The 72,089-nt window shown below is 36.3% G+C and overlaps 2 protein-coding genes and 1 pseudogene across 2 annotated transcripts; all 3 read left to right on the plus strand.

Moving 5' to 3' along the window:
• Positions 1-401: 401 nt before the first annotated feature.
• LOC129768058 (uncharacterized) lies at positions 402-1,819 on the plus strand. Its single transcript, XM_055769439.1, has 2 exons — positions 402-759; positions 821-1,819. The coding sequence occupies exons 1-2, from the start codon at positions 441-443 to the stop codon at positions 1,042-1,044; spliced, it is 543 nt and encodes a 180-aa protein (XP_055625414.1). The 5' UTR covers positions 402-440; the 3' UTR covers positions 1,045-1,819.
• Positions 1,820-2,264: 445 nt separating this feature from the next.
• Positions 2,265-43,059, plus strand: LOC129768059 (cuticle protein 7). The gene is made up of 4 exons (XM_055769441.1): positions 2,265-2,787; positions 32,692-32,793; positions 41,967-42,159; positions 42,219-43,059. Exons 2-4 carry the CDS (start codon positions 32,692-32,694, stop codon positions 42,323-42,325), a joined length of 402 nt encoding a protein of 133 aa, XP_055625416.1. The 5' UTR covers positions 2,265-2,787; the 3' UTR covers positions 42,326-43,059.
• A 20,517-nt stretch (positions 43,060-63,576) lies between these two features.
• On the plus strand, positions 63,577-63,698 carry LOC129772077 (U4 spliceosomal RNA; annotated as a pseudogene).
• The last annotated feature ends 8,391 nt before the right edge of the window (positions 63,699-72,089 follow it).

Below are 72,089 nucleotides of genomic sequence, written 5' to 3' on the forward strand. Positions count from 1 at the left end.
CATCTACAATTCATAATATTATTAAAAATTATTATTTTTGTTTGAATGTACATCAATAAAACCTTAAATGAATCTAATTGACTCACCTGGCTAGTCGAGTTTCAAGAACAAACATTGAATATAAGATCAACTTTCATTCTATAACTTATACTATTTTTCTTATGTCCGATCTCACCTTCAGTGGGCCAAGTTCGACACCACCGGGAGCTAGATTATGCATGAATGATTCTAGATCACGCCTAAGTCTCTACGCGCTAGAGGAAAAATCTAGACTAAAAGTGCGAACACAGTAAGCTTACTAGACCATGACGGTACCATGGCCAACAATCGACTTACGGGCGTTAGCTAGGTGAATGCGTTCTTGATGCTTTGGCTCAATATAAAGTTACCTGTATCGACAACCGGTTGTTGAAGACGATCCTGCCAGTATTTATTTCAACATGTTCCGATCAGCTTTAATCCTAATTTTTGCGACAGTTTACGTGACATCGGCACCAGCTAAACAAAGTGTCCAATTTATCACTGAAGGGAAACATGTGCCCGTGAAACATCAGGAGATAGTAGGTGTCATCGAGCCAAGCAACCCAGAAGCAAAGCCGCCCACGCATCATTTGGGAGAAATGAAAAGCGAGCTGGGCGAAGAGGACGAAAAGGATTACAACGCCTACCCAAAATACAGATACGAGTATGGCGTAAAGGACACCAAGACTGGGGACCACAAGAGCCATTGGGAGATGCGAGATGGTGACATCGTTAAAGGTGCGCTCTGAATATGCTTCCGTTTCATTTTACACACACGTACTAAACCTTGAAGTTTCAGGCTCATACACTCTGGATGCACCGGACGGAACTCAACGAATCGTAGAGTACCGTGCAGATGACAAACATGGGTTCAAGGCCATCGTTAAGATCATCCGTGTGCCAGATCATCACCGGATACATTATGCCGGTCAAGAGCAGACGAGCCCGGAAGGTTTAGGGCAGCAGGAACAAGGAAAACATCACACGGGTCACAGTTATAATAAATTGAAAAGATACGATTAGGTACTAGGTAATCGGTGTGGACTTGAGAGTGTGCGAATAAATTGTGATTGGATCGTGTTAGAATGGTAATTTATTTACCACTCGCGGTGTTTACGTTTCGTTCGCCGGCGATGACGTCTGCAATTGCTTATTTCAATCGTGGCATCTGCCTGCCGGATTGTACACAGGTACAGACAACCTTCCGTGGGGTGGCCTTTGAGGATGAATTGCCTATTGCTGCTGGTGGTTGCGGTTGCGGTTGCTGTTAGTGGAAGGATTAAAAAGAGTTGTTTGAATTAAATAATCGCGATAGTGATCTGTTGAAAATTACAGAGCGCTGCGGCGGTTGCCAAGTTATAACGATCAGATGAAGTGTTTCGCTCGCGTACATCCTTCGCTCACGCTCCGAGGCACAGGTATCCGATTTCCATAAGTCCCCGGCGTCGACTTATGGAAGTCGAAGTTAAGAAGGATGGTATTCACCAGCGCTCCGGATGGTTTTGAACAAATTGTGAAGAGTATAATTAGAAGAGAGCAAATTACCATAATTTTATTTATTATTGTGAGAGGAAGTGGAGAGCCGAGAAGTCTAACTAACACCTAACCATAGCCCACACAAGGCACAGAGGAGAAAGGAAGAATACTTGAAGTATCAATCAACGATGAGCCAGCATGCGGAGAGACAAGTTCCGGACACTTTAATTCTGTACATTGATTCACTAACCGAGAAGAACTGATCGTGTGTTACAATCACTTTTTGGCGGCGCGTTTTGCACGCACACATTCTGAACACTATCGAGGGTTGCGAAAGGAACCCCAACAGCGAAACACCAGCAGCAGCACCGGTCAAAACCGGGTTCCGCAACAAGAATCGATACAACCTTCGAACCATCCTCCCATTGAAGAACTATTGAACTTGCTTTCCATTTACGCTCAAATCCCTCTCATCTACGCTGGTGAATGTGACCTTCTGCTCATCTCCCAGTGTCTATCTTCGAGCGGATAGTATTTCATATTTTATTTGCAAGTACATAGCATCATTGCGGCGGCTGCAAACGGCGGCATCGGAAAAACGGCGATGCTCTGCACCCCCTCCCGCCCCCGGGGACTGCCATCTACCATTCCGCAGCCAGCGCCGTATCATCACCTTATCCAACTGCGGTCGGCACTCTCGGCGGTACTTCGTTCGTTGCGCTGCTGCACCCTAATTCTAATTTCTGTTTCGATCATCAAGTCATGTTTCAACATCTATCGCGGTAATTTCGCACGAGGCATCGAGGCATCGGATGGCTCCGTTGTTTGGTTGTATGTCTGGTTCGGTCCTGGTCTCCAAACACGAGTACAGAATTTTGAAATAGTTCTTCGCTGGCGCCGCGTAAAGAAAGAATGGGTTTCTTTCCGTGAGGCTCGGGCCAACAGAGAGTCGTCTCCGCTCTTACCAGTGTCAGTTCGAAGATAAATCACTTTCATCATTGGCCTACCAGAAACAACGTTGTCGTCGTCGTGGTCGCTGTTTCGAAAAAAACAAACAGTTCTGAACAAGAAGTGCATCAATTTAGCTGTCTTGTGGTGTTGTGTTTGGTGTCAGTGGATGAGCTTACTGGCAGCTCCTCCTATCCGTTGATTGGCGGAATCACACAGATCAAGCGACTGGCTGCTGGACCGGTGTGTACGGTCCCGCGAGGATTCTACCTCGGTACCAATTTTGTGACGGTCCAGCGCACCAAGCACCCAGTTGGGACCTATTGCCGATCAGCAGTCAAGGTAAGTCGGTTCTGCCTGAAGAAAGACTTCCCTCCCAAAGTGGTGATTTATCATTCCCTTTGCTCGTCATGCTTTTGCAACAGCACCCGCTGCTATCCGCTGGCCGTTAGCCCGAAGACCCACTATGATTTATGAGCCGTTACAAAAGCACTCATTTAAGGCGATGATCGATCAACTCTGCACACTCGAGCTCGAGCTCGAGGATCTGTGCAGCCGCAGAAGCGCAACTAGCAGAAAATTCAAATAACAGTGATTATGACCGTAAGCAAATCCGGAGCATATTCGGTTGGAAATGGCGATGCCATCATTAGCGGTGGTTATCTGGGCGATGATGTGTTTTGGGGAGAAAAGTGGTCAGTACTGTTGCTTTAGAAGCGTCCATTGAAATTATCATAGATAGTATCGTTGAATGGTGACCAAGATACGATACGATGAAACAATTCCATCCAATATCCTTCCAAATACATATTGATCACAGATAAATCTTTTTTTTGTGCGAAGTATAGGAACCACACAAAAAAATCGTGCAAAGCTTCACCAGTAGCTTAAAAAAATCGTGTTCGATACACAATTTGAAAAAAAACTTTTTTTGTGCGGTAGATAGGGACCGCATTGGGGGTAACAAAATGTCCACGCTTGTTTACGGAGAGGGGGAAGGGAGTATAGACTGAGTCCACGTGGCCAGGAAGAGTTTTTTTTAATACAATCACCTATGCATTTAAAATTAAATTTAATAATACATATTCAAAAATGCCAAACTCTCCGTATTTATCAATAAACGGATTGAGCCGCCTGAGAGTGCTGCTCAGTCAAACGTCCAAATATTTTTTTCATTTATCTTCCTCAGTGAAATCTATATTACAAAAATATGAAAATAGGATGATAAAAAAATTTATTATAAAATATGAGTGAATGATCAAGCTATGATCGTACAGTGAAATCTCTCTATAGCGACATCGCAAGGGACCGTCGTTATAGAGAAATCTCGCAATAGAGAAAAGAATTTCTATGCGATTTTGAAGGGACATGTCGTTATAGAGAGATTTGTCGCTATAAAAATTATCGTTATAGACTGTGTTTTCATAGTTATAGAGTTATAAACCATTACAGCCCAAAACTATGAAAATTAAACGATTCCATAATGGTTGAGATTTCATGAGATGCGTAAATGATTTTTCATCGAATTTAATGTTTTATACATTTTGTTATATCTCGAGAACAGTTAGTCTGTATAAATTTTCATACAAAATTGCGTGTAAAATCATTTTCCACTAGTCGTCAAACTTAAAACAGTTGAGTGATAGTATTCTGATAGCATTCAGTATTTCAATAAAAATATACAAGGAATTTGGTAGCTGATTCGGAATATTTCAGGAGGTGATAGAGGATCATATTTGATGAAAAAATCCGTCTACGCCTATGGTCAATTCAAACCTAAAACAGAATTTTTGAACTTGTCTCGAGCCTAATTGTATGTCCCGAACTGACTCTAATTTAGAAAGTTCACTAAAATAATCATCTTGCTCATTTGAAAGATAAGAAAATTTTGCGTAGAATGCAGTCGTAAAATATTGAAATTAGGAACCAAGTAACTTTTAGAGGTAAAGAAGAAACTCAAAATGTTGTGTTTTTATATTATATCGAAAATATTTTTAATACGCTATTAGCATCCTCTAAAAATTCCCCGAACATTTCGTATTGCGCTGACGACTGAAAGGGAATCGAGTGTGTGGATGGACCGACATTTCCTGTGACCGATCGTATTCCGGAGTAAGCTGTAACTCTGTTATATAATAATGCATTCGTGAAAGCAAAAACTGGATCTTGTATAGAATGTTTTCAAGTTTGTAGTGGGCATTTTCGGCCATCGTTTTGCTGTGTGCTCATTATTCCATGAAATTTAAAATTAAAGGATAATTTTCACTCGATAGAGAATATTTATGTAGTAAATACTTCTACTGAAACTTTCTATGAATCCAAAGGAAGCGAAATAATCAGGTTGATTGGATTGTTACTGTGAATATATTTTTAAAATCTATTGAAACTTTGAAAGCAAACCAAAAACGCTTTATTTTTTACTAGCTGACCCGGCAAACTTCGTCCCGCCCAAAATTCATTTTTCGTTATCACATTCATGTTTCCTTACTAAGCGCTGTTCATGGGTCTAATCGCAGAATTGTTCATTGATTGAAAAAAATACCTTTAAAATTACCGTTTACTATAGAATTCCTAGTACTTCTATCAAAACTCGTTATTATAATATCAGATTATTTTCAGACACATTTATCGTTCAAGATTTTTCAACCACTTGCAAAAAAAGGTTTCTCCGTTACATGGAATAAATGTTCCATGTAACGGAGGATAGTGTAACATGTAACATATGTAACATATGATAGGATAGAGACACTCCTAAATCAGACAATTCCTCTCTCGAGTTTTTTTCAGACAATGGGATGTAGTATCATTATAAATAAATAAAATAAATAAATCCCTAAGCTAGATTTTTTTTGTATTTTTTATCACCATGTCATCATTTATATCAAAGCTATACTGCCGTTCCACGCATAATTGTCCCTTTTGGACAATTTCGACTTTTCTTCATAAAACGATGTTTTTTGCCTAATCTTTCGGTAAAACACAAGACAAGTTATTGTTTGTTCCCAGATTTTAGAAAAAAAAACAACATCACGCTCAATTGTCCCATGTTGATATTCTATTCATAACTGTCCCATCATCTATTTTTTGTAAATCCATAATAAATTAATTATAATAGGGCTTATCATAAATTAAAATAATAGGGCTAATGCACTCAATTCTCAAACAAACGAAAAAAAGTTTCACAGAAGACGTGTATATCTTGTTAGTGAATGCCTAATAACAATGAGATTTATATTCGGCAAGGGTGTTACAGATCACTACCTTCTTCATAAAACGATGTTTTTATGCATAATCTTTCGGGAAAAAACACAAAAAAACTTATTGTTTGTTCCCAGTATTTCAAAAAACAACAAGTTCAATTGTCCCATGTTGATATTCTAGACATAACTGTCCCACCATGAATTTGTAAGTCCGTGAGGGAAACTTTTCACAGTTTACTGCTGATAAAGAGCCCGGTGTATTGCTAAACTGAAATACTTAAAGCTTCTGGTAGACTAATATGCTACAAAACTCCGATTGCATTTTTTTCGGTTGCTGATTTCGGAACATGGGACAACGATGGGATTTTCCAAACCCCCCGCGTAAAAAAATCCTGGGTGTATAGGCCTGGGCCTGTTTTTCGATGATTATTTATTGAACTATTCATCATCAAATACGAATTCGAAATTTTCAAACATAAATATCTCTTTACTGAATAGTCCTACAACAACGTAATAGAAACCAAATGAAAGATAAGGTAATTGGATTTGTTATCTTTGAATAAACAAAAAGAAATCGATTTCTAATTTCTTCCCGATAGTTTTTGTCCACTACATCGAGATACAAATTTCTCTGTAAAATATTCCGAGTAAATCCACGTAAATTATGCTTTAAAGTGATTTATATCCCATCTTCATGGGTTGATATTTCACGGTTTGAAGCATTCCAAAAATCGCCAAAAATTTCGACTTCGCACCCTGTTCCTTAATTTTTTTTTCGAATGTGAAAAAGTTCTATTTGCATTTTCGGTAAATTTAACCCATAACTTTTCTCAGACTCCTTTCCGGGCAACGAAAATATGACTGAAGATGGATAAAAATATTCTCTATCCAATGAGTATTATCTCAAAAATGTGTTTTGGGCCATTCAAATAACATTTTGACGTAGGATTACGTCTTTCGGGAACATATTAGGGTACAAATTGAAAACCGAAAATCGAGCACATCGTGAAAATTGTCCAATTTCAAACGGTTATTGCTCAGTCATTTAACGATGGATTGATGAAATTTTTGCGTCAATCGATTTCGGCACTCCATAACAATTTTTTATATTGAATAAAATAATATATGTCATGAAACTAACTATCGAACAATTGAAAAATCTCAACCCCTATTCTAACGGAAACATCCACTTCTAATTGGTCGGAATTGACGACAAACCAAAACCAAGCTGCCTGGGGGAAATCGGCATTGCAAATACATAAAGGTAGGGGGAGCTTTTGTTCGCACCGAAATGTGTTCCCTAACAGAGACATCAAAACCAAGATGCCCGAGGGAAATCGGCATGACGGCAATGACCGATCGTGTATCGTGAAAAATTTAGCACAAGTGTAATTGTAGAATGCTACCATATAGCAGTTGTGTTAAAAATGACTTGATATATAAAACGATTTATTCCAATTTTCATAAATAAAAACCAAGGTGTGTTCCAGGTCGTGAACGGGTCGTTCGGTTTAAGCTGTCTGTTTTGTTGTGCTCATTTTCACCGGTGAGAAAAAATTGGAAATGTTAAGTAATATTCGAGAAAGTAATTTCCCATATACTCTACATATAGTATTAGGTGTTGTTAGTCCAATTTAAATTCGCATTGGGTTGAATAAAGAAAGTAAAAATTATAAAACAAAATTACCTTTTGCATTTCAAATATGTTTTCTCTATATTAAAGTAACATGTTTTTACAGATGAGAAAAATTGATAATTGTGTTCGGTGTTGGTAATTTACTTATATTACATTGGTGAGTTTTTTCTTTATTTCATCCATACATTACTCAGGAGGCATCTCGTCTAGGTTCACAGAGGGCGGTTTTCATCAGATCTCATTCCACTTCGGCATCTTCTATCTGATACGCACCACCCAACGGATGTTTACCATACTTCTGTCATCATCACTCGGTAAACACTGGTGGAGTGAACAAACAATACCCAACAACCAAACAAAATAGCCATTCTCAGGGCCACCAAATCATTATCAAAGAGTTTATAGATGTAATTCTTCAAACATATCCAAAATCAACAGATGGCTATCTGTAACGGAATCCTACGTCAACTATGCGGTCGTGTCTGGAACACAACCGTCCTGTGACTTTTTTTTCAATTTTCTTAAAAATAATTAATTTCTGACATACATAACTTTAACCTATAAGTTTTCTCAGACCTTTTTTCGATTAAAAAAATTGTGGCTGGAAGATAGGTAAAATATTTTTCTATCGAATAGCTTCGATAACTCTATTCGAACAATTTTTTTTATTTCCAAAATTCTGTATATTTTTCTATATTGGCCCATGATCACGTTTCAGTCTATAACTTTTCTCTGTTACGATCAGGGAAAAATGAATTATGTAGAAAGATGAATGATTCAATTCTCTATCTAATGAGCATAATTGTGAAAGATGTTACTTGATATACAATCAATTTATTTCAATTAAATCAATTCATTATTCGTGAAATCCAGCAAGATGTTGAACGGAAACTTGCACGCAACAAAAATTTTTATCCGCTAATTTCACACAAGTCCGTAAAAAAGGAACGCGAAACACGAGAAATCTCGTGAGCGGTCGGTAAATTGTTAAAAGTATGTAAGATATTTCGAAAATGTTAAATTAAAACTTTAAATTGTAATGTAGATTTTATCTTCATGCGTTGAAGTTACGTACATACAGTGACTCAAATCCGTAATCGCACTCCACCATGCAGATCTCTTTTCCCTTCTTTTGAAAGTCGAAAACAAGCTTTCGGAACATTCTATTTAGATTCAATTATAGGGTCACATGAGAGTTAAATTGTTTGCTATCTGTTTTCAGAATAATGGTTTTTATTTCTCTAATAATGGCGAATGTATGTGCTAATGTATGAAAATTGACTCAAACTCATAATCATACGCTGGTTGAAATCTGTACTCGATTTCGAAGGCGTTGGCCAATTTTCTAATTCCATCATTAGTATGGTATCCCTTATTCATTGCATTCAACTATCTTTAGCTGTCTTTAGCCTTATCTACGAGATTTTTTGGTGTATTCGGAAGGTATATTCTTCAATTTTTTCATTAATTGGTATTTAAAATCATTATTTTTAGAAATTGCATGGTTTCTGAATTTCCTACACAGATAACTTCCCTAGTTTTTTACTGGGGTTGATTTCAGAAGATTGTGGAAGAATATCAATAACTTTCTAGTAATTTTAATGTTACCATGTACGAATTTCATATTCTTCTACACCATCGACGAAAACCAAATTCCTCATACATGCACTCTCATATCATCCCTCCACCACCACCATGTTTAAACGTTGATTTCAGATATTTTTTTTTTACGTATGATTCATCGTTGGCTTCCTACATACGAAACGACAACCATCGAAGCCAAAGATATCAAATTAGGACCCATCTATGGAATATCATCATATCAGTTAGATATTGATGTGTTTCATGCTGTTTGGAATAATCAAATTGGAGTTACTGATTTTTATTTTTTTTTTTTTTTGCTGAGAAACGGTTTGCCCCTCTGTGCTCGGGCATTCAAGCTGCCCTTCCTAGGCACATTACAAACTTTTTGTTTGCTCAATTTGGTTTTTATCGATAGTGTAATGGATCAGAATGTTTACTTGAACATCCTAAAGGTGTAGCATGTAGCAAAATGTGAACAAAATGAGATGGAATCGAAGGTTCAAGTTTTGCCAAGACAATGACCCAGAGCTCGAGGCATATAAAGTTCGCACATGGTTTCATTACAATTACTCAAAAGTTATTGATATTCTTCCACAATCTTCCGACATCAATCCAAGTCAAAAACTAAGGAAGTTATCTGTGTAAGAAATTTAGATACCATAAAATTTCTAAAAATAACGATTTTAAAAACCACTTAATGAAAAAATTGATAAATATAACTTCCGAATATAGCAAAAACTCGTAGATAAGGCTAAAGACAGCTAAAGATAGTTGCAATGAACAAGGGATACCATAACAAAGATAGAATTAGGAAATTGGCCAACGCCTTCGGAATCGAGTAAAGATTTCAACCAACGTACGATTATGAGTTTGAATTATTTTTCATACATTAGCACATACATTCACCATTTTTAGAGAAATAAAAACTATTATTCTGAAAACAGATAGCAAACCTTTTAACTCTCATATGACATTATAATTTTATCTAAATAGATTGTTCCGAAAGCTTGTTTTCGACTACCAAAAGAAGGGAAAAGGATGATGGAGTACGATTACGGATTTGAGTCACTGTATATTTTTAGCGAGTTTGATTGATGTAATCAATACATGCGAAAATAAACGAAATATCCGTAATAACTCATAATAACTAGATATACTAGTATCTAGCATTTTAAACAACTTCAAAGTAATACAGGTAAACTTCGATATAACGTACATTTCACTTTCAAAATTGTACGTTGTATCGAAGCATAATAAAGTACTCACAAACGTAGTCTATAATACATTATTGTGTTACCGGTTTAGTAAAGTTAATGAACAACTTCAATCAGAAGACGAAGCCAGCCTTTCTTATGATGTTTCCCTCCGTACTGTTGATTGAAGCTTGATTCATTTAGAATCCGGATTCACAAAACCAGCTGTATTTCGGGATTGATTGAAGGTACAAAACTTGTTTTAGCATCACAATACAGATAATTCATTGTTCTATCAGGAAAAAAAAATAGATTTTTTTTTTCCTTTACACTTTGGAAATGTGTACGTTATATCGAGGTAAAATGTACGTTATATCGAATGACGTTATATCGAGGGTACGCTATAACGAGGGTACGTTATATCGAAGTTTCCCTGTACATGGGACATGGTGGTGAGTGTTTGAGTGAAAAGCTCTAGTCTAATCCATTCATCGGAACATAATGAATGCATGGAATTACATCATATTTGATGTTCAACCATTGTTGAACAAATTACAACAATTAATCAAACACTTATAACGGTAAATTTTATGGCGGATGAAAATTTAGTATGGTCGTAAAATTTAGCACCCGGGCACGATGGAAGCGAGAAAATAATTTACTCAATTTGAAACCGCTTTTTAACGACTTTCATTCGCTTGATAATCGAGCGGATCATCTTCGAACTGCGAAAATTGAAATGAGATGAGGCATGGAATAATAATTCAAAGTGAAACTGGTAAATTTTTATGAATAGCTCAAGATAAATATAATATTTATAGTAAAAACAAGAGTTTTCCTCAATTCAAATTTGAAATTTGTAGTTTGACTATTTGGTAAGCGTAATGCATTGATATATGAGTTAATACTTTTCGTACTTTTCAGATTGGAATGAACTTCTCAACCGAATCACATGCACTTCACTTTGAGTGTTAATGTTTTAATCTGGGAACATATTAGTTTAGTGAGGAGGCTCTCATGATTTATGTCCAATTTCATTGAACAACATATCGCGATAAAACATCCATATAAGAATTCTCATTCTGATCACTCAACAGCCGAGCGTCGCATAGATCTCAATCGCCATGATGAACGCAGGTTGAAATATTGTAACATAGTTCGCATTTAATCCACGCATAACTAGACTTAACATCTAATTAAGACTAGTTTACGACACGACCAACTTCATTTGCCGACACAAATCAAGCAACTTGATTCACCGAGCTTCTGCCGAGGTAGCAAAAGCAATCATCAACACTTTTGCGCTCAGTGAATGTCGCGTGGCATCCTTCCCCTTTGGTGCTCTCCGATCCGGCGCGATCGGATCAATTGTCGAGCATTAGATTGTACGCCTCGGACCCGTAAACTCTCAACGCGTACGAGAGTGCCGGTTGTGCTTGGGTTGATTTGTGTATCTCCGGTGTGTCTCGGAGCGGCGGATTCTGATTGAGGGGCTGGGTCGTTGTCCCGAGCGGCTTCAAGTAGCCCACAGATCGACGGATCGATTTACTAGCATAGGGAGGGTTAGTTCCACACAATTTAACGATATCTCGATCGGGGTTCCTACATTTATCGCAAACGCTTGATGGTAATTTATTGTATTTTTGAAGCTACTTTATGTGCGTCAGATTTGGAGCATCGATAGGAAGTCTACGGGGTACTGTTCGGAACAGTTGCCCCTAGTAGAAAATAACTGATAGGGGGGACAATATGTTATGTACTGGTAGAGGTGTTGGCCTTGAGTGCGTTATGGAACTTTAGAAAGTGTTATTATAATGGTGTTTACATTCAACGAATACATCATTAGCCTATATAGATGTGAACGCAAATTAATTTCAGTGCAACGATTTAACCATATTACAGGCAAAGAGTTGCACTGAGAAACACATTGAACGTAGGACGAAACGCTCTCATCAACGGTAACAGTCTTGATGCAATCGAAAAGTTTGATATCAAGTTGCAGCTTCAATTGCACATGTTCCATCCTCAAGGATTACCGGTGTTCAGTTTTTTTTCACTGCGACTTTAGCAAAATCTAGATGTTTGCAACGTTCTTCTAGTTTATCTTCTTGTGCGGCTGTGCGGAACCTGTTCTTCGTTCAGCATCGCCTAGTTTGAAGCAACAAACAAGAGGGTAGTCTCCTGAAGAGCACCTTATAAATGTGAGACGACAGAGCAGTTCATGGTAAACAGATAAAACAGATACACTTTTTATTGAGGAAATGATCTGGAGAACGAGATAGGAGCACACACAAAAAAAAATACATTCAACAAAATATGACCGCAAAAATATTTTCAATGCAAATCAGAAAAAAATAAATTCGAGAGGTATTGCTTTGCCGTTTGTATTACTTAATGGCATTGCTTCAATAGAATGCATTTTTTCCAATCATAAATTTATGATACCAACCAAACAGAGCTTTCTTAGGAAAGGATCGTTTAACACGAGGCACACACTGCTGCCTGAGGAAACCTTCCATCCAGGGGAAGCGCAGATCAGAATTATGATCGATTCGAACTCGCTTCTGCCTAAAACCATCTATTAACAACACATATCAAGATAATTTCGCGAAAAGCGTCTAGCTTTTACTCGAGAACTGATCTGTTTTCGAGGATCAGCCTCATAGATCCATTCACAGATGCTTTACCGCCGGCTTAAGCATCATTCCGACACAAACCAATTTCCTAAGGCAGGCGAAAAAAGAACCGCTTAGTTGGTAACGATGGGTTGAACGTGTCTAATTTACGCTGATTAGCACTGGGGCTGCTGCCGATGTGCAATAAACTTTTATTGCTAAGAAATGATGTAAGCGGTTGTTTCTCTTTTTCGACTACGACTTCTAAACTTTATTCCCACACTCAAAGTGGTGCTATTAGTAAATTTGAGCGATGGGCTTCTACTTATGGATAATATCTCAGATTCAAAAGCTTCTTAGGTAGTGTGAACCGCCATCGCAATTTCCACACTATGTAAATGTGTATGCGGACAGACGGCAGCATGCGAAGAAGGTGATAGACAGATGATAATTATGAAAATGTGACTGCGCCTTACTGATAATAATGTTTCTCTTGTCTCTTTAAAAATTGAATTTTTCTTTCTCGCAGCAACCAAAACGCAAAAAAGGGATAGAAAACTTCGATTGAGTTTTTCTCAGAGTCTGATTATAGAACATGGGAGAACCATGCGTATAACGGCAGTATTCCCTCTTTTTCCTCTCAATGTTACTTGTTCACTTTTTTCTCAATGTCTCAGAAAATGAACAAACTAACCACGGTTCTTTCACTCGATTCACTTTTTGACGTGGGACTACGTCTAACCGGAGTATATGGGGGTAAAATGAAAACCTAAACACAGAACATGCAGGAAAAAATGAAAGATTCCGAATGCTTATAACTCGAACATTTCTTGCTGGATCGGAAAGATGTTTGCATCAATTGATAGGGAATATTTCTACGTTTCTATCGCAATTAATAGAATGTTATTTTTCATTAGATAATCAATTGAATAACTGTAAAATGTTAAGCGTTATCTAAATGCCCTAACTGCCTCATTTTGATTGGCCCGATCTACGGTTTCCCTAACACAGCCATCAAAACCAAGTAGCCTTGGGGAAATCGGCATTGTAAATACATGAAAGTATGGTGACTTTTGTTCTCACCGAAATGAGTTCCCTAACACAGACTTCAAAACCAAACAGCGTTGGAGAGATCGGCATTGCAAATACATGAAAGTCGGGGGTATTTTTGTTTCGACTGAAATGTGTTTCCCTAACAAAGACTTGAAATACATGGAGCTTAAGGAAATTGGCATTGCAAATACATGCAAATCGGGGGCATTTTTGTTCCGACTGAAATGTATTTCCCTAACACAGACTTCAAATCCATGGAGCGTGGAGAAATCGGCATTGCAAATACATGAAAGTCGGGGGTATTTTTGTTCCGGCTGAAATGTGTTTCCCCAACACAGAACCAAGGTGTTTGAGGAAATTGGCATTGCAAATTCGTGCAAGTTGGGGGCCTTTTAATTCCGACTGAAATGTGTTTGCCTAACACAGACTTCAAAACCAAGATGTCTGGGGTAATCGGCTCAGGAAATAAATGCAAACTGCGGGTACTTTTGCACTCGCTTGCCTTTGTGCAAGTGCCTGAAGTTCATCAAATCAAGTAAATTCGCGATTCGAGAAATACGTACACTTGAGAGATGTAAACTTCAGAAGGAAACGTAAAATAAAATAATCGTTTGATAATTCTTCCGTTCACATATTTTTTCCTAGGCATCATACCAAACGTAAAAAGGACTGTCATTAAATTTACTTGTAACGAAGAACATAACCTATCACAATGCATGAATTGACCTTATATGGAATTATACAATATTTTTACTCACAAAGCATATATTGATTTCAAATGAATTCGGGAATTGTTTCATTCTATTAAAAATTCAATCAATACAAACGAATGATTGCTACACTAAGGTAGTCCCACGTCAACCTTGCGGTTATGTCATAGATATAACCCACCCATTTTTGACGTAGAACTACGTCTTTCATTAAGGGTGCCAAATCAGAAAACAGGTCACGTTTTTATGAAATAAAGTTAACGTTAATAACTATTTTTGCCGCGAACGGATTTTAGCGATTTACATACTAAACGAATCGGAAATTCTCTAAGATTTGTTTAATATGCTATACATCAGAATCCCCTGGTTTGTAAATGGTTAAAATTCATGAAAACTTTGGGCGTTTCCATTTTTCCATACATTTGTTCTGTCCATTTGTGTGCTTTCCCGAACAGAGCTGTCAATAACGAGCAACTTATCGACGACCAACGAAGGGGAAATCGTGAGATTTGAAGTCGCCGTGAACAAAGGAAAAGTAGAAGAATGAAGGGGAATATTTGCCTTGAGTATAAACAGAGGATCTCGCTGAGGCAAACTTTCATTCGGCATCGGACTGTTGAGCAATCCAGTTCATTTTGCTTTCGCTGCGCTTCGATCTAAGATTGGACCCCACCAGCGGTAATCCGACTTGGATATCGGCGTTTGCTTTTTCTGTTCGTTTTTCGCGTTATTCGTATCGTGTGTTTTTCTTTCCGCGTCATAAATTGAACGCTTCACGTAGTGTGTGATGAGCAAGAAGAAGAGGAAGACAGGCTCGAGCCCTGCAAAAAACGAACGCATTGCCAGGGGCAATAAAATTTCGAGACAAGCGTCATCTAATGATGTTGGTGGAGTAAAAAGCGCTGAACCGAGCCTTCGCGAGTGTGACACCGCAACGAACAACAGCAAAATAGGCGATTTCGGCGCGTCGGTAGAAAATGTAAACGGCTTCTTTGGTGCTTTTGAGAATGCATCAATGCATTGAACTGACGTTATGGCGAAGCAGGCGTTAAGGTTATGCTCCAAAAAATATTTGGGGAGTACCAAGCATCTTGAATGTATTACTGGAATGTTATAAGTTATTTAGGTTTAGGTCAACTAGGATTGTATTTGCGCTAATATTGATCATAATGAAGCATTGCTGCTGTTTTCGAGGTTGTTGATATTAACAAAAAGAGTTTATTTCGCTTGTTTAGTCATCAAGAAAGTAAATGTCGTTCTGGAGTGTTGTATGTGATTAGGTTTCGCTTACCAGTAGCAAAAATTCCTCCACTAAGGGTGACAGGTGCGTTTCTCTCGAGCATGAGAAAGTAACGCAACTTTTTTTGAGGCCAGTAATATTAACAAAAGCGTTTCTTTTGAGAATAGCGCCAAGTGATGAGAAGTATTTGTATTCCTATTAGCTTCAAGCCACCAATGTATGGTTCTGTATGCATGCTATAGCGAACGCTTGATTTCTTTGAGGCAATACTAAATAACATGTAGAATGATATTTGATACTTGCAAGTGTTGTCATCAGCTAGTGTATTGTTTAGCAAGGGCAAGAATGAATCATCAATCAATTATCGTCAACTGATTCTACAATGAAAAACCATTTCAAAGATTATTCTACTAAGCAGTTGTTTCGAAAATTTCACAGCATTATAGAATAATATCCGAAGGTATAAACAAGCGACTTATATAAAATAACAGCGTAGTTCTACGTCAACAATGCGGTCGTATCTTGGACACAACCACCTATAATTTTTTTTTCGCTTAAGACATATACAGTAGAATTGGTAAAACGCGTAATAAAGGTAACGAATAAAATAAATAGTTTTTTTCCGATTTTACTCACCGTTCACATTATCCCACGATGCAACAAGTAACAATTTGGCGTCTTTATTCGATGTCACATTGCATCGAGCTAGGGGTATAAATTGTTCTGTTCTGTGATTTTAGTTTTATGTTAACTCTGCCAAAACAAGCTTGTGTGAAAATTTCTAGGGCTTATTGGTGACATTTTCGGATCGATCATTCAATTCTCACGAATTCGTGCAATGTCTCCGGATGGTGGAATCAAAGTGTCACATGTTCTAAGTATGATGTGAAAAAGATATTTTATTGCGTTGAGAGCTGCATTTTTCCGTTGCAATTCGAAGGTGAGAATTTGTTCCGCTCCAGTCACAACAGACACGATTCGGTTGCCTTTCTGCGGAAGGATACAGCACCTTTGTGTATTCTTTGGGAATGATGTTTTTGGGAACGTTGGAGATGTAAATATGTTAAGATATACTGCAAGGAATTTTCGGTATTTGATTCAGTTGGAAAGTTACAGCCAAAAGTATGAAGTCACCTCAAGGTATATAGTATTGCTATTCGAACTTTTAAACGCGTTTTTCTCGAAAACATGTTTCATCAACTGGTGGTATCGATATCTCAGAATCTACTCGACCGAGTTGGCTGAAATTTTTATCGGCCTGTAAAAAATTAATTATCTAAAGCGTTACATAGCCGTTTTTTATATCTCATTTTTCGATTTTGCATGAACTTCTAAACAGCCATTTTTAATGAAAAATTACCTTTTTTTAACAAAAATAGCCATCATTTTGGGAATTTTTCGAATTTTCAAAAACCCCTATGTCCAAAAGTTTCAAAATATTCATTGGAATCCGTTCAGAAACGATACCACCAGCAAGGTACCGATTTTAAGTCAGCATCTACGCATCCAGCTATCAACAGCGTAATAATTATTATTCGTGCACTCAAAAAATATACCTTAATATATACCTCAACACTACACTTTTTTTTCAACATCCGAAAAAAAATCACGAAAATTCATTATTATCCGACCTTCCAGACCTTCCCCCCTCAAACTTCATACAAAATATATTAACAAAAATATGATTGGGCATTGTTCCACTCAGTGTTCCCGCCCTGTTTCTTAATTATTTTTAGTATCTTTGGAGGTTTTTTTATTCGCAGTATACTTGTCGGATCAAGTTAGTATTTCATTATAGTCTCGGAGAAGAAGTACGATAAATATCTGATACCAGTTCACCTTGTCCAAAAATGCCAAGAGAAATTATGAAGATTGTTGGATGCCATTTGGACACTTTCTATCGCATAAAAAAATAATCTACAGCATGTTATTGAGACTAGGAATCGCTCAGAGGACGCTCGTGATCTATGCGATCGTCCTCTGCCTGGATTACGAAAGGTGATTCAATGTGTCATATCAAATATTTTGCCCAATTTAGTACCTTCCATTAGGAGTGTCCAAAGACCCCAATATTTCTGCAACATCCATGGGGAGATCAGTGATGTTTTGCATGCATGCAAATTCTTTTCCTTTTTTTACTATGTGCCTTCATTGTACATAAATTAAGATCCCTACTTTCATACCCACCGCCAGGTATACAACCATAGAAGAAGAAGGACAATGATTAGGAGCAGGGTAAATAAAAGTTTAGCAGCTGACTAATAGAGATATAGGAAATCCACTTGTGGCGAAACGGGTAAATAAGTAATGTTATTTGCTGGATATAAAAATGTGGAACTATGTGAAACAAATCAGTTCTTACCATAAACTCATATAAAAATGGAAAGAATCTAAAAACATCTTAAACATTCACTAAATGTAGTTGGCTATCCTCTAACGAACATTTTTCTAGCATACCGTCTACAATTATGTATACTGAACTCAACAACAAGGCGACTATCATTTTATATCCTGTTGTTTAAAATGTTCATAAAATTTGTTTGACAACTGAGGTTCCATTTTTTTATATTGTCGTATTGATTTATTTGTTTTTTATAGTTTTACACTGCCTCGAGACAAAGGGCGCTATATTTTTTATATTTTTTCTTGAAGGCTGAGGCTTTTTTACATAACATACACATATACATATCTGGGAGGCGGAGGCGTTATTTTTTGGTTCTTGAGTTTGTTTTTTCAAAATTACCCGATGGTCTGAAAAATCATTGTTTACCCCTTTCTTCCACAACAAAAACTCATAACTGTTGAACTACTGAACCGATTTAAAGCCAATAAGCTAGTCTCGTCCAAGTCCAAGGTACTTGGCACTTGGAAAAAGGTGGATTTTGTTTTCGTAATTATCGATTGTAATTGTTTTTCACAGTTTACGTTTCGGGACCAATAGCACTGTATTTTTTATATTTTTTCTTGAGAGCTGAGGCTTTCGCACATAGCATTTAAGTTAAGATTTTTCAAAGTCAACATGTTTTCCGTTTTCGTTCAATATTCCCATGCGACTACACCACATCTATGCGACTAGAACCCAAATTTTACGCAAGTGTGATATTTTTTCAAAGAATATGAACTCATTGGCTTCAAATTCGTATATCGATCATGTAAATCGGCCCCCTAGTTTAAAAGTCATTAATTTATGAAAAAATCGTTTTTAGAAAAAAGGGCAAAACTGAACAAAACAAGAACAAAAAAAAACGCCTCTCTTATATTTGGATATGTTATGTAAAAAATCCTCAGCTTTCAAGAAAAAATATAAATGGTCTCGGGCCTTTGTGCCCGGGACCATGTAAACTATAGAAAACATATACAATCAATATTTACAAAATCAAGAAACATTTTTTTCAAATATAATATTTTTCCAAAAAAATGGCTTTAATTTGATATGTCGATCATCTGAATCGGTTCAGTAGTTCAAAAGTTATGATTTTTTGAAAAAAGTCATTTTTGGAAAAAGGAGAAAACTACCAAAACTACCACTTTTCACGAAAATCTGAGAACCAATATATCGGTTTGGCATGGAATGGCTGTATGAATATATTTTTTTCTTAGGATGATAATATAAATAATATAATAATAGAATAAAAATATAAAAAAAAAACACGATACATACTACCTTCAATCGTGTTTTTTTATATTATTATTCTATTTATTATTTTGTTGTTCAAACTCTTTTTTTGTGCGAATTTTCTGTTCGTATGCGATTTTCTGTTCTTGTGCGATTTTTTGTGGGTTTTTTATTCTTTGTGCGGTATAGCGAAAGAAGCACATTTGACGAAATTATCATCCATGATTTCTGATAACAACTGATAACAGTTTCGACCAGAGCTGCAATCCATCACCGTCAATGTCACAAAAAAACTGACCATAGTCACTCAATTCCTCTCACGGCTCGTGAGATCCAAATATTCAGTAGTGATACTCACTTTTTTGTTTCTGACACCTACCCAAATGACGGTTTGTTCCAATGCCTCTCACTGCCGATCGCTCTGTTTTCAACTTTACGTTACGAGAGCGGTGGTTGTGGCGTATGATGGTAGTAGAAATGTGAGTGATCAGACAGTTCCAATCATTTTTGACAATCGCGACGGTTGTTTAAATTAGTTTGTTGAAGTAGAAGTTGTTGTTGTTAGAGGTGTCTAAATTTTTCGTTCATTCGATTATCGATTAATCGTGGGGCCAATATTTGATTCATTCGAACAATTGTCTTTCAGAATTCGATTAACCGAGCGAATATTTATTTCTTGTAGTCAAAATGAACAGACATTTATAATAAAAAATATTATGGTGTCAGAATTTTAAAAGTTACATTAAATATAATTTTCAAATAAACATGGTGCAGCATAATGGTTTTTGAATGAAATGGTATTTAAGTATATTGATAAATTTACCATTTCATAATTATTTGCGAACCATGAAAACGATTCGATTGAAAACCGACAAGACGTGTTTTTTTAATTTAAAGTTAATAATTACCAGAACTACTGAAGTTTAGTTAATAAACGTGAGATGAACACAAAAATTTCATTTTTTCATAAAACGAAAGAAAATTGCGATCTCAAAGAATCGCTCAATATCATCCACTTACATTGAGGCTTTATTGAGAAACTTCTTATACAGTGCCACAAACTACACCACGAACACTTCCAGATGAAATATATGTTTGCCTCCTTGCTGCATCCGGTGTTCATAATGCCCGGAAAAACTCAACGTTTGCGTCTTCAGACTCATATCGCAATTTTTAATCAGATTCGGTACCAATCCACAGATTATAAAATTCGATAGAACGCCTTGTGATAGCAGCTGGTATAGCTGTTCCCTCACCACTTCCAGCTTCTGTGGACTTTGTTCGAGGGAAATCTGATTGGCGGTTTCTCGATGGAATATTGGCCAGTCGATTCCCGGCACCACTTAGTTGACCGTGAACGGTTAGTGTTGTACCTTGCAAGCTTCCAGAATGAGGATAGCATAATTCTTTTCGCTAGCTCCGAAGGAATGTGCTGAAATGCAAATAGTGTTGTTACATTCAAGAAACGAACAAATGACAATCTCACATTTAAAATTTTAAGAATATCCTCCTAAGATAGAGCCGGCACTCTTATTCCCAAGCAACGACTCCTAACCGCGGGAATAACCCGTGGAGTAGAATTGGCGCACAAATTCAATGTGCACGTAGACAAATACTTTTCAATGGTTCTTCTCAGCGCATCCTGAGTATCTTTGGTCAACTAATCTACCTCGGACAAGACGAGTCTCATATTCACTGGGATCAATTTGCTTGATCAAATCCGACACGACCACCCTGTTATATATCCCGACAACCGATGAATTCAACTCCATGTGGTAATTACTGCTGATGGTCCTGATTCCCATCTTCCGGTTCGAGGGCGTTGTGAAGTTCATTATCTAATTGCGTAGCCGTTCCGCGCCCGGTTGGTAAAGTTTCCGCAGCAGACAAACGATGCGAGTTTTCTTACTGGCCTGGAAGGACCGTAAAACATGCGGGAAGTCTCCCTGGTAGCAAATATTAATCAGATGCGTAACATGCGTTTTGTGGTAGTCCAGTTTGGACAGCTGGCGCGGTCGGTAGCGGTCAATCCAGAGAGCCGTTGTACACAAAATTTTTTGATGTATTATGTATACAAAAATGCTTAGTGACTTTTTGTTTTCGTGTTGGCCTTTGTCAGAATAAATGTCCTCACCTCCAGAGATGCCATTTATACACATCAACGTTTCAGATTTCGTCAAAAATCGGGAACGTTGATGTGTAAAATTGGCAAATATTTTTGTAACTGCGAGAATAGCAAAGTAATGTATGAAAAAAGGGGTTGTTAGCGCAGGGAATCAAGTCATAAAGAGAAGAAATACCATATCCCTGCAGTCTGCAACTGAAAATATAAGTCTGCAACAGGATAGTCAGGATTGTGTTGAATCAATTGCGAACATGTCTACAAATTTAGCATCCTTGCAATGATGAGAAACCAATTTGGTAAAAAAAAATTGAAGTCGAACGGGTTTCAAAATAAGTACTAAGTACTAATACGAATGACATGTGTAATACTACTTAGAGTTGGCGAAGTACCACTAAAAACGTTAAGGCCATCTGAAAAGATGAAAAGAAAATACATGTCTGAAAATACAAAATTCTTCAAATTGTAATTAAAATCAAACTGTATATTTACATCTGGCATCCCTGGTCGTGAAGAACGAACACAAAGAGGCGAATGTTGTGAATATTGCCAAACACCAAACCATCAGCTAGACTTTTGAGTGTCGCTCTATTCTGACATTTCAGCAACAGGACACTCACCAAGGAGCTCGGATTTCTGCTGTTAAGTAGAAGCTCACCATGTGTTAGTGTTGTGATAATACCCTTTTCACACTATTGGCATGGCTTTGGGATGGTCACCAAAGATAATCGTAGTACAAAATTTGTTGATTAACTTTGTGTGAGTACCATCACTTGATTCTCACGACAAATCGCAGCTCTGGTTTCGACATGCAACCAAAGGCACAACACAGCCACGCGTAACCGAAAAGGCAAACTGTCTCATCGCAAAGCAGGGAAACAACAAAAAAATCGAAGTGGATATGAATTATTTTCTTGGGGAAACCTTTTTTATGCGGTCCCATCTACCGCACCGTATTTTTATTTTTTTTTTTTTGATTACGTCTTACATTAAGGGTACCAAATCCGAAAACAGGTCACGTTTTTATGAAATAAAGTTAAGGATAATAACTATTTTTGCTGCGAACGGATTATAACGATTTCCATACCAATCGAATCGGAATGTTTCTAAGATTTGTTTGATATACATTACAATCCCACAGTCTGTATGTATATGGTTTAAATTGGAAGCATTCCTAATTTCCTATACATTTGTTCTGTCCATTTGTGTGCTTTCCCGAACAGAGCTGTTAATAACGGGGATAACGAAAAGAGAATATTTGCGAAGTGAACTCCACCCTTGCATAGTGAGTAAACTGTCGCTGGCGTATAAGTATTGCATCTCCTCTGAGGAGGATTCTCAGAATCATTCTGTGCCTGAAACAACAAAGGTCGTTTATTCTGCTCGTTTTGTGTTTTATGTTTCCCCTCAAGCTGTGAACGGTAGCGAATATATCCATCAGTGTTTGGCTTTATGTGTGTTGTTGTTTTTGTTGCGCGAAACTTAGAACTTGTTCATCTCCTGTACATGTGAATAGCACACCTTCGATACTTTTAGTTGCCATTCGTATTTGATCTCTTGCGCATCGACTCTGTTCTAATGCAATAAGCTCCTAGCTTTGTTGACGGTTTTGACCGAGAGTCGAGAAACGATTTTTCATAGACGGTGATTCTCACGATGTTTCACACATGATTTCCGACGCGCACTACAAACCACGTTCCATTCAAACCACTGCTGCTCGCAAACTACTATAGTGACAAAAACGTTTATAGCAGACACTATAGTTTTCGTACGTTTATAGCAGGCACTTCAAGCTACCGAACGCACTATTCGTTTTTCTCCCCACCCCTCTAGGGCGCCCTCCAGGCGCGCAGTCTCGTTATTTAATAGCAGTACCTCGTAAGGAAACAAATTGCGACATATGACCAATTAGTGTAGAACAATAGTGTAGGCAAGAAAAAAATCGTTTCTTCTCGAAATGATTCAACAAAACCACGCAAGCCATCAAACTATTTCAGGGTCCCCGGAGCTTTTTTTGTACTAAAGAGTTATTATGAAATTTCGACGTATTCGCAAATAATATCAGAAATGATAAACCAAAAAATTAAAAAAAAGAATGCGTAGTCCTACGTCCTAAGCGGTCGTGTCTCGGATACAACCCCTCGATTTTTTTTTAAGCTACTGGTGAAGCTTTGTATGATTTTTTCTTGCGATCCCTATCCCTATCCCTACACGACTCGAGAAATAATCAAGTAAATGGAACGAAATTTGGCATATGGAGGTTTTTGTAGGACAATAAATGTTTATATGATGGTTCAACACATCTTACCCCTCTCTAAGGTGGTGGCTGCCATACAAACAAAACACAAATTTCTGCATAACTTCATAATTAATAGAGCAAATGGAACCAAAATTGGAATTTGAGGATTTGTGATGTAAATCCTCTAGAAGGAGAAAGAGGGTCTCATAAAAATATTACACATATTTCAACCAAACATATTAACAACTAAACAAAATAATTGAAAACTTTGGGAAAAATCTGAAGGAAAATAGGGAAATTCAAAAAATTTAATTCCCAAATGTGCCACAATTACATCTCGATAAGAGTTTTTAGTACATTTGATGTTTGCGCTAACGAAACTGATCGTTGTTCGAAAGTGGAAATTGTTTTTTCAGGTGATAAAATGCACTCCTGCATTTTTGTTTATATAGTTTATATAGTTAGATATACTATATAAACAAAAATGAATCACCAAATGTGTTGGTAAACACAAACCCGAGAAAAAAATAAATCCTGTCCACGTTAAATTTCGGACACCAAGATGTTGCCAGTAAAACAAAAATTCACGTAATACAACAAAACCGATTGCTTATTTCAGTAAAATAGACTTATATCTAAAACAAGGAAAGCTTACTTCGATGTTAATTACGTTGTCTGTAAAATTCTCGAACTTTCTTGGAAACATCTGCCATTAGGTTCCGTACAGTATCCTCAGATATGCTGGCGGTAGCGCTTTTCCATCTCCTCTTGAAATGATTATTGCCATTCGCTTTCTTCTTAGTTTCGAATAGTTTTCGCTTAATCAGAGCCCAGTACTTTTCCACTGGACGAAGTTCTGGACAGTTCGGTAGATTTGCTCTTTATGGCACATATTTGACCTCATGTGCATTATACCATTCCAGGATGGATTTTGCATAGTGACAAAAGGCCAAATCTGGCCAAAACAACGCTGGAGAGTCGTGGCTTCTTATGAATGGTAGCAACCGCTTCTGGAGACATTCCTTCTCGTAGACATCTTTGTTGATAAAGGGTGTGTCACATTAAATTGCATCACGGAAAAAACGCTGTAGAAATTCGCCCAGTAGACCGATCCTTTTGAAAATTTTAGACAGTAAAATAAAAACTATTAAACAACTTTTGGCATTTTCTTTTTATTCATACTTCGAGCCCAAGCCCGTATGCTCGCACCTTCCTCTTTACCCCGTCCATAAGGTTCTGTACAACGTCAGGTTGTAGTTTTTTTGAACAGAAATCCATTTTCTCTTGAAGTCCGCCTCCGATTTGACAACTTTTGGGTTCTTCCGGAGGGCCTGCTTCATAATCGCCCAATATTTCTCTATTGGGCGAAGCTCCGGCGCGTTGGGCGGGTTCATTTCCTTTGGCACGAAGGTGACTCCGTTGGCTTCGTATCACTCCAACACGTCCTTTGAATAGTGGCACGAAGCGAGATCCGGCCAGAAGATGGTCGGGCCCTCGTGCTGCTTCAATAGTGGTAGTAAGCGCTTCTGTAGGCACTCCTTAAGGTAAACCTGCCCGTTTACCGTGCCGGTCATCACGAAGGGGGCGCTCCGCTTTCCGCAAGAGCAGATCGCTTGCCACGCCATGTACTTTTTGGCAAACTTGGATAGTTTCTGCTTGCGAATCTCCTCCGGAACGCTGAATTTGTCCTCTGCGGAGAAGAACAACAGGCCCGGCAGCTGACGAAAGTCCGCTTTGACGTAAGTTTCGTCGTCCATTACCAGACAATGCGGCTTCGTCAGCATTTCGGTGTACAGCTTCCGGGCTCGTGTCTTCCCCACCATGTTTTGCCTTTCAACGCGGTTAGGAGCCTTCTGAACCTTGTATGTACGCAGGCCCTCCCGCTGCTTGTTCCGCTGGACGAATGAACTTGACAAATTCAGCTTATTGGCGACATCCCGGACCGAACTTCTCGGATCACGTCTAAACTGCTTAACTACGCGCTTGTGATCTTTTTCACTGACGGAGCATCCATTTTTGCCGTTCTTCACCTTCCGGTCGATGGTTAGGTTCTCGAAGTACCGTTTTAGTACTCTGCTGACCGTGGATTGGACGATTCCCAGCATCTTACCGATGTCCCGATGTGACAACTCCGGATTCTCAAAATGAGTGCGCAGGATTAATTCACGACGCTCTTTTTCGTTCGACGACATTTTTCCAAATTTACGAAAAATTGACAGTGAAGCATGGCCAACGTGATCTATACACTCTTATCTGATTTTAAGCGAAAGCTGAAGATATAATTCCTAAAAATTAAATTTCTACAGCATGAACATTTTTGCAAAAACTGGGTGTAGAGCACCTTAGCACGGCTTTTTGCAGTGAAATTTTGCTTGTCATCACGATTGGACACCTTTTTCACTTTGTACGCCTTCATTCCATGCCTCTGCTTCACTTTTTGTACATATGATTTTGATTTTCCAACCTTTCCAGCCACCGTTCTAACTGAAAGATTGGGGTGTTTCTCAATAATGGCAACCACCTTTCGGTCCATCTGTCGAGAGTAGGGCACAGGATAGTCATAGTCAATTGAGGATAGTCGGCTGACTAACCGACTGACTATATCCGTAGTCAGTTAGTAATGGCTTTTGGCTTCTTCACACAGTTTCTCCGCCAAAACGACTGAACAGTCAATCGGGCGTTTAGTCGCTATCCTCTACCGACTCGACTATATCATTTCATTCTTCCCAGCCAAATTGTCTTCATTGCATTTTCAAGTGACTTCCCACAAAACGAATTCGTTCCTTTCTCTCTTTCCCATGTATCTTTATGCATGCATCGATGTTTGAGTTCATCGTGGTTTGACAAACGCTACAGGTGAGCTAGATTTTTTTGTATCGTACACGAAAATTACTCACACCTATAAAATAGCGGTGTGTGAGCTATTTTGCACGCCTAATACTAACTAATACTAACGCGAGGACCTTTATAGCAAACTTGATAAATGTCTAAGTTCGTTGGTTTGAGCTCAAGATGGGTAGAAAATAAACCGTCTATTGATGAGGTAACTACTTTTTTGCATCAGGAGTCGTCAAGTTTTCGTTCCTCTTTATATGAACGTACAATGAGATTGCATACGGAGGTACAAAATTAGTGTCAGGGGGAAATGGAAATGTGGATTGAAGTCAGTTGAATGAAGAGGCAGATTTGTATTCATTAGTCGAGTCATTTAAAATAACCACTGACTGGACTAGTTCACCAGTCATCCTCGCTAGTCAACGCTAGTCAATTCATTTTCTAGTCAAGTCATTTTTTGTTGGCGGTGACTGCCGAAGCAGCTCTAGTCGAAGCGGAGCTACTGGGAGTAGAGTCGGTCTTCATTTTTCACCGTCGAAGATTTCGGGCCCTGCTCGAGAGCATACATTTCGATTTGTTCCACTTCCAACCTTCCGATCCACAGTTGAGCGCTGGTCAAACGATTTGCACACACTAAACACGGTATTCTACGGCAGTTGCAGCTTTTTGGCGAGATCGCGTACCGACAGTGTTGGATTTTGCTGCCGTTCGCGCAAAATGCGTTTGCGTACTTCCACTTGATTCGACGCCATTTTACCAAACTGATGAAGAATGTAAACATGTTGGACATCGAAATAAAGAGGAGGGTGTCAGCTGTCATGTAAGTGAAATATTTCATTGATTAGGGCAAAGAAAAGTGTCCGAAATTTAACGTGGACAGGCTTTAGTCCGATTTGAGCTGTTATCATTTTATTATATTTTCTGTATCAAACATGTATTCCATGTAACGGAGAAATATTTTATATGCAAATAACTGAAGAATCTTGAATGAGAATCGTGTCTGAATATAAGTTTATATTATATCGAGTTTTGATAAAAGTACTAGGAAATTTATAGTAGAAGAAAATTTTAAAGAGTGAATAAGAAGATCCATCAATTAATAGTTTTGCGATTGGATCCATGAACGTTTGCTTAATAAGAAAACGTGAATGTTCGAAAGTATTGATAAAAAAAATCAATTTTGGGCGGGACGAAGTTTGTCGGGTCAACTAGTAAATCAAAAATTTTGTTTATCAGATCCCTGAAAATGCAATGGAACATAAAGGTGAATGATAATCATTTTAGCTTAAAATTACTGGGAGATTTAAAAATGTTGATTCGTAATTAGTAATAGTCGGATAATCGGTTGTTTTCAACGGATACTGACTTTACTGGTATAAATAAGTCTGTGATTAGATCTAGTTTCATAAATAAGAAATGTAATTTTTTTTAATGGTTTACAATGTTGCATGTATTCAACGATTTGTTGTTTTTTTTCAAAATAATTATTATTTTTTACGGCAACCAGTTAGAACTTGCTCGAGGTCCTAATAAATTTAATTTGATAAAAGCTGAAAAAAATGAATGAATTCCATTTTAGACGGAGAGTAGAGCACGAAATGAAATTTTATGGCCACTCTCGTTATCGCTGTCACTAGTCACTATCACCATTCACTTTTTCTTTTAAATCGTAATGAAACTTATAGGCTATGAAAGGCATCGACATAAACCATTGTTCTGTTCAATGATGAATAAACAAGTAGATTCAAACATAAAGCACATCTATCACGTGCGATTAATTGATATTGAGTTATAAGATCGCATAATTATTCCTATGTCACCACATTCCTAAGAAATTGCACAGACAATTCTCGATTTATCACCACTTTATTCCAATTTTTGCCTAATGCAAACACTTGTAATAGTTATACAGAAATTCCAAATGAAATCGTCCTAAAAATGCAGATTTTAAAAACTTGTATTTTTGATTCCAATGAAAGTGTGTATTCCGTTTGGGTTGGAGGAAATATGAGTTTTTCACAGCAATTGAGAATTTTTTGACTCAAGCGTAACTTTTGAAAAGGGCGTATCGATTTTAGTAAGAGAAATATTTGATAATTTATATCTCATAAACTATGAGTCGTACCGAAATAGTGTCTTAAAAAGGTTATTGAAAAAAATATGAAAAAAATGTACACTGAGAAAAAAAAATTAGTACTCTTTTTTTTCATTTACAAAATAAAAATTATGTGCTGGTGAGAGATGTGTTGGCTCGGTTAGACCTTAATTACATGTCCCAAATATATGTCTTCCTAAAAGTTATCGATCTTCGTGTGTGATTGTCCTTATATCCTTATATTCTGCTTTTCCTTCACGAGAAATCAAATCCCTTCTTACTAACATTAGAATAAGGTGAAATGTAAATACATATTAGATATAAGATAGGCTTAAGAATTGATGAATATGATGAATGTGAGTGCGAATGTGAGTGTGAACATTGTCAACATATCCTTATCAATGGCACTAACGTTCCTAGAGGAACTTCGCCGTCTCAACGTAGTATTACTTGCGTTATTTTTATTAGTACTTAGTTGAGATTTCTATGCCAAATAACACGCCTTGAATGCATTCTGAGTGGCAAGCTCTAGAATACGCGTGATCACAGTGCAAGTCGGAGGATATTTCTTTGACGAAAAATTCCCCCGACCAGAACGGGAATTGAAAATAAACGATTTAATAAATTAAAAAAAAAATAAAAATAAAAATTCAATTTGCAATATCCAAAATACATATTTTTTAATTTTTTCATACAAAATAGATGTCATGTAGAAAATTCAAAAAATGGGTCCAAGATGGTAAAACTATTTTTGACAAACCTTGTGGAACATCAAGTTTTTAGGAATTTTCGAAACTTCGAGTTTTTGTATGTTAGCAGTCATTTTTAATCACAAATTATGAATCCTGATGTTATTTTAAATAAAAAAGGTTATTATCAATCTCCTTCTAAATGCAACCATTCTCGAGATATTTAAAAAAAAATTTCTAATTTAATAATTTTTTTTTTTGTATAGTAAATAATCCCTTTTAATATGTTTGTCGTGTTATACCGTCATGTTCATGAAATTTTATGAATTTGCTTATAATTTCCAACAACTTTTCCGAATACATAATTATGGTTCATTTTTTGACCAAGTGTAACTTTTGAAAAGGTAATATCGATTTCAGTAAGATAAATCTTTGATAATTTATATCTCAAAAAATATGAGTCGTATCGAAATAGTGTCTTAGAAAGAGTTATAGAGCATTTTTGGCTTAATTTGAAAAAAATATACACTGAGAAGAAAAATTAGTACTCTTTTTTATTTACAAAATAAAACTTTAATTTGCGATATAAAAAAATATGTATTTTTTTATAATTTTTCCAATTTTTTCATATAAAATAGAGGTCATGTAGAAAATTATAAAAATGAGCCCGCAATGGTAAAACTATTTTTGACGAAATTTGTGGAACATCGATCTTTTAGGAATTTTCGAAACTTCGAATTTTTGTATGTTAGCAATCATTTTTAGCCACAAATTATGTATCCTGATGTGATTTAAAACAAAAAAGGTTATTATCAATCTCCTTTTAAATGTAGCCATTCTCGAGATATTTAAAAAAAATTGTAATTTATTGTCTTTTTAATAGTAAATAGGCCCTTTAAATATATTTGTCGTGTTATACCATCATGTTCATGAGATTTTATGAGTTCGCTTATAATTTCCAACAACTTTTCCAAATACATCGTTATGGTAAAGACATATGTTTAGAACGTTACGAAACATTCGAAGACATGTAGCGAAAATAAAAACGAAAACGTAGCGAAACTAAAAAATATTTTTTATCTTAATACACAATTCACTCAATCAAAAAAATTGTTGGAAATTATAAGAAAATTCATAAAATTTCATGAACATGACGGTATAATACGACAAACATATTAAAAGAGATAATTTACTATAAAAAAGATTATAAATTAGAAATATATTTTGAAATATCTCGAGAATGGTTGCATTTCGAAGGAGATTCATAATAACCTTTTTTGTTTTAAATCACATCAGAATTCATAATTTGTGGCTAAGAATGATTTCTAACATACAAAAATTCGAAGCTTCGAAAATTCCTAAAAATTCGATGTTTCACAAATTTCGTCAAGAATAGTTTTACCATCTTGTGCACATTTTTTAAATTTTCTGCATAGCTTCTATTTTTTATGAAAAATTGAATTTTTATTTTGTAAATAAAAAAAAGAGAACTAATTTTTTTTTCTCGGTGTATATTTTTTTCATATTCAACCATCAATTCTAAAACTCTTTTTAAGACACTATTTAGGTACGACTCATAGTTTTTGAGATATAAATTATCAAATATTTCTCTTACTAAAATCGATACGCCCTTTTCAAAAGTTACGCTTGAGTCAAAAAAATCCCAATTGCTGTGGAAAACTCATATTTCCTCTAACTCAAACGGAATACACACTTTCATTCGAATCAAAAATACTCATGTTTTGTCATTTGTCGATTTCATTTGGAATTGCTCTGTAGTATTGGATCAAACTAGGCTTTTCACCATGAAAAAAAAATAATTAGAATACAAATCAATGCCTGAAAAATGTGTCGAATTCGTTGTTTGCTAATCTTCAACGATGGAACTAACACCAAATGCATTACAGTAAGGTGACGCGTGTTTCGCACACCTCACCTTGACATTGTGGCTCACCATGTTCATCCATAAAAAAAATAACCAAGTCAAACACAAGTAGATTTGCACAACGAGGGAGCTGTTGCTCGGTTCATCACCTTCCACAAAAAGACCCATCGATTTAGTTCACTTGAACGTGACTTCCAGATCAGAACACAATGAGGAACTGTTAACAACCGATCTCATTAGGGGTTTCACGAGCTGTGTTACAGAAATTGATTTCACCTCGAATGGGTGAATTGAATCTCTGACAAACAGGCTTACCGCCTATAAGCCAACGTCTCCTTCCCATGATTGAAGGTGGAAGTCCTCCCGGAGTATTCTCCGTGAGCTATCGGAAGCCATCAATCAGAACATCGGATATTCCCTGATCGTCACTAAATCGTGATGCTTGAATTAATCCATTCGCACCACTGCTCACCATAAGCCCTGCTGCTGATGCTGCTGAAGATGCGATCTCGCGGTGAGCTAGACTCACGGAATCATTCAATTGGATCCCCTTTGTTATGGCGCATTTGGAGTCGATTTGTTGTGATTAGTTGTGTGGTATGTTCTGCTGCGCATAATATAAATGTAGAGAACATTGTGTTTGAATCGGCGGTTCCAAGAATCTGTTGAATTCTATTTGTCACCCAGGCGTTAATGTCACTCACAAAGAATGACCGGGCCATTAGTCAGATATGGCAGGCTGCAAACAATGTCTGGAAACACGGGGATTATAGCCACAAAAAATCCAAACCACACGCGCAACAGTAAAACCGAAAAGGTTATCGAACCAAACGAGCTACCCGCGAGATAAAAAAGTAGGAAAACAGTGAAGCATCGGAATTGTGGACGATATTCGCGAATGTCATTTGAAACATTGGAAAAAATATTACTGTATTTTTCAGTAACCTTTCCTGTCAAATGTAAGGTAACAGAAAGGTTATTTGTGCCAACTACATGAAGTAGAACTGTTAACGAAATCACGCACTAAAAACATGGAATACACTGTTATCTCAAGTTCCCCTCGTGTTGGCGATGGAACCATTGGAGGCGTATTATTAATGAGCACAAAACCCGCCGCCTGCCGTAGACATATCACAAATATCAAGGTCATTAGGGTGAGTTCGTGTGCCCGTGGGTACTTGAACCTGAAAATATTAGGATTCCAACATGCGCGGGACAAAGAAGCGAGCCAAACAGAAAAAAAAACAATTGGGAAAAAACCTGATAATGTCAACAACAATGTTTCATCTCATACCACTCTCGTGGGACATGAATTGACTTTTCGATGTCTGAAGTGTCGATGGTTGGTTTATTTTCACATTTCAGAAACCTGTTTTGCTTGTGCATATGATTTACAAAGGTATGGCGGGATAGCTCAGAATCAACCGTCGTAAATGCATATGAAGACATTTAACTGGTTTTGAGTTCACTTTGATCGCAGATCTTGATTTATAGCACATCAATCATATATCTTTTCTATTCCTACAATTTTCAGATGAACATGATCAGATTATTCGTGGCTGGCGTTCTTCTCACTATGGACATTTTGTGCGAACACTTGGTGGAGTTTATGTCTAATTATGAAAGAGATTCGAAGGTAAGGATTTTTGTATTTTGCAATTACAACTTACTGTGATTGTCAATCGAATAAAATAATTTTTTAATTGGACATTATTTTATTCGATTGAACATCAAAAGCTTTAACATTAATATAGTCACAGATTTGTCAGATTTGATTGGACATTATTTTATTCGATTGAGCATCAAAAGCTTTAACATTAATATAGTCACAGATTTGTTACATGTAGTATTATCAATACTTTTCTACATATACTAGCTGACCCGGCAAACTTCGACCCGCTCAAAATTTGTTTTTTGTTATCAATACCTTCAAACATTCACGTTTTCTTACTATGAGCAAGATTATAGGTCCAATCGCAGAGCTGTTCATTGATTGATCTTCTATTCGACCCCATTAAATTTACCTTTTACTATAAAATTCCTAGTATTTCTAACAAAACTCATCATTATAATATCAGATTATTTTCAGACACAATTCTAGTTCAAGATTTTTCAACCACTTGCAACTAACATGTTTCTCCGTTACATGGAATATATGTTTTATACAGAAAATATGATAGAATAAAGACAGCCCTAAATCGGACAATTCCTTCTCCGAGTTCTGCTCTTATCAACACATCCGTCGATCCTTTTTGGCGTGGGACTACGTCTAACCGGAATATATGGGGGGTAAAATGAAAACCTTTTGTGCTTAGGTGCAAATGCAGGAAAAAATGAAAGATTTAGAATGCTTATAACTCGAACATTTCGTACTGGATCGGAAAGATGTTTGCATCAATTGATAGGGAATATTTCAACGCATCTATGGCAATTAATAAAATGTTATTTTTCATTAGATAAACAAATGAATAACTGTAAAATGTTAAGCGTTATATAAACGCCCTAATTGCCTCGTTTTGATTGGCCTGATTTACGGTTTCCCCAACACAGCCACCAAAACCAAGCAGCCTCGGGAAAATCGGCATTGCAAATACATGAAAGTGGGGGGAGCTTTTGTTCCCATCGAAATGTATTCCCTAACAAACATTTCAAAACCAAGGTGCCTGGAGGAAATCGGCATGGCAAATTCATGCGAGTTGGGGGCATTTTTGTTCCGACTGAAATGTGTTTCCCTAACACAGACTTCAAATCAATGAAGCGTGGGGAAATTGGCATTGCATATACATGCGAGTATGGGGTATTTTTGTTCCGACTGAAATGAGTTTTCCCAATACAGGTAAACTTCGATATAACGTACATTTTACTTTCAAAATTGTACGTTGTATCGAATTGTACGTTATATCGAAGCATAATAAAGTACTCACAAACGTAGTCTATAATACATTATTGTGTTGCTGTTTTAGTACAGTTAATGAATAATTTCAATCAGAAGACGATGCCAGCCATTCTCATGACGTTTCCCTTCATACTGTTGATTAAAGCTTGATTCATTTAGAATCCGGAATTACAAAACCAGCTGTATTTCGGGATTGATTGAAGGTACAAAACTTGTTTTAGCATCACAATACAGAAAATTCATTATTCTATCAGAAAAAAAAATATTGAAAAAATGTTTCCTTTGGACTTCAGACAGTTTTCGAGTACTTTTGTGCTCACTTGCCTTTGTGCAGACTAGAATATGTTTTCCTAACACGGTCTTCTAAACCTAGAAACTTGGGAACATCATGCAGTCACTAGAAGCGAATGAACTTTCAAGTTTCGAGCAAACTCGCGGCTCGAGAAGTATGTACACTTGAGAGATGAAAATTTCAGAGGAAAATGTAAAATAAAATAATCATTTGATAATTCTTCCGTTCACATATATTGTCCTAGGCATCATACCAAACGTAAACGGACTGCCATCAAATTTACTTGTAACGAAGAATATAACCTATCCCAATGCATGAATTGACCTTACATGGCATTTTTCAATCTTTTTACACCCAAAGCAAAGATATTGAATTCAATTGAATTCGGAAATTGTTTCATTCAATCAAGAATTCAATCAATACAAATGATTGCTAAGCTAAGGTAGTCCCACGTCAACCTTGCGGTTATATCATAGATATAACCAACTCATTTTTTTTTGGTATAGATAGAAGAAGAGTGCACCCATGACCGAGTGGTTAGCGTCTCACATTATCATGCCGGGTGTTCGAGTTCGATTCCCGTTCTGGCCGAGGGATTTTTCGTCAGAGAAATTTCCTTCGACTTGCACTGTGGTCACGCGTATTCTAGAGCTTGCCTCTCGGAATACATTCAAGACGTGTTGTTTGGCTTAAGAAATCTCAACTAAGTATTAATAAATGACGCTAGTTAATGCTTACGTTGAGACGGCAAAAGTTCCACAGGGAACGTTAACGCTATTCAAGAAGAAGAAGAAGGAGAAGATATAGGAGTGCGTTTCATCACAATAAAATCCATTTCCACTTTCGAACAAAGATTAATTTCGCTAGCGCAAACATCAAATGGACTAACAGCACTTGTCACTATATAATTGTAGAACATATGAAAATTTAATTTTCCGAATTTTCCTTCCGAGTTGTCCGAAAATTTTCAATTGTCATGTTTGGTTGAAATATGTGTAATATTTGTATGGGACCCCCTCACCATTCCAGAGAAGGGAGGGGTGTCATACCATTACAAAAACATTTCTCATACCCAAGAATCCTCACATCCCAAATTGTGCTTGATTAGTTCTCGAGTTATGCAGAAGTTAGTGTTTCGTTGGTATGGCAGCCCCCCTTAGAGAGGGGGAGGGAGTATATTCACCATAGAAATGTTTCGTGCTCCGTAAAGCCTTCACATGCCAAATTTGTTTTCATTTGCTGGATTAATTCTCGAGTAATGCGGAAATTTGTGTTTCATTTGTATGGTAGTCCCTCTTTTCAGAGGGGGGTGGAGAGTCTAACCTCCATAGAAACATTTATTGCACCCTAAAAACTTAACATGCCTAATTTGGTTTCATTTGCTTGAATAATTCTCGAGTAATGCAGAAATTTGTGTTTCATTTGTATGGCAGCCCCCTTTAGAGAGTGGGGTGGAGAGTCGTACCAACATAGAAACATTTATTGTACCCTAAAACCTCGATATGCCAAATTTGGTTTCATTTGCTTGATAAATTCTCGAGTAATGTAGAAATTTGTGTTTAATTTGTATAGGAGCCCCTCCTTAGAGAAGGGGAGGGGTCTCAAACTATCACGAAAACATACCCCGGCCCCAAAAACCCCTACATACCAATTTTCATGTTGATCGGTTCAGCAGTTTCCGAATCCATAACAATCAGACAGACAGACAGACATCCATTTATATATATACATATATATATATATATATATATATATATATATATATATATATATATATATATAGATAAATAAGTCATAAAATATCTTTCCCACATAAAAAATACAAATTCTTTCATAGGGTAATAGAGGATAAAATTTAATTAAGGGGGTATTCCAATGTAGAGACACGAATTTCGGACGTTTTTTCGAGCTATGTAAAAATAAAACGAAAAATATGTTTACTGTCTCGTATATCATTATTTGTTAATCTATCTTTTAACAATAAAACAAAAAATGAACGGAGAAAAAATATTCATAACTAGTATAGTTACAAGCTGATGAAGTGATGGGGTTCAAAAAAAAAAAAGTTGTGCCATGGCGTACATGATTCCAGCCCTTCTGGTTTTCTGGAACAGAAAAATCGAACAGATTCTGAATCAGTAAAGATGTCGCTATCGTATGAACCTCGGACAAGTCAAAAATGTGTTTTTTTGACAAAATGGCGGCCGTTTGAAAAACAAAATAAATTATTGTTTTTAAGGGGTTATTCTTAATTTTATAAACAAAAAATACATATCAAACATGAATATTTCTATCAACACAATTAAACTCGCTAATCGCTCAACAATTCTTCTTTAACACCCATTCCAATCTTTTTTAATATCACAGCAATATCATTTTAAACAACTCCTGGTGAACATTCAACTCTAATCTACCAGAAACACGATTTTAGTCCACTGTACTCATAATAGCCAATTAACTTTCACTTTACGGTTCAATATTTCATTTTCGCTTGAAATAAAACAAACATTTTTTTTTTTGAATTCTCTATACTGCCGTTCTACGTATAGTTGTCCCATGTTACAAAATCAGCAACTGAGAAAAACACAATCAAACACTTTAATCGATCGATCTTGGATACGGGCCTCAAAATTCATGGTGGGACAGTTATGCCAAGAATATCAACATGGGACAATTGAACTTGATGTTGTTGTTTTAATACTGGGAACAAAAAACATTTTTTGTATTTTTCATAAAGATTATTCCTGAAAGCATCAAACATCAGCGCAAAGATTGATCTACAGCACTTTTGCAGAATATAAATCTCATTGTTATTAGGCATTCGCTTAACAAAGCTTATGTTTCATTGCTTGTTGAAATTAAACAGTTCAAGACAAACGGTTCCACCTCGAGACATGCACTTTGGGCCATCTTAAGGCTATATGTGTAGTTTCCAACCATTTGCCATATGATGCTTCTGGGGAAATTCACCAATTTCGCCAGTTCAATAACGGACGCGGGGTCTTCATAGCCACATTGGTTGCGCGTTGGCTTAGTCAATGATCGATCGTGTGTTCAAAACTCAGCGCCCTCAATTGATTATCTTTGTATTGTTACAGAACAACTACGTCCATGCAACAATAATGGAGATCGATCCTCGGTCGAAAAAATATCGATTCATTCATACAACTGCTCTGCTCTGCAAGAAACATTGGGCTGTTGTTCTATTAATAACACAACAATAATCATATCAACTGTCTCCGCTGTCCGATGGTCTAACTGGATAATGGAAGAACAGAAGGAATACTCTAACGCCTAAACGGCTACCGTGTAAATGTACCATATGCACTGGTCTGGAAGGAATACTCTTGCGCCGAAAAATGGCAACTGTGTAATGTGCTGTTTATAGATACGACAAAACATGTGACATGTACACGATCAAAATCCGACCTCGTTACAGATAAAATGCTAATGAGCCTAAATATATAAACAAATCGGATAAAAAAATAAGTGATGCTGATGGATTTTACAATAGAGCGCGTACACTGATTTTTTTCATTTTTCTTCTTGCCTGCGGGAAAACATAACTACACGTTATCCTAACATTAAATAAAAAAAATATTTTAGAACGCATCGAAATTTTTGTAATAAATTATATGTTCTTCATTACAAATAAATTTGATGAACGTCCTTTTACGTTTGATTTGATGCCTACGACTACCAAAATATTTGAACGGAAAAATTGTCAAACGATCATTGTATTTTACATTTCCCTCTGAAATTATGGCACATCCCATGTTTACGTAGTTCTCGAACCGCGAAATTCACTCATCTCTAGTATCTGAATTGATGATTTTCCCAGGCTTCTCAGTTTAAAAGTACGTTTTAGGGAAACATATCCCGGTCTGCACAACGACAAGCGAGTACAAAAGTACCCAACACCAAAAATTATCCCCAACTTGCATGTATTTTCAAAGCGGATTCCCCCAGGCAAATTAATTTTGAAGTCCGTGTTAGGGAAACACAGCTCGGTGGAGACAAAAATACCCCCGACTTGCATGTGTATTTGCAAAGCGGATTTCCACAGGTACATCGATTTAGAAGTCTGTGTTGGGGAAACCGTAAATCGGGCCAATCAAAGCTTGACAGTTAGGGCGTTTAGATAACGCTTAACATTTTACAGTTATTCAATTGTTCATTCATGAAAAATAACATTTTATTAATTTTGATAGACGCGTAGAAATATTTCCTATCAATTGATGCAAACATCTTTCCGATCTGTTAAGAAATGTTCGAGTTATAAGCATTCGAAATACGGGTAGGGTTAGCACACAAATCGGCAGAACAAATGTATGGGAAAAAATGAAGTTCTTCCAGTTTTCATGTATTTAATTTAGAGATTAGCGAATTGTAATGAATAGCAGATCAAACAAATCTTAGAGAATTTCCGATTCGATTGGTGTTCAAATCATGAGAATTCGTTCACAGTGAAAATAGTTATTCATTTTAACTTTATTTCATAAAAACGGGACCTGTTTTCTGATTCGGCACCCTTCCTGAAAGACGTAGTTCTACGTCAAAACTACAATAAAGAATTGTTCACAAGAAACAAAAGCAAAAAAGTTCCGACTCCGTCAAATGAAAACGTAGCAACATCAATACCACATTAGAAGGCGCCTTTTAGTGACTATGGTTTATTCCAGCGGATTGTTTTGATCGCCTGTTGTAACGATGTTGTAAAAATGTTTAACCTGATTTTCAGAGATGTTAACGACATACATGGAACACAATACAAAAATTTTAATTTATTAGTTCATCTTTTGCTTTCAGTTCAATAAAAGGTTTTCGCGTGCCAAACCGACATAGTGGTTCTCAGATCTACGTGAAAATAGGTAGTTTTGATCCTTATCGCGAAATATTTGACCCGTATTTTTTTATTCGTTTCATTAGGTTACCCGTTTCCATTTTAGGGTGGTACGAAAAATATAGTTTTCCCATTATTTCCAAAAATGACCTTTTTTAAAAATGCATAACATTTGAACTACTGAACAGATTGAGATGATCGACAGAATTATTTTCAAAATCACACAACTAACTGATTGAGAGCAGAAATACCAACCAGGCATTACGAAAAATGACTCAAATAATGCTGCATTTAAAAAAACAGAAACTAGAAACAGTAACTGCAAGAATACATTTATGAAAACTTCTTCATTTTATTTTCCCAGATTCGAAGTCATTCAATGATGATGGATATGAAAATTGAGGTTCTTTGCAAGGACGAAGCCAGAACAATTCCTAACTGTTGGAGGGAGATGTTAATCTAAGAGATATGAATTATCTTCAATCTAGTATCTGTTCAGTAACGGATGAAGACGAGCTTTTGACGTAACAGTCCTGAATTCGTACCACGTATCGTTATGCAACTTGCTCGAGACTAATACACGTTCAATATTATGGCGAAATATTTTGGTTTGTGCAATATAACTAACCGTCGAGGGACAATATTGAAGCCCCTAGACGAACAATTGTATTGAACATATCGAAATATTCAATATTATTGATCAATAATATTGAACGTCTATGGGCCGCTTAATGCTAATGCTAATGGAGAAGATACTGAAAGTTCCTAATATAAATACATTTCAATTTGCAGATCTAGAGACCAGGGTAACATAATCTTAATGAATAATCTTCGATAAAAGATTAACAAATGAAAAATAAGCATTCCACTCAAGGATTGGTTCATCGTAGAGCATAAATCCAATTATCTAATAGCACATAGATTTTATCCGACATTCCGTTGCTTGAATTTCCATATTTAATAGTTTGAAATGAAACAATCCCAATATTGCAAATTAACAAAATTCGTTAGCAGCAAAAAGATTTACTTCGACATGCTCCCTGATTTTAATTAGCATCTTTGAAAATGAATAGTAAAAAATATTTGTAATTTTATATCGTTCCGAATCATATTTCGGACGCTTAAGGCATATGATGCAGAAAACAGATCTAAACTTTGCAAAGGTATTATTTGATAGATATTTTTAATAAATTAGTTCAATATGCTTTCAAGCTTTCTACTTTGGTACCTATTTGATTGAAAACATAAAAAAATCATCGAATAAAATGCTTTTCAAATGAAGCGAATAAGAATCAAACTTCGGACACTAAATCAAATTTCGGACAGATTGAATTCAAATTTCGGACAATTGTAATTTCATGGACGAAAATTACATTACACTTGATTATATTTGAGGGGCTTAGAATGCAAGGGGTGCTGCTCGAATTCTCTTCATCAACTTTTTCTTTAGTTAATAACTCAACTGCAAAAAGTTCCAATTTAAGTTCACTATAGAATCCGTTAGATGAGGTTCTGACCTATCTTCCACATTGTCAAATACAGCTGGGAATGTATTTGCAGCTAAGTTATGACCAAAAGAGAGAATCGATGTAGAGAAATCGATCAAATCACTAACACCCCTTTCATTCTAAGCCCCTCATTTTATAGTCAACTGCGAAACACTTACCAAGCAATCACAGTAAACTGTTAACGATGATGAGAACTGATGGAACACGGGAGAAATTTAAATATTTATTAACGGGTAAAGTCTACGTGCTCACACAAAACAAACGTCAAACACAAACGATAATGAGTGGTGCTGTTGAATTTGTTCCTACTATGTGATAATTCAAATGTTATTCTCAAATGAAGTGAAAGTGAAACCAAGGTATTACTCTAAAGAAGCAATTGTGATATTAAATTTATAGTTATAAATATCATCAGTGGATGAAGCATTTCAAGATATTAGAACAAAGCGTCCGAAATATGATTCAGAACGGTAATCCCTTGACATTTTGAGGATCTCGTTCGCGCATACGTTCTTGTTCTGTTTTCACTCTAATCCACTGGTTATGTTTTATATTTCGTTCCCGAGATATACCCAAAGGTTAATACTAGATATCTTGCTGAACGAATTGCGTCAATGACATTAAAGTTTGGTTATATCAAAGTTTGTATAGAGTTGAAAACTAAGTTGGAATAATATTTATCGACGAATATCTTATATATGCATCTATTATGTTTGTCGTTGCTCTAGAATTTTCACATGCAACATTATAGTATATTTTCATATGATTTAAAATTTTTCCATTTTTTTTCTTTTTCCCAAGAGCTGATTTTCAAACCATTCAATTCGTAGGAGCACTTTATTTTCAATAAGTCATTCAAAATATATTGTTTATTATTTCCGATATTATCGTTATTAATAAATAAACCAGCAAACTTCCGTTCTTTCTTTCCAAGATAGTAAATAGTGCAAAATGAGCTCGGGCATTAAACTAAACGACCAAACTCTGTTTTACTGCACTGCAACGAAATCTTTACAAAAAATTAAGAGCAATAGCTCAAATACCACAGCGTTTTTCTTAGATTCCATGTTCCTGCGATCAGTTCCTTCCACGAGCAGTGGTTAACATTTAGATAAGTAGTGAGACATAAAAAATGCGTTGCCAAGCGTATGTCTGTTCGAATCTAATTCGCTTATCACGACTCCTGTATAAGGAACATTATGACACAGTAAAGATAAGAATATCAAATGTCTTCCGAAACTATTTTGATTTTTTGTTTTACATTTCACAGATCAAATACTCCTTCCGATACTACATTGATCACCCTCAGTCTGGTGTTGCATTGGATCACTGGGAGAATCGCCAAGGCGATTACGTTCATGGAGGCTATGGTGTTCTGGAACCAGGAGGAGTCGCGAGAACCGTTCATTATGAAGTGGAAGGGGATAGCGGCTTCCGCACTGTAATAAAAACCGCAGCGCCAGGTAAATTGATAACAGCGTGACCATGCGAAGAACTAATGCAACCATATGTGTCATTCCAGGGAGTTCATCGCAGTACAATATCCACAGTGGCAAGAAATCCCAACCTCCGCAGCCACTATGGCACACCAAGCCGGTCGCATTCGTGCAGAGAGAAAACAAGTCTTAACATTCCACCTTTTCCGACGGAAAGGATCCCACTAGCCTAGTGCCACACTGCCGGCTGGAACTGCTGGACTGCATCGAGCGTTCAACCGGTTAAGCACCTCACATTTCTTTTCTGCCCAACAACCCCACCTTTCATCGCTGCAGGGTTGCGCAACGATCAGCACTTTCTTCGTAGCCGTCAACAACCCGTAACCCAACAATTTCGTTTGCAGCAAAGCTTCTGTCCTCTGTGGAACTGTCACCGAGTGGCAGGGTCATTTACTGCCACGCAATAATCGTCTGTACGTGTAGAATTAATGTAAATAAAGTAATATGTCAAGTGAGAAACAAATTCATTGAGTGTACATTCCTGAGGCGGGCGCTTGCCTGACAGAAGGGCGGAAGATTTATGCCATCGCTTTTCAATTCCCTAGCTGTCTACTGAACACATCTCCGCTTGAGCAAACAAGGGTCATAAAATATATGAGAATAAATAGCATTGGTTCACACCGATCCATCCGATGCTAAGTTTGCGCAATACATTTGACGATCAATGTTAAATAGATACAAGTGCATTGGATCCTAACAGAATACCATCTTATGCACGTGAACCGGAATGCTATGGATGGTGACCAATCACGGCAAAAGATGTGATCATTTCATTGAAACTTCTAAGTTGGTATTGAAATCCGAATGAGGCAATCAAAATACAAATTAGAGACCTCGGGCCTGGGAACCGCTGAAGTATTTCAGTAAGACCCGACACAAAAAACATCAGATTGTAATCTGTATTTGTATCAATGGCGGTTGTTCGAAGATACAAATACTATGATCGAAAATACAGGGCTTTCCATCTTTAAATTCCGAAAGTAAATTGAAATAAAACACACTTAGAATTCGAATTTCGATGAAACTTTTATTTCAAATTAAAGTTTGGTTTATGCCATTATGTGTGAAATATAACATCATTCAAATGTCCACCTAGGGCTTCCTCGCACACCTTGATCCGGAACAGGTAATTTTCGATGACTTTTCGGCACATATGGGGCGGTATCTCGGTCATAACTTCACGAATGTTGTCTTTCAAATGTTCAAGAGTTTGCGGAGAGTTGGCATAGACACGGTCTTTCGCATAACCCCACAAAAAAAAGTCTAGCGGGTTCAAATCGCATGATCTGGACGGCCAATTGGCATCACCAAAACGCGAAATTATGCGTCCCTCAAATTTCGTTCGCAATATGGCCATGTTCGGTCGTATTGTGTGGCACGTGGCGCCGTCCTGCTGAAACCACATGTCATCCGTATCCATATCTTCGATTTGTGGCAAAAAAATCGGTTAACATGCGGCCATAGCGCTCACCATTCACAGTTACCGTCTCACCGTCCTCATTTTCAAAGAAATACGGCCCGATAACTCCACCAGACCATAATGCGCACCAAAAAGTGACTTTTGGCGGATGCAATGGCCTCTCAACAATCACGTGTGGATTTTCTGAGCCCCGTATACGGAAATTTTGAGTGTTCACATAGCCACCGAGCTCGAAATGTGCCTCATCGCTGAAGAAAATTTGATGCGAAAATTCAGCATTTTGCTGCTATTGTTCGTTCACCCAATCGAAGTATGCCCGACGCATTCCATGGTCACCACGCTCTAATTTTTGTACCAGTTGGACTTTATATGGATGTAGGTGCAAGTCCAAATGCAAAATTCGCCACAATGATGTGTTTGACAAGCCCAATTGCTGAGCACGCCGTGGAATCGAAACATTCGGGTCATCCTCCACACTGGCAGCAACAGCAGCAATATTTTCGGCCGAACGCACATTACGATGATGCACAGGTTTCACAATATCCGCTACGGATCCAGTTTTTTCGAATTTACGCACTACATTAGCGATTGTGTGCTTTGTAGGCCGTTCATGACGACCAAAATCCGTCCGTAATGCTCGAAAAACATTTGCCGGTTTTTCATCATTTTTATAGTATAACTAGCTAACCCGGCAAACTTCGTCCCGCCCATTTACTTGATTAATTCTCGAGTAATGCAAAAATTAGTGTTTCATTGGTACGGCAGCCCCCTCTAAGAGAGGGGGAAGGAGTATCTTAACACCATAGAAACATTTTGTATGGCAGCCCCCCATTAGAGAGGGGGGAGGGGTCTCAAAATATCACGAAAACCTTCCCCGGCCCCAAAAACCTCTACATACCAATTTTCATGTCGATCGGTTCAGTAGTTTCCGAGTCTATAAGAATCAGACAGACAGACAGACATCACTCCATTTATATATATATATATAGATTTAACAAAATTAACACGTTGTGCGACGCTAAAACAATCCATATTGTAAAATGGCAGACATTCAACTAACGATATGACGCTTTGGTTGATAGCTATGTCAAACGGTTGTCAGCGCAGGGCTGTATACTTTCGGAAGCCCGAAATGGAAAACCCTGTACAATCCTCGTTATGCTTATGTTTGAAATTCAAAGACGCTAGGTTGATAGTATACGCTAGGTAGATAGCATATTTTTGTCGAACTCGAAAAATTACTTAAAATTTGAACAATATGTAAACAACGGTAAATTTATGATCCACGAATGCAGTATGTATCGAACCGTTCAAATCAATCAATTTTTTGACGTAGAACTACGTCGTTCAGGAAGGGTACCGAATCAGAAAACAGGTCACGTTTTTATGAAATAAAGTTAACGTTAACAACTATTTTCACTGTGAACGAATTCTCATGATTTGCATACCAATCGAATCGGAAAATCTCTAAGATTTGTTTGATATGCTATACATTACAATTCGCTTATCTTTGAAAGGTTTAAATTCTTGAAAACTGAAAATATTTCCTTTTTTCCCATACATTTGTTCTGCCGATTTGTGTACTAACCCTACCCGTATTTCGAATGCTTATAACTCGAACATTTCTTAACAGATCGGAAAGATGTCTGCACCAATTGATAGCAAATATTTCTACGCGTCTATCGCAATTAATAAAATGTAATTTTTCATGAGATGAACAATTGAATTACTGTAAAATGTCCGAGCTGTGTTCCCCTAACACGGACTTCAAAATCAATGTGCCTGGAGGAATTCACTTTGCAAATACATGCAAGTCGAGGGTATTTTTAGGTGTTGAGTACTTTTGTACTCGCTTGTCATTGTGCAGATCGGAATATGTTTCTTTAAAACTTAATTTTAAACTGAGAAGCCTGAGCAAATCGCCATTTCAGATACTAGAGGTGAATGAACTTTCACAGTTCGAGAACTAAGTAACCATGAGATGTGCAATAATTTCAGAGGGAAATGTAAAATACAATGATCGTTTGACAATTCATCCGTTCACATATTTTTGTAAACCTTGGCATCATATCAAACGTAAAAGGACGTTCATCAAAGTTATTTGTTACGAAGAACATAATCTATTACAAAAATGTCGATGCATTCTACAATAATATTCAAAGTGGTAAACAAGTGAATGGCATAATATAATTGCGTAGTTCTACGTTGAAAATATGCGGTCGTGTCCTAGATACAATCCCTTACAAATTTATTTTTTTTTTTTTTGAGTGCTCAGAGATGTGATGTGATGGTAGGAAAATAGATGCAACCAACAGGTGCTGGTGCAATAATATATATTGCACCAGCAGCTCACACATATAAAAAATATACATTTCATGGAGGTGGCAAAAAACTATGAGGTAAAATGAATTTTGCGATGTAGATCAAAACATCGCAAAATTCATTTTACCTCATAATTTTTTTTCCAGTTTTGGAGATGAAGAACTGGATTGTTCGAAACTACACTGTCAAGGAAATCTTCATTCTATAGTAGATGATAGTGCGTATTCGTTTTTCAAATTCGATTCGAAAATTCAATTAGTTCAAAAATTGCTTGTGGGGCAAAGGTGCGGGGCTGTGGGGAAAACGTTCACACTAGAGTTTTGCTCTGAAAAAAAAAAATATATAAAATATTTTCAACCAAATTTTCAACGGAATCCACAAGAAGAAAACTGATTTGAAGAAATGCTCTCCAGAAATGCTCAAATGGCCCGACAGAGGCTTCGAGGAGGAGTCTCGAAGCGTCGGATTACGGCAGACCTCGGTATTTCTGAATCAGCTCTCAGGAAGAGGGTCATATCAGTGAGTGATTTATGATTTGAATCTTTTTTTATTGACATTTCTACTTCTGTAGAGATGTGCCAGCGAGCACCTAGGACGGTTGAGACAAGTATTTAAGAGTGAGCAGTCTGAGGATCTGGAGGACCACTGCAGAGCATTGGATGAAGCTTTCTATGACATGACTCTCAAAGATTTACGTCGTCTGGCGTTTGATTTTGCGGAAGCCAACAACCTCCAGCACGAATTCAGTCAAGTTGCAAAACTGGTAGGAAGAGATCGAGATTCTTCATCAGGAAACATCGTCTGTCTCTTCGAACCCCACGACAGCGCAACGAAGCAACAGCGCTCCAAGGCAAAGCGTCCGAATCCTCAGAACCGAAATCCAAGATGAGGAAGAAAAATAAACAATTGCTTAAAAATGATTCAAAATGAATTTCAAATGAAAAATGTATTCATTTTCACCATGCATTCGAATTCAATAACGGTTATGTTTCGTTTATGTTTATGTTTTCACATATAACCTCAAATAAATATTGCTTTTTTTTCTCAACAATGAGTTTCAAATAAATTAACTGAAGCTAATCATGTATTTATCAACTTGATCTATTTTATTAAAAATGATTTGGTGTCCGTTCCTCACGATTTAACTCAAGAACAACGGAGCAACGGATTTAAACAGTCAGTATCAGGATTGATGCGTCTTAGTCTGCATCAGGTTTATATGTCAAAATAGAAATTATTTCTGTGGGAACTTGAGTGTTCTAAATGATTTATATCAATATATCAATTGGGGGTCTCCGTAGCCACATTGGTTGCGCGTTCGCTTAGTAAGCGATCGATCGTGAGTTCATAACTCAGGGCCCTCATTGACCATCTTTGTGTTGTTACAGAATAACTACGTCCACGCAACAATCATCAGCGATGGAGAACGATCCACGGTCGAAATAAGATCGATTCATCCATACAACTGCTCTGCTCTGCCAGACACATCGGGCTACTGTTCTATAAATAACTCAACAATGATCAATCAACTGTCTCCAGTCTTCCGTGTTTCACATTGAACACTGGGTACGAGACGAACAGTGTTCTCCCTACTCTCGCAGTTTTATGTTTGCAGACAAACATTATTTTTTGTACCCGTTGTTTAAGAATGTGTCATGTTTGTTTCCCATGATGTTCAAACATGATGTTCAGTTTCTCTCGCATTTTCATCCCAAGCAACAGCAGTGTGTAGAGTAAAAGAAGCGAATTAGACAGCACACCACCACCACTCAACACACGGTGTGTTGGTGCGTTGATATGAAAAGGGAAGGGAAGCATTTATCATGACAATGGGTGCTTCATCTAAAATTTTGGGCAAATAAAATACACCTCTTTAACTGTTCTAAACAACATAAGCGTCAATTGATATCAGAGTTCTTCACAATTGATATCATTATTCAGTCCACGCATCAATTTATAAATTGAATTTATGTAACATCGGCTATTATCAGCTTTTTGAACAAGTACTAAAATTGAATAAAGCGTGGCGGAGATTTTTAGTTACCCACATCAAAATACCAGGAATTGGTGTGAACTTTCCTGAAACTGCATCTAAAACATATTTTTGGGTATTTAACTATTTAGCCAGTATTTGTATGACGTCGCTCCGCTGCGCACTCGGTTCCGTAGAAAAATAGTTATTAACGTTAACTTTATTTAATAAAAACGTGACATGTTTTCTGATTTGGCACCCTCCCTGAAAGACGTAGTTCTACGTCAAAACGAAGAAGAGGAGAAGAAAAGATGATGCAATCGCATACACACATAGCATATGTAGTGTAGTGTAAGTGTAGCTTTTAGTTTTTTCCTTCATTCAGTTTGTGATAGCATCGAAAAATTAACGGTCTAGCCGCTAAAATTTCTCTGCTGGTTCTGCTGTGTGCCGTTGAAGGTTAGTGAAAATTTGATATTATTCCAAGGTGTTTTACAGTGAATGTGTGCCGTGTTAGAGCAAGCTGAGTTCTGTTTGTGCGACGTTTACAGACAAAACACTCCTCTATCACTTCGAGTTTTTGAAGGCGAAAATCTCGGTCAATTTTGTACATTCAAAGTAATGGAGCAATAGTAACGTTTTAATATGATATGTAGGGTTACCGCTCCCATATTCATTTCATCACCTCGTAGTCCATCCCATAGCATATGTGGATTATAGCGCTAGTGGTTTTGTTTATTATTTTTTATTTTTGTATTTTTTTATGGTCCTAAGCAAACATGATAACCAAAATAAACAGATATTTTCGTGCTCCAATCATTTGTTAACGAGTGGGATGAAAATAAGGGCTTGTAATGAATAATGGGACCCTACATATTTATTTATCATTGTGGTCTGACATATTCTCATCGTTCAAAAAAACAGGTAAAATGGCGAAAATAAATGTAAAAGACAAGTTTTTCCAACTTGACGAAGCTACGCAGCTTTATAAATGTTTGGTACAGGGATGTCACAGTATGTTGAAAGGCGCCGATAACAGTTTGAAACGCCATATTGTTCAGCAACATCCAGTTGTTGCGAAACTAGTTGGCCTGGAAGGATATAAGAGGACATCAGATCGACAAGCTGATCAATCCGAAGGGCTGTCAGTCAAAAGAATTAAAAGAGTTTCAGTACCGGTGAATCCTGACGATTTTTCATGTGGATTAGTGCAAATGGCTGCAGTCAACAGTGTGCCATTTAACTTTTTCGATAGTGATGCTTTCAATAAAACAACTGGTGTTCTTGCTAAGGCTCTGGGTATCCCATGCAATTCCAAGGCAATAAAATTTCAAATGTGGCCAATCAAGTTCGTGCTATGATTGCAGCTGAAGTGAAAACCCATATGGTTTGCTTTAAATATGATGGTGTACCACGTCACCAACGGAACATTTTTGGAATTAATATTCAATATATCCAAAATGGTAAGCTCGTTATCCGAACGTTATCAATGCTTGAAATGAAAGAAAGGCAAACAGGCGAGAATCTAAGAAAGCATATTGAAGAAGTGCTCAAATGCTACGGACTGAGTCTTTTGAATATATACTCTGCTACGACTGATAATGGTCTCAATATGTTGAAGTGTACTGATGGTCTACGAATTGGGCAAGACATGGTTTTGATGATGCAGACAGATAATGATGTTCCAGCTTCATCCGAACAAGATGTGGAAATTATTGAGAAGTCCGATACAGACGATGATAGTGATGAAAATGATTCCTGCTTGGATGTCATGCTAAGTGATCTAGAGGATTCATTTTCGAATTCAACCGAGGGATACATCGAAAAAATCAAATGTGGAGCTCATACCCTAAATCTTATTGCCAAAGACGTTTTAGATGTGGAGTCCGAAGCAATTCTCAAAGTGGTACGCAAATCGGTTAAAGTCACGAGAAAGGTGGAGTTCAAGACATATTTTGATCTTGCCAGAGTTCCTTTGCCACTTATTGATTGCGAGACGCGCTGGGGATCAACGTGGGCCATGATCGACAGTATACGTACTCATGAAGGATTCTACAGAGATATCGGAAGACAATGCTCAGAACTCTTAATCTGCAATGAAACATGGGATTTCATGAAGGATTATAACGAGGCGTTTGAGCCTCTGTATGTGGCTACAAAAACATTCCAACGGGAAAACTTCATATACGGAGATGCATTCAAAGCGTTTAAGAAATGCCAATATGAACTAAAAATTAAAGTAAGCACACAAAATCGATTTTCAACGAGAATTTTCGAAACTTTGGAAAAAAAAATGAGTGAAATGTTTAATAATAAGGCTTTCAAGGCAGCATTGATCTTTGACCAAAGATGGTACTTTGTAGATTCGCCTTTTTTTTCGAAGGAAGACAAACTATCTGCCATTGTAAGTATTTTTTATAACTAAAAATTTGTGTAGTCATGTATCGTTGCAATTTTCTATACGATTTAAGTAAATGTTAATATATTAGGTTGAGGAAAAAGTAATCCATTATTTTTGAGTGAATTATTTTTTATATTTCGGATTGTCCGGTTTGGGTCAAATATACACCGTTTTGTTGTAAAATTTGTTGCTATTCTGAAGGTAGCTTCATAATGTCTCTATCATAGAGGTCTTGGTCCTTATTGGCGAAAAACTCGAGCAATAGATTGTTACAATCTTCTTCTGATCCCAATTTCTTATCACTCTGAAAATTTTGCAATGCGAGAAAAAGACGGTAAACAATTTTTTAAAAAACTAATAAAAAAATAAAAAAATAAAAATTAAAAAGATTAATTAAATTGCATGTATTTTGCTGTTGCAGTATCGGCCTGACTTGAATTTTCGCATTTATGAAAGAAAAGGTGTAAAATGTTCTGAATTTTCTCTTTGTTGACCTCCATTGTTAATACCCTGTAACTCAATACTGAATGGAACAAACAGAAAACAGCAAAAGATTTTTTAGTGTGAAATGTCACCTTTACAACGAGCCTAAACTCAAAATTGTATGATCGATATTACGCCATATATTGATCACTAAAGCCAGCTACCGTGAAAATAATGAATAACTTTTTCCCCAACCTAATATGTGCACAATTATGCTAAGGACTATTCACAATTTGCGTAATACATGCATCAACTCTTTTAGTTGATCAGGGAAAAAAATGGATCAGTATTTATTTCGCAGATTCGTTTGTTGTAGTTGTAGTTTACATCAAAACGTAGAAAGTCTCATTCGAGACAAATCAATCCAAAGCAAAAAAACAACAACAACAATCCAATCCAAAGCAAAAAACAACAACAACAACACCAATGCCATATTATTTTCCATCTCTGCCCACTTTTAACCCATATTTTATATGAATTGAAGTCTTATGCGGACTTTCCATTCCTTACCATATTGCGTAATTTTGAATAGTACCCTTAATACCAAATGGGGTCCAGGAAAGCTCCCTGAAATGTAAATTAATTTGATAAAAAACTTACTTTACCGCATATCGTTAAAATGAAATAAGTTGTCTTAGCTACAGTTTTGTTGAAGACCTGGTTTTGCTCGATTAACTACAAAGCAAATTAACTATTATTTAAAGAAAATGTCAGCAAAAAAGCTAAGATCCACTAGAGCATAACAGTTAGAATATTGTATATAAAAGTGGACTGTGGACAACTTTAATTCAATTAGTAGTCCTTCAAATTGTACCCATATAAAATAACTCAAATGGATAGTAGAAAGTGTGTTCATTTTTATCGAATCATTTACAATTTGGGGATGCTCTCAAGATCATATATGTAAATGTTGTAGAACGGAAACTTCAACGTTCACATTGTTTTACTCTTTTTTTTTCTAATATAATTTTCTTTAGGATCATTTACTTAAAGTGGATACAATTCTTCGTAAGTTTAAAACCAGCATTTGCACTAAAATGGAGAACGAAAAATCATCCGCCAACGAAGGACCATTAGATAATAACGAAGATGATTTTGATGCCATGTTAGAAGAAGAATGTAACCAGACTAGACCGTCAATTGAAACTACGCAGTTAGATCTCAAACTGAAGCTTCTACAATTGGCTAATGCCAAATCACGACTACCGACATCTATGGACATCATTCAGTACTGGCAAAGTAAATTTCGAAGACCCGGAGTTGTATGACTTGGCTATGACCGCATTAGCTGTACCAGCAACTCAAGTTACGGTGGAACGTTGCTTTTCAGCAGTCAAAATACTACTTGATCAACGGCGTTTGCGAATGTCTGCAGCTTTGTTGAATGATATGATGATTATAAGATGCAATCAAGATCTCCTACCAATGGCTGTGTCTCAAATTAATAATTGAATGCTGCGTTTTTTGACGTGGGACTACGTCTAACCGGAATATATGGAGGGTAAAATGAAAACCTAAACACAGAACATGCAGGAAAAAATGAAAGATTTCGAATGCTTATAGCTCGAACATTTCGTACTGGATAGGAGAGATGTTTGCATCACTTGATAGGAAATATTTCTACGCATCTATCGCAACTAACAAAATGTTGTTTTTCATTAGATAAACAATTGAATAACTGTAAAATATTAGGCGTTATCTAAACGCCCTAACTGCATCGTTTTGATTGGCCCGATTTACGGTTTCCCTAACACAACCATCAAACCCAAGCAGCCTTGGGGTAATCGGCATTGCAAATACATGAAAGTAGGGGGACTTTTGTTCTCATCGAAAAATGTTCCCTAACACAGACTTTAAAACCAAGCAGCGAAATCGGCATTGCAAGCACACGAAAGAGCCTAGAGGCGAGTGAACTGAAAAGTTTAAACCCTCTTAAAGCCAAAAAGAAGAAAAAGAACACACGAAAGTAGGGGGAGCTTTTGTTCCCACCGGAATGTGTTCCCTAATAGAGATTTCTAAACCAAGGTGCCTGGAGAAATCGGTATTTCAAATTCATGCAAGTCGGGGGTATTTTTGTTCCGACTGGAATGTGTTTCCCTAACACAGACTTCAAATCCATGAAGCGTTGGGAAATCGGCATTGCGAATTCATACAAATCGGGGGTATTTTTGTTCCGATTGAAATGTGTTTCCCTAACACAGACTTCAAAACCGAGGTTTCTGGGGAAATCGGCTCTGCAAATAAATGCAAACTGCGAGTACTTTTGTCCTCGCTTGCCTTTGTGCAGAGTGGAATATGTCTGTCCTAACATGATCTTCTAAACTTAGGAACCTGGGAAAATCGTGCAGCCACTAGAAGCGAATGAACTTCCCAGTTTCAAGCAAATTCGAGATTCGAGAAGTATGTACACTTTTGGGATGTAAACTTCAGAGGGAAATGGAAAATAAAATAATCGTTTGATAATTTTTTTTTGTCTTTATTGGAAAGATTTTCAGCCTTAGGCTGGTTCATCAAACGTTTGATAATTCTTCCGTACATATATTTTGTTCTAGTCATCATACCAAACGTAAAAGGTCCGTCATTAAATTTACTTGTAACGAAGAACAATCAATCACAATAAATGAATTGACTTTACACGGCATTTGTTCATTTTTTTCACTCACAGAGCAAATATATTGAACTCAATTGAATTTGGAAACTGTTTCATTCAATCAAGAATTTAATCAATACAAACGAATGATTGCTAAGCTAAGGTAGTTCCACGTGAACATTTTTTAATTTGGAGCACCATACATTTTTTTATTCTTGTTTATTTTTATTTCTATTCCCTTGTAATAAATTTAAAAAAACAACTTGTTGAACGACTCTCGTTTTACTTTTTTACTATATCAACAAACTTGAAGGAGGTTTCAGAATATATATATAATAATATAATATAATAAATTTAAATTACCCAAATCAGTGATTTCAAATTAATGCTGTTAAGATAAAATCAATTATGCTGCGCTAAACTGAAAAATATCCCTTTACTCGCGCCAGCTTCTTACTATACTGCACAAAAAGGTATAACAGTCCCATTTACATTTTACCAAAAATGAGTTCTCTTTGCATCCATTTTTCCATCCTGCATTCATTCCAAGCAAACGCTTCCAAACCATTTTAGAAAAATGCATCCCCAGAAAATTCGTTCCCCCTGAAAATGAGGGTTAAACGCAAATTTAAATGTGCATGATAAATCACATTTTGTTCAGAAAATATGAAAAATACCAAAACTAGTTTCATAATGAAATAATATTTTGCAGTTTGCAATTGGTTTCAACTGATTTTATGCGTTTGATGCAGAAATTTTTCAGAAACATTACCCTGCAAAATGATTTTTTTGGAATTGGTTTTTTGAACGCCCTAATCAAACTTTCATAAAAATATCAACATGCATCTAAAACTATTTTTTGGATAATTATTTATTTATTTGGCCAGCATTTGTACGACGTCGCCCGCTGTGCAGTCGTTTCCCCAGACTTCAATTGGCAACATGCACGCAAAAAAATCTCATAGAAACTTCTTTCTATTCAGAGAATGTTTTCTTTGCACGAAACCAAGGATTATATAATCAGACTTGCAAAATGTGCATGAACTCATAGCCTCTTAGTTCATGCAATTTTTGTAATGCGAACTAAATTTCAAGTTCGTTTCTGTGAAAAAGTATTCTACGAAGAAATATTTTAGGATGAATAAATTCTTTCCGTGCGTGAAAAGAAACGAAACGAAAGCAATGAATACTGCGACATCGGGTGATATGTTTGTACATGATGTTCGTGAATTATGAACATCGTGTTTGTTTACAATGTTTATGTTTGTGTATCATTATTCGCGTTTGGGATAGACATTCAACACTAGCGAAAATCATGTTTGAATTCAAACAAAGACATGTAATTTTCACATCGGGTGGACATGTGTAAGTGTTTGTCGGAAGACTGACTGTCTCCGCTGTCCGGTGGTCCAACTGGATAATGGAAGAACAGAAAGAATAACTCTTACGCCTAAATGGCTACTGTGTGAATGTACCATATGTAATGGTATAGAAGGAATACTGGCGAATGGCAACTGTGTGTAATGTGCTAATAATAGATATGATAACCATGTGACATGTACACGATTAAAATTCGGCTCTGTTACAGCTAAAATGCTAATGAGCCTTAAATAAATAAATGGGATAAAAAAAAATATATATCAATTGTGGGTGGGACGAAATTTGCCGGGTCAGTTAGTTTGTTAATGAAAACGAATTCTGTTCAAAATGTTGGACATGATCAGATATCTTACATTGTCAGTCTTCTCCCTCCCAAATATTTCTAAGTGGTATGTTGGATCGTAACACCTTCTCATCTTCGCCCATAAAACATCATACAGCACCCCCCCCTCCTCCCTACTGGATGGTAAAGTACAATTCAATAAGTGCGCACTTTTGCCCCGTACGGTGCGCACCTTTGCCCCCACTATGGGGCAAAAGTACGCATTTGCCATTTTGTATTAAAATGGGTTTTTGTCTAACTACAAAAAAAACTCGAGAAATTCTTGTACTACGTTTCGAAGGTAATATATATAATATCTTGAAATAAAAGCAAATAGAATTCAGCTTGCTTACCAAATTGTAACTATATATATATATATATATATATATATATATATATATATATATATATATATATATATATATATATATATATATATATATATATATATATATATATATATATATATATATATATATATATATATATATATATATACATATATATATATATATATATATATATATATATATATATATATATATATATATATATATATATATATATACATATATATATATATATATATATAGTTACAATTTGGTAAGCAAGCTGAATTCTATTTGCTTTTATTTCAAGAGTTTTTGGACGACAACAGTTAGGTGCGCACCTTTGCCCCGCACTACTCTATAGGTTATTTCAATAGATGCAAAAAAAAACTTTGTTCTACAAAAATGTCTTGAATAACTGGGATTACAACATTGTCGAACTATGTTTACCTCCACAGTTTTAGAAAGTTAGAGAGTTCGATGTCTTATTTCATCGAAAATTTTTGTCACCTTATTTTTAACAACACGAATAAAGCTGTCCAGATCACGAAGCATTACGGTATAGCGAAAAATATATCATTTACCAAAAAATAGAGTGGGGGGAGGGGGGCGGAAGCGGCGAACCGCCCCTGGGTGAACGATTTTAGGGGTGCAGAAATACCCCTACATTAACAAATATTTCACCATTCGGCATACACCATATACAGATAGCAAAGAGAGAGGGGTGCAACTAGACACTTCCGCCCCGGGTGCGAAAGCTCCACTCGACGCCACTGACCATTAGAGAGGCAATATAATGACAACATTCATATGCTAAATCAGAAATATACAACTTGAACTGTGACAAGTAGCTTTAGAATCGCAACATTGTACTATTGAGGGTGGATTCACGGTAATATGAAACGCATATTGAGATATCAGTTGCTATGCTAATAACAATTCAACCATATGAATAACTATGACAGTCTGGGCTATCTTAATAAATCTTCCATAATTCATAACCATTCTATATAATTTATCCAACTGGTTGAACTAGAGCTCACTATATGAACTGTAGAAGCTGTTCAAGTTATATAGTGTGAGCTGTAATCTTGAAGAGTGAAATAATTGTTTCCAGTTCGTTTTACATTTCCTGTTCAATCTCTCTCTCTCTCCTATCACCATTCAAACCGTTATAAACTCCAAAGTATAATTATCCCAAGCAATTAGAGTTTCTGAACTTTTTTGCGGACTAAACTAGACACCTTCATCCAACTCCAAATTTTTGTATTAATTTCAATACGGAACAGAATAAAATAACTGACACACGCTATTCTAAATGTCTAACTCCATAGCATAATGAACGTCATGCGACTGCACAAAACTTATTCAATGTCATCGTTAGTACAAAATACCACATAACAAACATAATGTGCTTCCATGCAGCTCCTCAAAGGATTTGAACTTGTTCACACAATGAGACCGAGCAATGACTTCACTGGGATAGGTTGAAATTCTGAAGTTGAAACGTATACCTGTATGATTCAATGGGTAAAGTTAGCCAAGAGTTTGATTCATCTCGAATTTGAATCAGTCAGTCGTGAGTTTATGTCGCTCGCATTTCAGTCACGTCAAATTAACGTCAGTTGAGTGCTTGATTCATACAATAGAAACCCGCAATTCACTCGTTCAACTCCTGTCACAATGCGCTGTTTCTAATTTCGACAGTCAAAAATTCTCGCTGTCAAACGAATTCAAACAAACTCTGATCATCGGAATGACGATGGAATAATAGAAATATCGGACAATACTCACAGCTCAATGGAAATAAAATGATCGAGAAGCGGTCGCACCCTAACGGGATGGTTTGTCCTGCCCCTTCCGAGTGGACCGCACATCGATAGCCACAAGTAATGTGACTTTAATAAGAGCGGGAGAACGACTCAAAAGGAAAAGTTCAAGGACATGCGCGTAAAGTCCACCGATCAGGACGAGTCCAGACCGGTACCGGTGATAGCTCGTCGGGCGGGTATTCGCTACAAGTGATCTTTGCGAGCACGCGTAGCAAAAAGAGGAGATAACTGATATGAATAAGAAGTGTGAATGCCCGAAAACTAGTTGCCCCGAGGCAAGATGAAGCAAAGAAATTGTTTGGGATTTGAGTGGCTGTTTCGGTTAGATTCAAACATGGAAAAAGATTCCTCATATAACATCTCGGGATAGTGGGTTGGCCAGATCACTGTGGAAGGAATGTATGAGGTCATGGTCGTTACAGGCTGTTCAAAATGAAGCTTGTATGTGGTAATGGATTTATATTGCCAAGTCATGAGTCAATCATAAAGTGCTACTACAAATGGTTTACCAAGCCTTTTAAAGTTCAAGCTAACGCTCTATAAGACAATCTACTTGAACCTGAAAACGTGAGGCGTCTTCGCTACTAAATGCTACTAAATAGGGAAGATGTAAAATTGTTTGTTAGTTTGTTAGCTTAAAAAGTTAAAGTTTATTTGCACTCATGTAGCTGACATAAACATAGGAAAACAAATCGCTGTAAACATTTTATTTCATGTTTATGCTGCTTGAGGTACACTCTTATGGTCTGCAAAACGGAAATGATAAAATTATTTCTTTGCTTCTTAAACGTAAAAAGAAACATTTTCAAAACTTTTTCGTGGCATTAAGAATGATGCAAATTATAGGAAGGTAAATAATTTGTGGAAATGAACCGTCGAAATGCCTCGATCAGGCCAGTGAAAAGTTTGTATTAGGGTAACAACGAATATCTTCCCGCACAAACGCAAGTCGGAGTGCTTCTCGTAATAGCTCTAAAATTACGACTAACCAGGAGCTTTTTTTTCAGCACTTGCCCTTTTTAGTAGATTCTTGAATGTGGTTTTACTTCTTATCTTGATAGCTTTGTTCCAATCCGTTCTTTTCATTGTGATAAAAAGCACAAATCTTACTTTAATTCAATCATGGGCAGAGCTCGTAAATTATTATACGAAAAATAGTAAAACAGTAACGACTTGAAAGATCATCTGGCATTCAAAAGAAATCGTAATTAAATTAAAATGCTAATATGCACAGCCAAACATGATTATTTTGCTACACGTCTTATCTGGAAATTTCGCCGAAATAATTTTGGAGAGATCTTGAAGCACCTGGAATTGGTCGAACAACGGATAGTTTAATCGCTGATGAAATCAACCGCAAGTCCTGTAATTATTTTCCCCAAGTCAAACATCAATTTTCTGGTTCAACGGGTTCAAATGAATTCAATCGTGATCCTTTTTATTTCGATGGAGTTAGTCAAATTGGCGATATTAGACATTCACGGCTCTCGAGTTAGGAACTCATAATAGTATATAACTCATAATAGAGCAATTCCACACCAAATCAGCCGGCCACTGACTCGATCTTCTTCGATTTTTTGACGTAGGACTACGTCTTATATTAAGGGTTCCCAATCAGAAAACAGGTCACGACTTTATGAAATAAAGTTAACGTTAGTAACTATTATTGCTACGAACGGATTTTAACATTTTGCATACCAATCGAATCGGAAATTTTCTAAGATTTTGAGGTGCTATACATTACAATCCCATAATCTGTATATGGTTTAAATTGATGAAAATTGGAAGCATTCCCATTTCCCCATACATTTGTTCTATCCATTTGTGTGTTTTCCCGAACAGAGCTGTAACGAGCAACTTATGCAGTCGCTAGAATAGAAACAACGAAAGGGGATTGTAAGTAAGTTGTCGCTAGCGTATAAGTATTGCATCTCCTCTGAGGAAGATTCTCATAATATTTCTGTGTCCGAAACAACAAAGGTCGCTTATTCTGCTCGTGTTGTGTTTTATGTTCATTTCCTGTACATGTGAATAGCACACCTTCAATACTTTTAGTTGCCTTTCGTAATTGCTCTCGTGCGCATCGGCTCAAAAAAATTTCAAAAATATTCAATTTCAAAAAAAAATTGCGTTGTCCTACGTCCTAGGCGGCCGTATCTCGGATACAATCCCTAGATTTTTTAATCTTGGTACTTATGATGGAAGCTTCTCAAAAAGACAATTTTCGTATGACCAATTCAAATTACGACTGATTTTTGAAAAGGACGTAACCGAAATCATCGATCTTTCTTTCAAAAAATAGTTCTGGGACCATCGAATCCATCGAAATTTCTTTCACATACCATTTATATTTGTGAAGATTTGCTTTTTATAGAATAATATGTTTCGACTTTTATTTATTTCAACTATGACTATTTATATACAGGAAATATTTCAGGTTCTTCTTTAGAATTAGAATATATCTTAGCTGCTAGCTTATCACCAGAAATAGGTATAAATGAATGATATTTATGAATACCAGGAATTGATTTCGTTTTCTTAGAAATCTGTTCAAATTTCTCTTCAGCTAACCTATAGTCATCTTTAGAAACATAACAGAATGATTTTTTAGTTTTCTGCTTACAATCATTGACCCAATCATAAAGTTCTTTTGAATTTTTCAGCGAATGCTCATGCTAGCATGCTAGCGAATGCTAGCTCTTCTTGCCATTCGTTTGAAAGTTCCGCCATGTGAAGTTGCAAAAAAATGCCATTCAACTTCTAAACTTCTATAGATATAGTCGATTTCAAATGCCCCAATAATTTCGATATAAACATCTGTACTGCAACAGCATCATGTTTCAAAACCTCCGAAATGACAATGAAGCTCAAGTTTTGTAGTGTACCATTAACATTGCAATAAACTACAAACGTGTGTATTGTGCACTGGGAATTATTCCAATGATAGCGGACGTATAGTTTTCGGAAAAATCCCATATTAAACGGAGGTCTGCCAAACATTGTTTTCTTGTTTTCGAAAATCTTGCTTGTTCAATTTTAATCGTGATGCATCAATTTATTTATCTTCACAAAACGAGCAAAATTCTTCTGAAGACAGTTTATTCAATTCAATTTTACATCTATCAGTTGACACCCACGGCTCAAAATCCATCTCTATAATTTTTTTGTATTCAATTTAACTTGAAGATTTTTTTAAATGAAGATACATCATTACAATTCACACAAATACTATATCCTTGTGTAGAATTTAATGGAGCTTTTAAAACTGCCTCTCGATTTGCGGTGCGATAGTTGTTTATTGAATTATTCATTATCAAAGACGAAGAAGGGATAATTTTCCATTCAAACTGAATTATCTCTGTATTGGAAGGTCCTACAGGAACGTTCTAGGAATCAAATGAAAGCTGGTTGATAAGGTTAATTGTTTTTTTTGTTGATTTGGTTAGAAAAATATTGTGTAAGTCCAGAAAATCTTTAAAAAAAAGAGAATAATCGATTTTTTATGTCTTCCCGATATTGTTGCCCACTATACCAATTTAAAAATATGAACGTAAAATAATCTGACACCTGAAAGTTTTTACTTCAAAATGATGTACCTCCCATCAATATGCGTTGATTTTTCACTAAGTTACAGCATGTCAAAAATCACTTAAAATTTTCTGATCCTCTAATTTTTTTGTCGAGTGTATATCGAAAATGGTCAACAATAAACTTTGTATGATTTTTCATGCAAAATTGCGTGTGGAATCGATTTATTGCGTTACTTTTCTTGTAAAGCTAAAATTTCACAAAGTATTGAAATTTCATAAATTCTCATAACATCTCAATTACAATATACTTAATGACTAGTTTATAACTATATTTATGAAAACTACATGATATTTAATTATTAGAGGTATCATGTATGTGCTCCCGTGGCCGAGTGGTTAGCGTCAAACCTAACATGCCAGGGGTTCGGGTTCGATTCCCGTTCTGGTGGGGGAAATTTTTCTTCAAAGAAATTTCCTCTGACTTGCACTGTGGTCACGCGTATTCTAGAGCTTGCCACTCAGAATGCATTCAAGGAGTGTTATTTGGCATAGAAATCTCAACTAAGTACTAATGAAAATGACGCAAGTAATGCTACGTTGAGACGGCGGAGTTCCTCTAGGAACGTTAGTGCCATATAAGAAGAAGAAGAAGGTATCATGTATTTTGTATTAATAATGAATGACGGAATGCAACGCAGCAAACATATATGACAAAACTATAGTTCATGAATACAATGATCTTTCAGTCAATGACTTGTTCAATAATTTCATTGTCATTGTCACATCATTACATTACTGTACTTATTGTAAGTTCATCATTCTATTAAGTGGGCCATTCATCTATCTATCTATATATATGCAAATGGAGTGATGTCTGTCTGTCTGTCTGATTCTTATAGACTCGGAAACTACTGAACCGATCGACATGAAAATTGGTATGTAGGGGTTTTTGGGGCCGGGGAAGATTTTCGTGATATTTTGAGACCCCTCCCCCCTCTCTAGGGGGGGCTGCCATACAAATGAAACACAAATTTCTGCATTGAAATTAACCAAGCAAACGAAACCAAAGTTGGCATGTGAAAGTTTTAGGGTGCAATAAATGTTTCTATGATGGTTAGACAGTCCTTCCCCCACTCAAAGGGGGGGCTGCCATACAAATGAAACACAAATTTCTGCATTACTCGAGAACTAATCAAGCAAATGGAACCAAATTTGGCATGTGGAGGTTTTAGGATGCAATAAATGTTTCTATGGTGTTAAGATACTCCTTCCCCCTCTCTTAGAGGGGGCTGCCGTACAAATGAAACACAAATTTTTGCATTACCCGAGAATTAATCAAGCAAATTAAACCAAATTAGGCATATGGAAACTTTAGGGTGCAATGAATGTTTCTATGGTGGTTAGATACCCCTCCCCCCTCTCTTAGGGGTGGCTGCCATACAAATAAAACACAAATTTCTGCATTACTCGAGAATTAATCAAGTAAATGGGCGGGACGAAGTATGCCGGGTTAGCTAGTAGCATATAAAGTTCGAAATGAAGTAGGTTTGAACATATTTCATATTTTATATTTAGTTTTCAGAACTTATCCGGTGTCAATTAAGTCAATTAAACATGAAAGTGCTGTGTTTTCTCGTCGTTTCAGAAGTGTTTCAATATTTTTTAACATACAACGAGCTTCATATGGAGGAAGGGGAGATGTCCAGGCTAACTTTCTCAAGGCAAATAATAAAAATTGTTTTTGTACTGATTCTATTCGATTGGGTTGCAGTTCTTGATAGGGTGCCCATACAACACTGCAATATTCTAAAATAGATCTGATAAACAATGTTTTTATTGTGTATGGATCCCTGAAATTGTAACTAAATCTTTTTTATGAAACCGAGGATACTATTTGTTTTATTGATCATCGTATTGTAATGTTCGCCAAAAGTTTGTTTCGAATCAAGAATTATATCTAAATCTCTAATTTTGACGCATCTATCTACATTTTCAAATCCTAGAGAACATATGAAGTCATAAGTTCCATGTTTCCGAGTATACGATATGATATTACATTTTTTCACATTGACATCTAAAATACTTCTCAAGCACCATTCGAAGAAAACATCTATCTCTTGTTGGAAAATCTCAAGGTCACTACATTTGGTTACTTCCATGTACAATTTCATATCATCAGCATATATTAGAATGTTGAGGTTAGTTAGCACTAGTGACACGTCATTTACGAATAGGATGAAAGCTTTCATAATAAGTACCAAGTTTAAGAAGAACCGGAGAAGGTCGGGTCAAAATTTGCTGTTTTTTGGCTGATTTGGCCTGGAATTGCTCCATAGCATGTTCCTCCGTTGCATGGAATACATGTTCGATACAGAAAATATAAAAAAAAGATTTCTCAAATCGGACAATTCTTTCCGTGAGTTCTGCGCTTCCCAAAACTTTAGGCGATTCATTTTTGATTATACAGCTATTCCATGCCAAACCGATATAGTAGTTCTCAGATTTTCGTGAAAAGTGCTTTCGTTCCGTACCGCAAAATATTAGATTAGTATTTTTTTCTTATTTTTTTTATTAGGGTGCTCATTTCAATTTTAGAGTAGTCAGAAAGATCGACTATTTCCCCTTTTTTCTAAAAATGTTTTTTTCCAAAAATTCCTAACTTTTGAACTACTACAACTTTTAACTTTTTAATCAAAGTCAATTAGCTAGTATTTAAAAAAAATATATACAGTCAACTCTCCCTAACTCGATATCGAAGGGACCATCGAGTTATGGGGAGAAGAATGCTTGTTAAATCAATCAAAGCTTTGCGCAGTGGCGATATCGTAACCAATGAGGTACATCCGAGGTGCGATTATTGCTAGTTGAAAAAAAATCAATCAAAGATGCCATGAAATCCATCGAGTTAGGGAAAATATCGTGATACAGAACATCGAGTTAGGGAGAGTTGACTGTACTTGGAAAAAATTGGATTTTGATATTGTAATTATTGAGTGTGATTGTTTTTTATAGTTTACATGGTCTCAGGACCAAGGGTGCAATTTTTTAATATATTTTTTTATTGAATGCTGAGAATTTTTTTATATAACTTATCCAAAAATCAGAGAGACGTTATTTTTTTGTTCTTGAGTTATGATTTTTCAAAAATAACCGATGGTTCGAAAAATAAATTTTTATCCTTTTTTCCAACAGAAACAAATCATAGCTTCTGAACTACTGAACCGATTCAGATCGACATATCAAATTAAAGCCAATAAGCTAGTCTTGTTCGAAAAATATCACACTTGGAAAAAAAGTGGATTTTGTTTTCGTAATTATTGATTGTAATTATTTTTCATAGTTCACGTAATTTCGGGACCAAAGGTGCATATTTTTATATTTTTTCTTGAAAGATGTTTTTTTCACATAACATATCCGAATATCCGAGAGGTGTTTTTTTTTCGTTTTTGAGTTATGATGTTTCAAAGTTAACAAAGTTAACCGTTATCGATCAATATTGCTATGCGACTAGAAAAAAAGTTTTACGTAAGTGTGATTTCATCTCATTGGCTTCAAATTTAAATATCAATCATGTAAGTCGGCCCAGTAGTTTAAAAGTTATGGATTTATGAAAAAAGTCATTTTTGAAAAAAGGGGGGGGGGAAATGATTTTCGGGCCATCGGTTAATTTTTGAAAATCATAACTCAAGAACAAAAATAACGCCTCTCTGATTTTTGGATATATTATGTGAAAAATCCTCTGTTTTCAAGAAAAAAATATAAAAATGTTCGGCCCTTGATCCCGAGACCATGTATAAACTACAAAAAAAAACAAATTCAATTAATAATTACAAAATCAAACACAAAAATTTTCCAAAAAAGACTAGCTAATTGGGTTCATTTGATATGTCGATCATCTGAATCGGTTTAGTAGTTCAAAAGTTCAAAAGAAAAAAAACATTTTTGGAAAAAAGAAGAAAATATTGATTTTTCGGACCACTCTAAAATGGAAATGGTCATCCTAGTGAGAAAAATAAAAATAGATGCGGGTCTAATATTTTGCGATAAAGAACAAATATATCACTTTTCACGAAAATCTGAAAACCTTCTACCGGTTTGGCATGGAATGGCTGTATATAGTGTTTTTCACCTGAAAATCCATTTCCACTTTCGAACAAAGACCAATTTCGTTAGCGCAAATATCAAATGGACCAACAACGCTTGTCACGATGTAATGGTAAAACATATAAGAATTCAATTTCCAGAATTTTCCCGTTTTCCTTCAGAGTTTTTCGAAAATGATCAATTGCCACGCTTGGTTGTAATACTTTTATGGAATCCCCTCCCCACTTCCAAAGAGGGGAGGGTTGTCGAACCATCATAGGAACATTTTTCGCACCCAAAAACGCTCACATGCCAAATTTGGTTGTATTGGCTTGATTAGTTTTCAAGTTATGCAGAAATTTGTGTTTCATTTGTATGGCAGCCCTCCTTTAGTGAAGGAGAGGAGTGTCAAACCACAATAATCATATTTCTTAATATTTCTTTAAAAAGTAAGTTTGGTGAATGTGTTATTTCGTGAAATGGATCTGTCGATTGGCTGCCTCGTTCATGCGGTTTGACGCCATTAGATTTCTTTTAATGGGGCTATGTCAAGACCCTGGTCTATGCCAACAATCCAGCAACTTTAGGAGAGTTCACGGACAACATCCAACGTGAAATTCGAAAAATTCCAGTCGAAATGTGACGGGCCCGTGGTGGTCATATGACCGAAATCGAATTTAATTCTTGAAATGTAAGAGTTGAGCTACGACCAAAATAAATTTGAACTCAATATCTTATAAAACCCGTGCTTTATTAAAAAAAAAAGTTGACAAGTCTATAATGAAAGACTCGCTATAGAGAACAATTATTGTAAATACGCAGTCATAAAAATTAGTCGCATTTAAAATTGGTCATGCGATAAAGACTATATCCCAATACCTAATACCTAAATGCTCAAATATAATGCATCTCGCTTCTGTTAAAAAATTATCTAACTGTAGCCTTCGTTGAGTTATTTATTCGAAAGATGTAAAATTTAACCCATAGCAAAGCAGAATTTGCAGAATCTCCCCTATAATAATAAAGATCAAATATTGTACGAATGCAAACAGATGTACCTGTAACTGAATCCAATGAGGTTCGTCGCATACTCGCATTGAAATCTTTCATTGTACGGAATATTGGGAACAACATAAACAAATGATTTCAACGCCTGCTAAGCGATACGGTTGGTCCGAAAGGTATGTGTATAGTATAGCAGCAGGAGATTGGTAACGCAGGCGGGCAATGTATTTTTCACTGCATGTTTTTGCAACAGTGTTGAACGGCGTGCGGAAAGGGGGTGTTTTGAGTTAAATTTGTGTGAGCTTTTCGATGTGTTTTTTTTAAAGAATAGTATTCGAACATAGTAGGCTAAAAATAAGGGATGCTCCAGTGCCCTAGTGGTTAGCGTCACACCTAACATGCCGAGGTTTGGGATCGATTCCATTTTTTGGTCGGGGGAATTTTTCGTCAAAGAAATTTCCTCCGACTTGCACTGCGGTCACGCATATTCTAGAGCTTGCCATTCAGAATACATTCAAGGCGTGTTATTTGGCATAGAAATCTCACCTAAGTACTAATAAAAAATAACGCAAGTAATACAACGTTGAGACGGTGAAGTTCCTCTAGGAACGTAGTGCCATTCAAGAAGAAGAAGACTAAACATAAACGCTTAATTTGTAGTTAGCACTAGGTTACGGGACGCGTCATTTTGACGCATTCCGAATTTTATAACGAAAATTACAAAAAATGGTGGCATTTTTATTTTATTTCTTGTAATAATAAAGGTAAATAAGTACCGGTAAAATCCTTCTTTTTTTTCAAAAATTATTGCTTTATTTTGCAAAAATGGTTACAAATTTAATATTCACAGTATTGCCCATCGCTCGTTACAACTTTTTCCCATCTTTCTGGCAATGTTTTAGCGGTAATAATCTGCCGTGTCGGCTAATCACGAATCGATCCAATTTTTGATTTCATTAAAATTGGAGAACCTGGTCAACCAGGTCATGTAGCATCGATCGAAAAAGGTAGTAATCGAACGGAGCAATGTCTGGAGAATACAGCGGGTGGGATAGGACCTCCCATTTCAGCGTTTCCAAGTATGTTTGACCGGTTTAGCGACATGCGGCCGAGCAATGTCGTGCTGCAAAATAACTTTATCGTGTCTGTGCTCGTATTGTGATCGTTTTTCCTTCAGTACACGGCTCAAACGCATCAATTGTCGTCGATAGAGGTCCCCCGTAATGGTTTCATCCGGTTTTAGCAGCTCATAGTACACCACACCCAGTTGGTCCCACCAAATAGACAGCATAACCTTCTGGCCGTGATTATTCCGCGCGGCCGTCGATGTTGATGCATGGCCGGGGTATCCATACGTTGCCCGACGTTTAGGATTGTCGTAATGGGCCCACTTTTCATCGCCAGTAACGATTCGATGCAAAAATCTCTTCCTTTTATGCCGTTGGAGCAGTTGTTCGCACGTGAAAAACGGCGTTCGACGTCTCGTGGCTTCAATTCATACGGCACCCAATATCCTATCTTTCGGATCATTCCCATTGCTTTTAAACGATCGGATATGGTTTGCTGAGCTACTCCAAGTGTATCTGCAAGTTCTTGTTGAGTTTGCGACGGATCTTGATCGAGTAAAGCCTCCAATTCTTCATCTTCAAACTATTTTGGCGGTCCGGAACGTTGTTCGTCTTCCAAGTCAAAATTACCACTTCTAAACCGTGCAAACCACATCTGACACGTTCGCTCAGTTGGTGCATGGTCATCATAAACATCCACCAAATTGCGATGACTTTCCGCACCTGATTTCTTCATACTGAAGTAACGAAGTAACACTCCCCGCAAAAACACTCTCGTTGGTACGAAATTCGACATATTCGAAATGCCAAAAAACTGTGTCGTTTACGCTTCAACTTTTTGACATATACTGAAAAAGACGCGCAATGACAGTAGCTTTCCAACGAATGTCTGGAAATTTGATTCACTGGAAAAATAATCAAGTTACGCCATCTGTTGTGAAACCGAAGAAACTTTCCGGTATACCTAATATATTGAAGTCTATTTTTTTCAAAAATGTTGATATACAGAATTTCTTTATGTGGTATACCGTTCTGAATCATATTTCGGACACTTTGTTCTAATATCTTAAAACTCTTAATGCACTGATGATATAACTATCAAATTAATATCACAATTGCTTCTTTAGAGTAATCCCTTGGTTTCGCTATCACTTCATATGAGAACTACATTTGAATTATAACATAATCGACAAAAATCTGATAACACTACTCATTATCGTTTGTGTTTGACGTTTGCTTAGCGTGAGCACGTAGAATTTACCCGTTCATAAATATTCAAATTTCTCCCGTGTTTCATCAGTTCTCATCATCGTTAACAGTTTACTGTGATTGCTTGGTAAGTGTTTCGCAGTTGATTATAACATATAATCAAGTTCAATGTAATTTTCGTCCAAAAAAATACAGAATAAAGTATTCGAAATTTGAATTCAATCTGTCCGAAATTTGATTTAATGTCCGAAGTTTGATTCTTATTCGCTTCATTTGAAAAGCATTTTATTCGATGATTTTTTACGTTTTCAATCATATAGGTACCAAAGTAGAAAGCTTAAAAGCATAGTGAACTAATTTATCGAAAATATCAACCAAATAATACCTGTGTATAAAGTTTAGATCTTTTCTGCATCATATGCCCTAAGCGTCCGAAATATGATTCAGAACGGTACCTATCTCTACGGAAATGCGTCAATTTGACGCAATCGTAGTGTAGACCAAATTTTGTGTAAATGTTCAAACACCAATAATATATGAATAATATATAGAGCTGTACCGACACTTCGATCCACTATCTCTGTTATCCGATATAGTTATCTCGAATGAACCTTAATTTTACACATTTTCATTTTCTACCTCTGGTATATAATGATATTACTTTCTAATTGTTGTTGTACAACCATTCCCTGCCAAACCGATATAATGATTCTTAGAATTTCGTGGTCGTTTTGTTTCTTATTGCAAAATATTTGACCCGTTTTTTCATTTTTTTCGTGAGGGTGGCGATTTCGAAAAATCAGTTTTTTCCCATTGTTTCCAACTTTTGAACTACCGAACCGTCTCAGATGATCGATGTACCATGTTAAAACCAACTTAGCTGGTCTTTTTTGAAAAAATACTAAGCTTTCGAAAATTTTGAATTTATGTTTCGTAGTTATTGATTGAATTTGTTTTTTTTTTATAGTTTACATGGTCTCGGGACCAAGAGCACTTTATATTTTTTATATTTTATATTTTTATATATTTTTATATTTTTTTATTGAAAAGATTCTTGAAGATTTTTGACATAACATTTACGAAAATCAAAGATGTGTTCTTTTTCGTTTTTGAGTTATGATTTTCCAAAGTTAACCGATGGTCCGGAAAATTATTTTCCTCTTTTTTCTAAAAATGACTTTTTTTTTCAAAAATTTATAATGTTTAAACTTATAAACCGATAAAGATAATCTACATATTGAATTGAAGTCAATGAGCTATTCTTCTTTGAAAAAAATATTGGATTCTAGTCGCATAGGAATATTGAACGAAGACTGAGAAATCAAATCTCAAAAATGAAAAAACACATGTATAATTTCCCGATATGTTACACAAAAAAACCTCAGCTTTTAGGAAAAAAATATAGAAAAAAACGCCCTTGATCCCGAGACCATGTGTACTAAAAAAACTAAATACAATTATTGATCAGGAGAACAAAATCCAATGTTTTGCAAGTGTAGTATTTTGCAAGTGTAAAAGAGCAGGTAATTAGCTTTAATTTGATTTCTCTATCACCTAAATCGGTCCAGTAGTTCAAAGGTAATTAGTTTTTCAAAAAAGTCATTTTTGGAAAAAATCGAAAAAAATGGGAAAAAACATATTTTTCGGACCACCCTAAACCCGAAATGGTCACCCTAACGAAAAAATACGGGTCTAATATTTTGCGATAGAAACAAAACTATCACTTTTCATGAAATTCTGAGAAACATTATATCGGTTTGGCATGGATTGACTGTAGGGGAAGCGAGGTAAAGACGAACACGCTTAGTAAAAGTTGATTTTTTTCTTGAATTTCACAAAAAGTATATAGCTGTCTCACTCCGAATTGATAGTCTAGGTTTCTTCTCATAATGAAATTTCTGATAGAGGCAGAAATTTTGAAAAATAAATGTGTCCGGCATCTTTGAAAAAATAAGATTGAGTCGGGAAAGACGGACACTTGGTGGAAAAGATGGACACTAACTGAAAATTGAAGTTTATGTACTCGATAAGTTTTGGAGATCATCAAATAGGCTTTAAAAATGATCGAACAAAAAGGCTAAACAAAAATTACCGAGAAGGACTTGTAACTTTTCTAATTTTTCATGTCTAAAATAGCTTCCGGCATTCGGAATGACAAATTCGGATTACGTTTTGAAAACCGCTCTGCTGACTCGTCCATGATATCTGGTTGCAATTGCAAATGTAGTTAGTGGGCATCTGTTAACAAAAGAAGGAGGAGATAATCAAATTGTTTCCAAAACTAAATGTTTGTCTTTTGTCGGTGGAGTGTCCGTCTTTCTCGACTTGATTAGTATTTTATTTTCAAGAATATTTCTGGAGTAAAAATGAGAAAACATCACCGCTGATCCGATAAACTAGAAGAGAAGTGATGGTAGAACATTCATGTAACGTAAAATACCTCAAAAAATTACTCAATAACTCAATAATCTTATTTTCTACAGACGAAAATTTACATCGAGGTGCTCTTTGAGTATTTTTTTTTTGTTTTTATTGACAATTTCAACGGAAAGCCAGCTAGGTGTACATAGTAAATGTCAAAGGTATTGATGCACTGTAAGTTTTTATGTCATTAAAATTTAAAATAAAAATGTAATTTATCAATTATACAGGGGTGTCCGTATTTCTCGACTTTCCTCCATATGTTTCTGGCGTCAAAACGACGCGTGTTCGTAGGGATAGGTATATAAGAAACGTCTGTAAACCTAGTGTTAAAATAAATAGAAAATATTTCAAAATTAAATCTGCCCGATTCACACGTATTTTTCACTAAAATGTAACCGAATATTTTTTAGTTCCCCCAGTCTTTTGATGAAGAACTACGTCTAACAGGATTATACGAGAGGTAAAATGAAAATCTAATCACCGAACATGTATTCCGAACGCTCATACTTCGATTATTTCTCGATAGATTGGAAAGATGGTTGCATCAATTGATTGGAAATATTTCCACTCATCTATCACTTTAAAAAGTTATATATTTTTCCAGAAAAATAATTTCATAGTTATAAAATGTTAAGCATTATCTTAACGCGCAAAATCTCACGTTCTGATTTTGCTCCTTAAATTGTACCGACTAGAACAGGCAACCAGAGTAACAGAGGGACACAATTTGAATACATCAAAAACGAAACTAACGAAACGAGAGTATAGCCGCAGCAACACTTCCCGTCACCAAGGTCAAAATCGTTTGTCGGCGGGCGCGATAGAGAATGAAATCTGCCTTTCTCAAAGCAAGGAGTTTAGTTTAACACGTTGAGCCCCGTATTGTTCTTGCTGCGCTTTCCATTTAGTCCATATCAGAAGCATTTGCACAATATAAGTGTCGCTTCCGGCTTTCACAGATATGTATTGTATCAAAAGGAAATAGTCAGGTATTCGACTATAAAGTAGTCGCATATCGTCAAACACCCGAAAACAAATCATATTCTTTTTTATTTCTTTATTTTGTAACTAATCATATTTCGGACAGCTTCATATTTCAGCCACTCTTTTAAAATAACTTGAAATGCTTAATGCCCTGATGATCTTCTATATATAATATATAAAAATTTCGTGTCACGGTGTTTGTTACCGAACTCCTCCGAAACTGCTCGACCGATTTTGATAAAATTATACTCAAAATACTTGGTAGGTATGAGAATAGGTTGTAAACTATATATGATACCGGTAGGATACCGATAACCATACATTTAATGCCGAATAGGGTGGCTCTATGCAAAAAAAAGACCTGGACTTCATACCATACATATAACCTTAGATTTTGACCCCAATTCCCTATTTTTAATTGCGATTTTATTATTTTTGTGTCAAAAATATTCTAATAATTTAACCGTTGTTCGTTTTTTCAACAGAACGAATTTATTTAAGTTGTTCAATGACTGATGGCGTAACGCCCGCTTCATTGAACATC

Source organism: Toxorhynchites rutilus, chromosome 2, assembly GCF_029784135.1.
Source record: "Toxorhynchites rutilus septentrionalis strain SRP chromosome 2, ASM2978413v1, whole genome shotgun sequence".
Taxonomy (NCBI): Eukaryota; Metazoa; Arthropoda; class Insecta; order Diptera; family Culicidae; genus Toxorhynchites; species Toxorhynchites rutilus.

Coding starts and splice junctions, on each gene's coding strand:
- LOC129768058 (XM_055769439.1), top strand. CDS start 441: ATGTTCCGATCAGCTTTAATCCTAATTTTTGCGACAGTTTACGTGACA. Junction 760..820: donor AGATGGTGACATCGTTAAAG/GTGCGCTCTGAA, acceptor TTGAAGTTTCAG/GCTCATACACTCTGGATGCA.
- LOC129768059 (XM_055769441.1), top strand. CDS start 32,692: ATGAACATGATCAGATTATTCGTGGCTGGCGTTCTTCTCACTATGGAC. Junction 32,794..41,966: donor ATTATGAAAGAGATTCGAAG/GTAAGGATTTTT, acceptor TACATTTCACAG/ATCAAATACTCCTTCCGATA. Junction 42,160..42,218: donor AATAAAAACCGCAGCGCCAG/GTAAATTGATAA, acceptor GTGTCATTCCAG/GGAGTTCATCGCAGTACAAT.